We start from the raw sequence: 72,089 nt of genomic DNA on the forward strand, positions 1-72,089 counted from the left end.
AAAGCTTTAGCTGGTTCTGTAGAGTTCTGGATGGCACAATCGCAATGTTGGTCAAGCTGGGAGCGCCGGTGAGAAGGCGAAAGGCGACAGGCAAAAGGCAAAGTTTGTTAGGAACATTTTGATTTTAACCGGGCCGACGAAGTCCGTCCCATAAAGTTGTATTACAATCATTTGGGTTGCAAGGCGGGGCTCCACTCTATACGGTTGCCCATTTGTGCATACCTTAGCATAATGTCTTTCTGTCATGTGGAGGCAACTTTTCTGCAAGAGTTTGTTAATCTCTTCAATAAGTGTTATAGTGCAAGCTTCGTACATTATATCAACTTTTCATTCACATCAACATCTTGGAAATAAAATGAGCTCTCATTTAACACTAAACATTGGGTAGCTTTATACATATTAATAACTTTGTCTGCCTAACGGGATATACCCACATTGGTTAGCTTCGTAGGTCACAATAAACACACCAAGCATATAGGAAGTATAAAAACATACTACTAATGCATATTGTTGCTCTAACAGCAATACTCAAATAATTGTCCTTCCAAACTCGTAATGTAAATGTAATTTGTCAAGTGCATTTGTGTGCGTTTTTCAACGGGGCAGAGGGAGAATGTGCGTGAAGGAATGTGAGAGGAGGGGGACACTGGAGGTCCAGAGGGTCATAAGAGTCACGCTGGATGGATCCTGTGAGCCCTGCAGGCTGGATGTGTTGATGTAAATCTGTCTTTTCAAGTTTACTCGATTAACAATTTATGTATAGAACAGTTACACTGAACATCTGTTTGTGGCTAGTCTCAGAAAAGGAGGAGCATCTGTAAATTAGTCTTTTCTTGTATTTCTTACAAGGGTCTGACGTAGGCTAGTCAAGAAGGTAACGATAAAGCATGTTGTGGATTCACGTGGTCCCAGAAGAGAACAAGAGTCCTCTGTCCTCCTGATTTGATTAGTTTCTCGATGGTTCACCCCTGGGGTGAGACGTCAGCGTAGGGCAGGAACTGGTCAAGACGCACTGGCGTCATGTAAGCTCCCAATCTGTTTTATGGTCATCCCAAATGGCTCACAGAAGACTTTTTGAGTTGTTCTCTTCTCTGAGGCCCCACATCTGATATTTCTCTCTCGAATAACAGATGGCGTCTCTAATCAGCACTAAGCTGTCTGTTATCTTTCTTCCGGGCACAGCGCAAGCTTGATCCGGGTGGATCACGTCCCCTAAAACAGTCGACATGCGTGTTGCTAGAACTTTGCTAAAAAGCTTACAGTCAAAGTTTAAAGTGTTACAGGTCTTCAGTTTTTTAAGTCAGTCCGGTCACCTTTTTTGTGAAGTAAAGAAACTATCCCTATTCTAAAACTGTCTGGAAGTCTGTCGAGGGTCTCAAACTCTTTAAAAACTGTGAGTAAGTCGTGTGCTAAAATGTCCCAAAAAGTTAAATAAAACTCTAGGGGAAGTCCATCCACTCCTGGGCACTTCCCCCTCTTGAAACCTTTAAGAGCTTTTGAATTTCTAAAATGGTCAAATCCTGGGATAAAAGCACATTTTTTCTGTCAACCCTCTTGTCTATAAAATTTAAAACCTCCTTTACTGTATCATCGTGCACTTCTTTAAAACTATGTAATCCCTCATAAAAAATTTTGACACCCTCTAAAATTTATTTTGTTGTCTTTAACTCCCTCCCTTCTGTTTTTTTTTTTTTTTAACACTGGTTAACACCCCACCCCCTGTTATTATTTTTTTTAAGTATCTGGTGCACTTTTTCCCTTCTTCAGTTCTTCAGAATCCCTTTACTTTGTATATTAGCTAAAACTGACATTTCATTTTTGACCTCTTGCACTTCGTTTTTAAAATCAAAACCATTATTTAAAAGATTAAAATACCTTTGTAGTCTTTTTTGCAACCCCATCATGCATCTCTTTTCTCTATTCATTTTTTCTGAGCCTGCAATAAAACTTATGTTTTGTCTACTTTAAAATCTTCTCCTACACTCTTCCTGTCTTTTTTTTGATAAACACAGTTAAAATCCCCTGCCACTACTAGGGGGGTTCTCCCTAACATGTGGGGTTGCAAATCTTCTAAAAGTTCATATCTTTCTTTTTTTTCAGTAAAACCACATACATTAAGAACATTAAAATCCCTGTCTAAAAAAGGTCAGATTTACTAAAAGTGCCCGCCCTTCCCTCACCACGGTGCTGCCCTTTACCAAGATGTTAGGATTATTTATTAAAACCGCAACTCCGTCATTTTTATTAAAATTTGAGCCGCTCCATATGGAGGGTCCAGGGGACCATAGCTCCTCCAGCTTCTCGTACCTGGTCAAAAATGGCAGAGAACACTCTTGCAGTAAAAACAATCTCTACACAAAAACACAAAATAAAGTGTGTACTTTACAATGACCAAGAAGGAAATTCTGCAGGCTACTGTGAGAAACTGTAATCCCTGTCTTGCAAGCATTTTAAGAGGAACGGTAATTACCTTTGATGACCTAGTACGCACAGGAACTTTGGTGGAAAGAGACATTGCTGAGAAGAGGGCCTTCTGGAAGCAACAACAGGCAGAGAGAGCCTCTAGAAAAGGGGGCCCTGATAAGTCCAGTGGCAGTAAGCCCGGGAGCCACAGCATGGCATTGCTAACAAGAGGTAATGTCAAACTTCTTACCTTGACTGTAACTTTGTGTAGCCAGCCTTGTGAAGCCATTGTGGATACAGGCAGCTCATACTCATTAATCCAGGAGTCACTGTGGAGAAGATGGAAGGATGAGTCTGAGTCTTGGCAGTCCAGTCGGGGACAGACATTTGCCCTTGCCAACGGCCATGTCCACAGGGCATTAGGTGAAGTAACCTGGAAATGTACCCAGCAAGGATGCACAAACCCATTGCGCCTGTTCATCATGAAAGATGAAGACTTGGCTTTTCCACTCGTCTTAGGCCTTGAGTTCCTGCAGAATCAGTTTGGATTTTGACACCTCCACATATTCATTGCCTGGACAGAAGGAAATATTATACCCTTTCTCTTGCTATGATCAACCATCCTCAGTTAACATACACTGTGCACTGCCATTAGTACAAGTTTCCAGTGATACCATAAGTGCCATCAAGGATTTGGTGGATCTTGCTGATGCTTCCCAGGCAGAGAAAAGGCGTTTAGGGGGATTGCTGCTGAATTGGCCAACTGTCTGTACGGATGTGTTGGGCCAAGCATCTATTATTAAGCACCAGATCCTAACTAGCGATTCTATTCCAGTACGTAAAAGAGCCTATCCCGTTCCAGTCAATAAGCAAAACTTTACTGATGAGGAAGTCAAAACCATGTTAGATAAAGTAATAATACGACCTTCTACATCCCCATGGGCTGCTCCAGTAGTGCTAGTGCCCAAGAAGGATGGAGGTATGCGTTTCTGTGTGGATTATCGGGTCTGTTTTAGTCTGTTAGTCTGTCTTCGGAGCTACAGTATTCAGTACCCTAGACCTCAGGAGTGGATACTGGCAAGTGGGGATGGATGAAAGTAGTATCCAGAAGACGGCTTTTGTCACCAAGTACAACCAGTATGAGTTTGTTCATTTACCCTTTGTGTTAAACAATGCTGGAGCAACATTCCAAAGGCTGATGAATAAAGTTCTGCAAGATCTTATAGGCAAATGCTGTTTTGTGTACATAGACGACATTGTTGTATACTCTAGAGATGTCCAGATACACTTTCAAGATCTAAAGAAGGTATTTTCTGTGTCGGAATCAGCTGGCCTGACACTTAACCTTAAGAAATGCAAACTGGTAAGGAAATCACTGACTTTCCTAGGACACGTCATTTCAGAGGAAGGGATCAAGAGGGAGGATTCCAAAGTAGGTGCTGTTAGGAATTTTCCTACACCCAAAAATGTTAAAGAAGTTGAGCTATTTGTAGGTCTTGCTGGGTGGTACCATCGCTTTATCCCACATTTCTCAGAACGTGCTGCTCCACTTCATGCCCTCAAAAAGAAGGGTGTATCATGGAAGTGGTCTGAAGAGTGTCAGCATTCTCTGGAGGACTTAAATGATGCCCTGCAAAAAGCCCCAGTTCTCATGCCTCCAGATGCAAGTAAACCATTCAAAGTGCAAACTGATGCGAGTGACATCAGACTTGGGGCTGTACTGACTCAGGATTCAGAGAGGGGAGAACACGTCATTGTCTCTGCCTCCTGGCTGCTTCAAGAAGCAGAAAAATCATATGCAGTTTCAGAGAAAGAATGTCTTGCCGTAGTCTGGGCGGTAAAGAACTGGCGTCAATACCTAGAAGGGAGACCATTTGTAGTACTTACAGATCACGCAGCACTTACTTGGGTTTTCAACCATCCTTGCCCGACCTCAAGACTTACCAGGTGAGCTATTAGACTCTAAGAGTTTGACTTTACTGTGATGTATCAGAAAGGAAGATGTAATGTAGTGCCTGATTCACTGTCCCGTGCAATCCCTGAAGAAAAGCCACTCGGCTGTATTGCTGTATGCAAAGCGAAGGATGTGAATGGAGATTTACCGATTAACTGGCAAGAACTTGGTCAAAGCCAGAAAGGTGACCAATCATTGCAGACTCTGTGGGATGAAGCAAAGCTTCACCCTGTCGATCCTCAACATATTCACTATGTTGTACAAAATGACTTTCTGTTCAGATGTATCCCTGATGGTCAAAAGGGTCATGCCTTGCAAGTGATCATCCCAAAAGATCTACGGCAGCAATTTCTCCATTTTGCACATGATAATCCTTTGAGCGGGCACCTTGGGTGCATGAAAACGTTGCGTCGACTGCTCATTGTGGTGTATTGGCCAGAGATTCAACAGGATGTATGGGATTATTGCAAACGATGCCAATCTTGTCAGCAATACAAGCCCCGCATACCCAAACTTTCTGGAACTCTTAAATCTACTCCTGTGAAAGAACCTGGATATATGGTTGGTATCCATCTTATGGGTCCGTTTCCGAGGAGCACGAAGCTGAACGAGTATTTGCTGGTCACTGTGGATTATTGTAGCAAGTGGGTTGGGGTATTCCCTTTGCGATCAGCTAAAACACTTTTGATAACTAACATTCTCATCAAAGAAATTTTTACTCGATGGGGGGTACCTACTTACTTGGTGTCAGACCGAGGACCACAGTTTCCCAACTTCTGAACGCTACCTGTAGACAATGGGGTGCAATTCAAAAACTCACCACTACGTACTACCCACAGACTAACTTGACAGAAGGAGTGAATAGAGTATTTGTCAAGGATAATCATTGGAATTGGGACCAGTGGATCCGTGACTTCAGGTTTGCAATCAATTCATCTTGGCAGGAGAGTACAAACTATACTCCAACGGAGGTTGCTCTAGGACGCAAGTTGAAAGGACCCCTTGAACTACTCCAGTATCACTCTCCTGATCCTGACCAATCTGCATATGAAGTTATTGAGTGCCAGCAATCACTTCTGGAGAGAGTGAAAGGGAATGTTGCAAAAGCCCAGAGCAGACAACAGATATACTACAACTGGTTTGGGTTCATGCTCACCCGTTGTCTCGTGCAGGGGATCCCTTTACAGCCAAGCTAGCTCCTAAGTGGCAAGGGCCTGCCAAAATTTTAAAGCAGCTAAATAATGTAAATTACAAAGTTGAGATGTCCGCCGACACCAAGCAGGTCGAGACCTACCATGTAGAGAATTTGAAAAGGTTCTACGGCCAGGTCAGGCCTTCTTCTGAGAGGGGAGGTGTGTAACAGATCCAGTAAGCTGTTATCTGTTTTCTGTATTTTAAGTTGTAATTTCACTCCCAATCATGAGAGGGCGCAAGGGAGTCATTATCAAAGAAAGTTTCTCTAGATCAGAGAATAAGAGGAGTGGGTGAGGATACTTGTGAGCTGGGAGTGTTTGCTCTCTCCATGCTTTTTCAAACCCTTGTTGAGGAATTTTGGGTTCTACATCTCAACGTGAGTTGCTTTATTGCTTCTGTAGATTTATCAGAGGTTTCTAGTAGAAAATGTATTTTGTTTACTGAGCCTCATGTTGTATTGTTTGGTTTGTTTTGTCTAGAGGGTTTCTGTATCCACTTAATTTTAAACTAATTTAAAGCTGCAGATGATCTTGGACTGATTGCACTACTGCATATGGTCTAGACTTTTGTGATGTTCAATGTTGAAGTTGTATGCTCTTCATAAAAGGGAAATATAATATGTTGTTTGGTGATTGATGCCCCTTCTTTTTCTTATGTAAAGTTCAGTATTGGTAACTGTTACAAGGTTAAAAAAGAAAGATACAATCTTTGGTAAAAACAAACTTTTGTGACCATTGTGGTGTCTTGCTTTAAAAATCCGTGTTTGAATGCGTTTAAAAGGTGTGTGCATTACAAGTGTAAAAACAAATTTAAAAAAGCAAACAAGCATTGTCATTAAAACACAATAAAACCATGAGTTAAAAGTCTTAAAAATCATCTCTTGCGCAAGTGAGTCCTTAACAAGTCGATCTTCACCCCGCTCCCCAAAACAGTCATGTAAGATGTTATTTCATGGGCTCAGCGGAGATATATTTCTGTTTAATTCAACATTGCAATTATCACAGAAGTGCGATTACTCTGTCAGATGTACACTTAATGTATATTTACCCATGTTTACGTAAGTCTATTCAGTTTATTAAGCTCAGTCAAGTTTAATGAAGCACAGTATATATGTATATTGCATTACAATGTTATGTACAGATGTTTAAATTTGTCAAGGTCGTTTATTCTAAATTCACTTAATTTTTGTATATTTCTCATTTTGTTTGTTTAGACCACACACACACAAACTTGTATAATAAAGGCATTTAATTGGGGTTCCTGTCTCCGTGTCCTTACTGACACTCAATGGCCAAATTTACCTAGCAACCAGTCCACCTTTACTACAATGACGTTGAGGGTGAGCCAGGTAAATTCCTGTGCTGTCATATCCTTCAACCCCCGGCCCACCCCAAGGATGGCGAGCTGGTACCCTATCTGGGCCCCACCCGCTGGTAGGCATGGGAAATACAGGGGGCCGGTCTTGGCCCACAGGTCCCGTGCAGCCCTGCACTCCCAGAGCAGATGTCGGAAGTCTCTGGGAAGTTGCATCCGGGCCGTGGGCAGATCGGGTTTTTGGCCATGCCAGTGCATTACCGCCTTGACCAGAAGGATCTCATGAGCCACCATCCACGATAAATCCTTGTGTCTGTTTTGGAGAGTGGGGTGAGAGGTGTTTTTCCAAACTTGTTTGGCCTCACGTACTGTGAGGCCTGGGATTGGACTCAGCGATTCCCGGTCCTGCACAAGAGCAACAAGATGTTTGTGATTAGTTAAAATGGTGACATCTTGATTTTCAAGTCCACGGGTAAAATCTTTAATGTTCTTAAGTAAGACCCCATCCAAAATCGTGTCATTGCAGCCGTCTTGTTTTCTTTGGATGGGGTCGTGGCGTATCCAACGTGCAGGGCAGTGAAGCAGTTCCACCATTTTCTGGTCTTTTCTTGATGACTTCCCTCTTTAGGCGCTCCCACTTGGACCCCCACAAGAAATAAAACACCACCCTTTCCAGCTTCGTCAGGAATGTCTGGGGGGGACTAAAAACAGAACAGACAAGTAAAATCAGTGGTAAAATCACAGCTTTAAAAATTAAAACTTTACCTTCAAACGTCAGCTGTCGTAGTCCCCAAAAACCCAGTCTTTGCCTAACTTTCCCTAACAAGTCAGTCCAGTTCTCCCGTCCACCTCCCTCTTTATCAAATTTCACACTTAAATTTTAATATTTGTCTCTTTAAAATCCACGTCCAGTCTGCCTGTGTCTACTCCGTCCCACGACCCGAAGAGCTGGGCCTCGGACTTGCTTCGGTTGTGCTTAGCGCCCGAGGCCCGACCGTACCAGTCAGTCGAGTCCATTGCTCTCCGTATAGATAAAACGTCCGTAGCTAAAAGAGTCATATCGTCCATGTATAAAACACAGGTCGCCGTTAGTCCACCCATCCCAGGAATGTCTAGTCTTTTGATCCATTTATCCTTTCTCAAGATCTGTGCTAGTGGCTCAATACAGGCCACATACAAAAGAGGAGATAAAGGACATCCCTGACGGACGCCGCTGTAGATATTCACAGCTTTAGAGAGATGCCCATTTACTAAAATTTAGCTGACTAGGCCCTTGTACAGCAATCCCACCCAGGCTATAAACCTCTCTGGAAAGCCCATTTTTGCAGTACCTGGAAAAGGTACTGGTGTGAGACTCTGTCGAAAGCTTTTTCAATATCTAAATTTAGGACTACTAGCCGAATATTTCTGTCTCTGTATAAATCCTCATAAAAACTTTCTACCTGCTTTAAAATCTCATTTGTAGTGGTTATATCTCTCCCTCCTACCTTAACCCTAGTTATTGCCCCTCCCGTTATTATCTTTTTAAAAAAATATTGTGTACACTTTTCACCTTCCTCTATTTCTCTTTCTTTACTTCTTAAAATAACGCCTTTACTTTGGATACTGGATAGGACTGACAGTTCTTTCTTTATCTCAGTTATTTCTTTACTAAAATCAAAACCATTGTTTAAAAGATTAAAATATCTTTGAGGTCTTTTTTGCAACCCCATCATGCATCTCTTTTCCCTATTCTTTTTGTCTTTCCCTGCCTTGCTAAAAAAACTGTCTTGTCCTGTCTACCATTTCCCACCACTGTGCATGTGTATCATAAAAGTCTTGGAGGGTCTGCCATTGGCTGAACTGCTCCCTGTATTCACTAACTACCTCCTCATCCTTTAACAGGGAACAGTTCAGCTTCCACAGCCCTCCACCTACGGTCACACCAGTGGATAGTGAAAGGGTGCAAGATAGCATTAAGTGATCTGAATAGAAAAGGGGGGTCAATGTAGCATCGGTTGGCGGGCAGTCTCTTGTAAAAAGGTAGTCGATTCGAGAGGCTTTGCCGCAGTCACCACTGAACCAGGTGAAGCCCTCCTCTCTTTGATGCATTTTTTAAAACAGTCAACTAACCTAAAATCTCTGACTAAACTTTGTAATAAAACCGATGTCTTATCAACCTTAAAATCCTCCCCTGCCCTCTTCCTGTCTGTTTTAGATAAAACACAGTTAAAATCCCCTGCTACCACTAGGGGAGCCCTACCTAGCATGTGGGGTTGCAGGTCTTCTAAAAGTTCATACCTATCATTCTTTTCCGTAAAACCATACACATTTAAAACATTAAAACCCTTGCCTAACAAAGTCTGATTAGCTAAAATTGCCCGCCCGTCCCTCACCATAGTGCTGCCCTTCACCAAGATATTGGGATTATTTATTAAAATAGCAACACCGTCATTTTTGTTAAAATTGGATGTATATATGTATGTGGGGGGGCTTTCAGGGGGCTTTCTCCAGAAGTCCACTGTCATCTCCACAGTTTTGAGTGTGTTGAGCTCCAGGTTGTTGTGACTGCACCAGAGAGACAGCTGCTCAACCTCCTGTCTGTCAGCAGATTTGTCACCATCCTGGGTGAGACCAATGACTGTAGTGTCATCTGCAAACTTCAGAAGTTTGACAGAGGGGTCTTTAGAGGTGCAGTCATTTGTGTAGAGGGAGAAGAGCCATGGGGATAAAACACAGCCCTGGGGAGCTCCAGTGCTGATGGTGCGGGTGCCGGATGTGAGTTTTCCCAGCCTCACTAGCTGCTGCCTGTCTGTCAGGAAGCTGGTGATCCACTGACAGATGGAGGTGGGTACAGAGAGCTGTGACAGTTTATTCTGAAGGAGATCTGGAATGATGGTGTTGAAATCAGAGCTGAAGTCCACAAACAAGATCCTTGCATAGGTCCCCTGGTTTGTCCAGATGTTGAAGGATGTAGTGCAATCCCATATTGACTGCATCATCCACAGACCTGTTTGTTCGGAAAAGCAAACTGCAGGGGGTCCAGCAAGGGTCCAGTAATGTCCTTCAAGTGGGCCAACACCAGTCTCTCGAATGACTTCATGACCACAGATTTTAAAGCAACAGGTCTGTAGTCATTAAGTGCTGTGATTTTTGGTTTCTTGGGTACAGGGATAATGGTGGAACATTTGAAGCAGGATGGGACTATACACAGCTCCAGGGATCTGTTGAAGATCAGTGTGAAGATGGATGATAGGTGGACAGCACAGGCTTTAAGGCAGGCTGGAGAGACACCGTCTGGGCCTTTGGCTTTCCTTATCTTCTGCTTCCTGAAGACTTTGCAAACATCACCTTCACAGATCTTAAGGGCAGGTTGAGAAACAGTAGGGGAAAGGGAGGAGGAGGGTGTTGATGGCTGTGTTGTGGGACAGTCGGGGCAGGTGTAGGGTGTCAGACCAATCTTTTGTTTTTCAAACCTGCAGTAAAACTCATTCAGGTCATCAGCCAGTTGTTGATTGGCCTCAGTGCTGGGGGATGGGCTCTTGTAGCTGGTGATGGCTTTCAGGCCTTTCCACACTGATTTTGAGTCATTTCTTGAAAGCTGTTTTTTTTTTTTTTTTTTTAGCTTTCCCGAGTAGTTTAACTTTGCCACTCTTATCTCCCTATTCAGTGTGTATTTGGCCTGTTTGTACAAGGCTTTGTCCCCACTCCTGTAAGTGTCCTCTTTGGCCTGGCAAAGCTGTTTGAGTTTTGCACTGAACCAAGGTTTGTCATTGTTAAATATTAAATAAGTCCTGGTGGGTACACACGTCCTCACAGAAGCTGATGTAGGATGTCACAGTGTCAGTGAGCTCATCCAGATCAGTACCTGCAGCCTCAGAAACACTCCAATCAGTAAGTTCGAAGCAGGCTTGTAAATCCTGCTCTGCTTCAACAGTCCATCTCTTTACAGTTCTTACTACAGGCTTAGCAGATTTAAGTTTCTGCCTGTAGGCTGGTAGAAGATGAACTAAACAGTGATCAGAGAGTCCCAGCGCTGCACGGGGGACAGTGATATGCATCATTTAAAACCGTGTAGCAATGTGTAGGATTACAAATTTAAGAATCTGTTTAAAATATGCTGATCTTATGTTCTGACATAGCATCACATAATAAACTAAGGTGAAATATATTGTATTTAGCATTTAAGGTAAATATGATGTTATCAAACAAATGATTCTCTCAAGCAAAGTTTGTAGCAAGAGGTTCCTGCCAGTTCCTGTTCTCTTATTGTAAGTCAAATGAGCCAGAATACTGAGATGTTCACCTTTTGTTTGTAATGGCTCTTGGTACCTCTGCCCAGTCTTTGAGTAGTTATGATGATTTGATTAGGACTGGTGTAAATGGTGCAGGCTGCTATACCTGAATACTTCATTTGCATACTTTGTTTAGGGTTGTCACCCAGGTGCTTTGTCTCCAGATCTAAGCACTGCCCCCTAAATGTATATAAACTACAATGTATCACTGCCTTAGATGATGTTTGATGACTGCAGTTCCACACAGCACGTTCTCAATAAAGAACTCTGCTGAAGATACCCAAAAGGCTCCTGGTCTTCGCTTCTGAGTTTCCAACAAATGGTCCAGTATATTACTGTCCCCGGTTAGGGCATGTGATGTGCTGTCTATATTTAGGTAGTTCGCGGGTGAGATGAACTTTATTAAAATCACAGAGGGCAATAATAAAAGAGTCCAGGTAACGCTGCTCTGTGTGTGTGATTTGATCGTCCAACAGTTCTAACGCCGCGCTTACACGCGCTTTAGGAGGAATGTACACACTCACCAGAATAAACAAGGAAAACTCCCACGGCGAATAAAAAGACTTACAGTTAATAAAGACAGCTTCCAAGTTTGGGCAGCACATCTTCTTTAAAACGGTAACGTCTGTACACCAGCCTTCATTGATATAAAAACATAATCCACCGCCTCTCGTTTTCCCCGACAACTTGGTGACATGGTCCGCTCTGACCAGCTGGAAGCCCGTTAGATGAAGTGTGCTGTCCAGAATGGTTCCGTTTAGCCAGGTTTCCACGAAGCAAAGTGCAGCAGAATTTAAAAAGTCCTTGTTTGTGCGGGTGAGGAGTTGTAGTTCGTCTGATTTATTTGAAAGGGAGCAGAGATTCACCAAATGAATACTCGGCAACGGAGTCCTGAAACCGCGCTGCTGGAATTTCATGAGTGCGCCGACGCATTTCCCTCGCTGGCGTCATTTGGAGCGCTTGTATAGGAACGCAGCCCCTCCGACTAAAATGGAATGATGGTGTTGAAAGCAGAGCTGAAGTCCACAAACAAGATCCTTGCATAGGTCCCTGGTTTGTCCAGATGTTGAAGGATGTAGTGCAATCCCATACTGACTGCATCATCCACAGACCTGTTTGCTCGATAAGCAAACTGCAGGGGGTCCAGCAAGGGTCCAGTAATGTCCTTCAAGTAGGCCAACACCAGTCTCTCGAATGATTTCATGACCACAGATGTTAAAGCAACAGGTCTGTAGTCATGTCCTGTGATTTTTGGTTTCTTGGGTACAGGGATGATGGTGGAACATTTGAAGCAGAATGGGACTATACACAGCTCCGGTATATAGCTTCAGAGAGGCTGATTGGAAAAACGTTGCTTAAGACAGGACAAACAAACAAAAACAGTAAAAGTACAAAGGAACAACAAACCAAGGCAGCCATGCACAGCGTCATCTTGATCTTGATGGTGAGATGGTGGGAGCCATGAGCAGTATGGTTAAAAGGTATGAACCATTTTTAAAACAGAAAAGGAAAAAAGACTACAAAAATATTAGAATCATGTTACATCTTGTTTCACTTCCCCTTCCTTCTTCCAAGAGAGACTGGGGTCAGATGAGCAAGTTCTCGATGCCTCAGGTGCAGAGAAACCCTCTTGCAGCTCCTTTGGTAACAATGTTCTTAGCTTAATGTGCAAAAAGGAAACCTCATTGGGGGACTCTAGGGGCCACATGCCCTCCAGATCTTCCGAATCTGAGCTATTGGGCTGATGTGCTGCCCTAACTTTTTTCTCCTCTGCTTGAAGCAGAGGAGATCCCGCAGGTCTTTTTTGCACCTGAGCATTAGGGAGTTCACACTCTGTGTCGCTCCCACTGGATTCTTGAGCGCCTTCCGAAAACGTTTCCAGGGAGGGATTTGTTTCTTCTTCACTTTCCTCTCCTTCCATGACATTTTCTTGTTCGATTAAAACATTTGACTTCACCCCTGTGGCCTCCCCACTTCCACCTTCCTGTCCAATCCCTGAGGCTGTCTGGGAATTTGAAATTCCCACCAAAACCTCAGGGACCACCTCCTCCTTCCTTTGTGCTATTGTTTGGTGAACTTGTGGAACAGCCATTTTGAGATTGTTGGCAAAACTTCATGGGCACTCTCTGTAGATGTGGTTGGAATCTCCACAAAGATTGCACCGCCTGCCATTGGTAGATTCTACAAAACTGTGTCCAATTTCTTTGCACTTCCCACATACTAATTCTTGGCATGCTTCGGCTAAATGCCCCATTCTACCGCATTTCCTGCATAGTTTGGGCATACCCTGGTAATGAATGTAGCCTCTGTTCTCTCCAAGCACGATCATAGAGGGCAGATGTTTCAGGCCCTGGTAGCCCCCAGCATCTTCCCATTGTTTGATAGGAATTCACCAGGAGCATGTCCAAATGCCATCCTCATCTACCACTTTAACCGGCTGGCCTCGAACAGTGCAAAATCTACCCAAGCACACACATATATCCTTGCCAGTCACTGTTTCATTGAACATCCTGATAATCACAGTTTTTAATGTGTTGTCAACGTTTTTCCACAGGAAACATGGAGAACTGGGCCTTAACAGAATCAACCCTTTGCCAAAAGTCATTTAAAAGCTTTTCTTAAAGCTCACATCAAAACCTTTGTTCAGGGGCAGAGTCAATAAACAATTAAATTCATCAGGCTTAAAATGTAAGGTGTGTTGGATTAGCTTCCAGGAAAAGTCCATTCTGGACATACCCAGCAGCTTTCCCTCAACCTCCTTGAATAAAAAAACGCACACTGCAGTGCCTCCGCACACCGGCACGAGCAGCCGACATGGTGGAGGCACCACCAGCAAGCTGCGGCTAAAAAACAAACAATAAATAATACAATAAATAAGTTAAAATCTTACCTTAAAAACAATTAAATTCAATTCAATTGCGGGTAACAAGCAATTGAAACAAGTAGATTACCCGCAAATGACGAGTCGTTTACTGAAGGATAAAGGCTCTGTGTGACAAGCAACACACGGACTCAGCAGGTCCTACAAAAGGTGATCGCTGTCCTTACCGTCTGACCAGATCACTTGATCTTAGCCAAAAGGCCAAAAAGCGATGACGCTAAGAGGCAGCGGGGAGGAAGCTGGAAACAGCGATGCCAGTGTCTGCCACAGGCGGTCGCAGAGACCCCAAAGTACCCACCCCGGCCTGCAACGTGACCGAGCCTCACCACGATCGGCCTGGCGGCGGCTCTGCAGCGATGGAAAGTACGGCGTGGTGGCATCGGAATCCTTGGCTTGAGACGAATTAGAGGTCTCAGACGGGCTGCTCGGGCGGGAAATTTTCGGCTATTTTGTTGAAAACCTACTTTTCCAAGCTAGCGCTAGGCATTGGGCCTGGTCCGGCCCAGAGCGCTGCGGAAAGATTCTCTGGAGTCTGACTGTCAAAGATGATCCAAGAAAAGTGGAACTTTCCATTTACCTTGGCGAGGGGACCCCAAAACGTTTGCAGGTTGTGTGGCCGAGTTTGCGAAAATGGCTATAATTCAAACAGCTACAGCTACGCAACACTCAGTCCGTGAGAAATTTGGACTGAACCGGCTACCAGGGGGCAACTTTTCAAAAGCATTAGCGAATTCGTTTTCACGCACACACAGCACGTGCACACTGTGTGACAGAAGCCCTCGTTCTGAACAACTCTTTGAACCACAAATTACCTGAAAAGGAAACAACAACAACAACCAACACCAAAAAAAAACCTCAGACAAAATCCACCTGCCTTTTTCAACCAAAGACATGCAGGGGAGAGCACAAATGTAGCACAGGTCAGCACGGCCGGAGTGCAATGGACGAGCCTCGCCCTGGGTGAACCACCTTCTTAATTATGGTGTCTCCCCTGCCAGGTAAGTATGAAGGCCCAGGCCGCCTGTCAGAGGGACCACTTCCCTCTCTACCCTCCTTATTAATGGTGACCACCCCACCCCACCCCACCCCAAGCAAAGGGAGGATGGGTACCTTGCGTCGCTGGCCTGCGCTGTGCGTGACCCAGCCTGCAAACCGCCAAGCTATTATACAGATATTAAACTGATAAGAACAGATTTTTTTTTTTCTTTTGAGCAGTTTTATTGTCACCATTTTTGTTTATACACACACATTCTCCATTTTAGTACACTTTTTTTTAAAACAAGCAAAATAAATAATACACAAGGTTAAAAAAGAAAAATACAGTCTTTGATAAAAAAACAAACTTTTAAAACCATTGTGTGTCTTGCTTTAAAAGTCCATGTTTGGGATGTGTTTAAAAGGTGTGTGCATTACAAAAAATAAAATACAAATTTAAAAACCAAACAAGCATCATATTCACAATAAAACCATCAGTTAAAAGTCTTAAAAGTCATCTGTTATGCAAGACCGGGGCTGAGCTCTTAACAAGTCGGTCTTCACCCCACTCTCCAGAACGGGGACGTGAGATGGTACTTTATGGGCTCAGCAGAGATCCCCTTTCATTCGGCCCGCTGGTCCACTGTAACGTGCTTCCCAACCAGCAGGTTCCTGGTGGCCCAGATGGCCTCCTTGATGATGTTGAGGGTGAGCCAGAGCGAGGTAAATTCCTGTGCTGTCAAGTCCTTCAAGCCCCGGCCCACCCCAAGGATGTCGAGCTGGTACCCTATCTGGGGCCAACCCGCTGGTAGGCACGGGAAATATAGGGGGCCGGTCTTGGCCCACGGGTTCCGCGCAGCACCGCAGTCCATGGACAGACAGGGTTTTTGGCCATGCCTCTGGAGTGCATAACCGCCCTGACCAGGAGGAACTCATGAGCCACCATCCACGATAGGTCCTTGTGCCTATTCTGGAGAGCGGGGTGAGCAGCGTTCTTCCTCACGTAATGTGAGGCCTGGAACTGGACTCACCGGTTCCCGGTCCTGCACAAGAGAGATAAGATGTTTATGGTTAATTAAAATGGTGACATCCTGCTGCTCTAAAAGATATTTCTTTAAGAATTTTTTGATAAAACTATACTCTTTAGGTAAGTTAAAAGACACTGGGCTTTTCAGGTCAGTGGGTAAAATCTTCAGAGTCCTTAAGTAAGATCCCATTCAAAATTGCATCATGGCCGCTGTCTTGTTGTCTTTGGATGGGGTTACAGCATACTTTATGTGCAGGGCGGTGAAGCGGCTGCCTAAAAACAGGTGGGCATCTGGCCAGTCCTTTTCCCCCATTCTCTGGTTTCTTCTTCACTACGTCTCTCTTTAGGCGCTCCCACTTGGACCCCCACAGGAAGTAAAACACTGCCCTCTCTAGGTTCAATAAGAATTTTCTCAGGGGACTAAAAACAGAAGAGACAAGTAAAATCAGAGGTAAAATCACAGACTTAAAAATTAAAACCTTGCCTTCAAACGTCATCTCTCTTAGTCCCCAAAAGCCCAGTCTTTGCCTAACTTTCCCTAAAATGTCCGTCCAGTTTCCCCGTCCTCTACCCTCTTTGTCAAATTTCACTCCTAAAATTCATAAAAATAAAAACCATTGTTTAAAAGATTAAAATACCTCTGTAGTGGTTTTTGCAGCCCCATCATACGTCTAGTTAACCTATTCTTTTTATCCCTACCTATCTTCCTAAAATACTGTCTCTTCCGTTCCTTCACCATCTCCCACCACTGTGCATGTGAATCATAAAAGTCTTGGAGGGTCTGTCATCGGCTGAACTGCTCCCTATACTCTCTGATTACCTCTTCATCTTCTAAAAGAGAGCAGTTCAGCTTCTACAGCCTTCCACCTACAGTCACACCAATGGGGAGTGAAAGGGTGCACGACAGCATTATGTGGTCAGAAAAAAAGACGGGGGTCAATGTTGGCGGGCAGTCTCGTGTAAAAAACATAGTCAATGCGAAAGGCTCTGGTGTCGTCACCACTAAACCAGGTGAAGCCCTCCTCTCTCTGATGCGTTGCTTTAAAACAGTCAACTAATTTAAAATCTCTGACTTAACGCTGCAATAAAACCGATGTCTTTAAAATCCTTTAAAAGTCAACTTTAAAATCCTCCCCTACCCTCTTCCTGTCCTTTTTGGATAAAACACAATTAAAATCCCCTGCCACCACTAGGGAATCCTACCTAGCATGTGGGGCTGCAGGTTTTCTAAAGTTCATACCTCTCATTTTTCCCAGTATGCTCATACACATTAAGAATTTTAAAATCTTTGTCTAAAACAGTCAGATTGACTAAAATTGCCCATCCGTCCTTTACCACCGTGCTTCCCTTCACCAAGATATGTGAGTTACCTATTAGAATGGCAACTCCATCATTTTTATTGCCATTGTAGCCACTCCAAAAGGACGGCCCCAGAGTCCACATGTCTTCCCGCTTCCTATAATTTGTTAAAAAAGGCAGAGAACACTCTTGCAATAAAAACACATCTTATTTAACAGTTTTTAGAAAAGATAAAATGCTCTGTGCTCGCAGGTGGGATCTCACACTTCTCACATTAATGGTAGAGACAGTGAGAGCCATGAGCAGTAGGGTAATTAAAAAGGTATAAACCATAAAAGAAGACCTATTTAAGAAAAGAAACTACAGAGATATCATTAAAATCAGGTTATATCTTGTGGCACTTGTACCTCCTCTCCCCCAAATAAACTGGGATCTAGAGAGGAAGTGCTTGACCCCTCTGGAACCGCAGAAAGAACCTCTTGCAGCTCCTTTGGTGACAATGTTCTTAATTTATATGCAGAAAGGAAACTTAATTGGGAGATTCAGCCAGCCACATACAGTCTAGATCTCCCAGTGAGGAACTATCTAGTCGATGCGATGTCTTCAGCCTTTTCTACTCTGTTTCAAACAGAGGAGATCTTGCAGTTTGTTTTTTTTCTGCACTTGAACATTTGCATTTGGAAATGAACAATCAGTTTCACTCCCACTAGTTGGTACACTCACCTCAGAAATGGATTTGAAGGAGAAAGCCGTTTCCTCCTCTCCATTTTAAATTTGTTAATTTCACTCTCTTGTTGTTTTGGAGTGGCTTCCTCCCTCTCTGTTGGTAACGCCGCCTCTTTGGCTGCCCCACTTCCTTTTTCTTGGCCAATCCCTGAGGCTGGCTGGAAATTTGAATTTCCCACCAAAACCTCAGGGCATGCCTCCTCTCTTTGTTTGATTGTTTGCTCCTCTGGTGGGGTGGCCATTTTGTTACCTTTCAGTTTCTTGGCAAAACTCCTGGAGCAATCTCTGTAGAGATGATTTGTGTCTCCACAAAGATTACACCATTTGCCAATGGTACATTCGTCAAAGACGTGCCCAATTTCTCTGCACTTCCCACATATTAGCTCTTGGCATGCATCGGCTAAATGTCCCATTTTCCCATATTTCCTACATAATTTAGACATCCCTTGGTAGTGAATTTAGTCTCTGTTTTCACCCAACACAATCATTGATGGCAGATGCTTCAGGCCCTGGTAGCTCCTAGCGTTTTCCCATTGTTTGATGGGAATTCGCCAGGAGCAATTCCAGATGCCATCTTCATCCATCACCTTGACCAGTTGACCCCGAAGAGTGCAATATCTGCCCAACCAGACACAAATGTCGTCCCCACTCACTGTTTCATGAAACATTCTGACAATCACAGTTTTCAGTGAATTGTCTGAAAGTTTCTCCACAGTGAACATAGAGAACTGAGCCTTGCATGCATCAAACCTTTGCCAGAAATCATTTAACATGGAAGTGGTCTTAAAACTTACGTCAGATCCTTTGTTCTGAGGTAGCGTCACAATACAATTCAACTCTTCTGGTCTAAAATTGAGGGTTTTCTGGATCAGCTTCCTGGAGAAGTTAAGACGTGACATCCCCAGGAGCTTACCATCCACCTCTTTTAAAAGAAAGCAAATGCTGTGGTGTCTCTGCACGTCGGCACGAGCAGCCGACATGGTGGAGGCATTAACGGCACTTAAAATCAAGAATAAAACTTAACAGTAAATTAATGAATAACTTACCTTAAAACCAGTGGAATCCTTGAAAACCAAATCATCTAGATAAAAGGCGCAGCCAATGTACCTCCTGAAAGTTGGGGACTAAAGTCAAAAAAACCTCCAAGAGGCAATTGCAACTCAACCGCATGACCAGACACATGATCTTAGCCAAAAGGCCGAGAAGCGATGACGCTAAGAGGCAGTGGGGAGGAAGCCAGAAAGGGCGACGCCGGTCTCGGCGGCGGGCGGTCGCAGAGACCCCAAATGCGGGGGGACGGTAGTACCCACCCCCGCCTGGCTTGGCTCAAGACAAACGAGAGGCAGGTCTCGGATGGGCAATTTTGGGGAAATTTTCGGGAAGTTTCTCTGGAGTCCGACTATCAAAGATGATCCAAGAAAAGCGGAAATTTCCATTCACCTTGGCGAGGGGACCCCAAAACGTTTGCAGGTCACGTGGCCGAGTTTGCGAAAATGGCTCTCCAGAGGAATGAGATCATTTCAGCCAAATTGCTACACCTATGTACGGGCTCAGTCTGTGGTCAGGTGAAAAGGGGCGCTGCGGCTGGCCACTTGGTGGCACTGTAAGATGAAAAGAAAATGGGGAAAAGGGTACAAAAAGGAAAGCCAAACAAAAGTGCAAACAGCTATAGCTACGCAACACTCAGTTCGTGAGAAATTTGAACTGAACCGGCCACCATTTTTCAAGAGCGTAAGCGAATTCGTTTTCATGCGCACACAGTACGTGCACACCGTGTGACGGAAGCCCTTGTTCGGAACAACTCTTTGAACCGCAGATTACCCGAAAAGGAAACAACAACAACCACCAAAACAAAACTCAGACAAAACCCACCTGCCTTTTTCAACCAAAGACATGCAAGGGAGAGCGCGAACGCAGTCCCCCACTACCATAAATTATGCAGTCGAGATTCCCACATTTGGGGAATTCGCAGGGGTCAGCACGGCCGGAGTGCAATGGACGAGCCTCGCCCTAGGTGAACCACCTTCTTGATCATGGTGTCTCCCCTGCCAGGTAAGTATGAAGGCCCAGGCCGCCTGTCAGAGGGACCACTCTGGCAAAGACACTGCTCCTGGACATGACCACAGGGCGTGCTCAATGGTCTCTTCCCCTCCGCAACCCACTGGGCACAAAGGGGATCTGCCCTGACCATATCTATATAAACGCTCCCGTACTGGGAACCTCCCTAATGCTGCCAACCAGTTGACGTCTTTACACCTGCCTACCAAATAGTCTGGTTGCAATTACAGCAAATTCACTTCAGTTGGAGGCCCTGCCCTTCTAACCTCCCTAACCAAACTCTCCCTCAACCCTACATACAACTTTCTATGATTTAGCAACAATGACTGCTCCAAACACCAAGGATTCCCTTGGATGATGTCTGCCGCTACCTTATAGTGTTCAGACCTATCCAGCGACCAGGGCACTCTGTTACTCCACACTATTAAATGCCTCAAAGGCCAGCCCAACCAAAACTGAGCTAAAACATACGCTTTATGCTCTAGAGCCTGTACAACTAGGCGAGCTACAAAAGATGTAAATAGAGCTGCCACCTTCCAAGGGAGGCACGGCACCCCCCTGCCTCCCTCCCTCAGATGATGAAACATCTGTGACCTTGATACTAACTCTGTCCTCCCTTTCCAAATAAAGGAAAAAACTAACTTCTCCATTCTCCTCCCCTGCCAAAAAGGTAGGGGAAAAATGTAGGCCAGATGATTAATGCTAGGCAACACATCTGCCTTCACTACCTGTACTCTATCCCACAGTGACAAATCCCTTACACTCCACCGGCTAACCTTAGATTGCAAGGATTTCAGCAACCCCTCCCAATTTTGTTGTGCACTATTCTCTTTGAAAAAATTAACACCCAAAATTTTGATACCATCTTGACACAAGGTATACCTTCCTGAAACCACAGTTCTCTCATTCCACCATCCTACAAACATCACTGAAGACTTACCTACATTTACTTTGGCACCTGTAGAAAAACTATGCAAAATCTCTCCTATCACTACAAAATCTTTTTCCGTAGTCAAAAAAACAGTCATATCATCTGCATATGCAGACACTTTTGTCCTCCTCCACCTGGCAACAATACGCCAGTCAATGCTGTTGTTAAATGTACCCGATTAATCAGAGGCTCCAAAGACAATATATAACACATGGGTGACAGGGGACACCCTTGCCTCACGCCACCCAACTGCTCCACTAGTTCAGAATAAAACCCATTTACCCTAATCTGACTGAAAACCTTGCTATACAAAAGCCGAATCCAAGCTTTGAACCCTGGGCCAAAACCAAGCTTCTCCAACACTGACCACAAAAAAAGAATGGCCTCCTCTCTTTGATGCACGTTTTTAAAACAGTCGACTAAATTAAAATCTCTAACTAAAGCCTGCAATAAAACTGATGTTTTGTCTACTTTAAAATCTTCTCCTACCCTCTTCCTGTCATTTTTGCTAAAACACAGTTAAAATTCCCTGCCACTACTAGGGGGGTTCTCCCTAACATGTGGGGCTGCAAATCTTCTAAAAGCTCATATCTTTCATTTTTTTTCCGTAAAACCATATACATTAAGAACATTAAAATCCCTGTCTAAAAAGGTCAGATTTACTAAAAGTGCCCGCCCTTCACCAAGATGTTAGGATTATGTATTAAAACCGCAACTCCATCATTTTTATTAAAATTTGAGCTGCTCCATATGGAGAGTCCAGAGGACCATAGCTTCTCCAGCTTCTCGTACCTGATTAAAAAGGGCAGAGAACACTCTTGCAGTAAAAACAAATCTGACTTAAAACTTTTTAAAAAAGACAAAATGCTCTGTGCTCTAATGGTGGCCCTCACACTTCTTACATTTATGGTAGAGATGGTGAGGGCCATGAGCAGTGTGGTTAAAAACACATGAGACATTTAAAAGAAACAAACATTAAAAGACTACAAAGATACAATTAAAATCATGTTATTTCTTGTTGCACTTGCTTTCCCTTACCCTCAGTAAAACTGAGGTCAGGGGGACAAATGCTCAACACCTCTGGAGCCGCAGAGTGAACCTCTCGCAGTTCTTTTGTTGATGTTCTTAGCTTTATATGCAGAAAAGAGACCTCATTTGGGGATTCTAGGGGCCACATACGGTCCAGATCTTCTGAGCTAGAACTATCTGGCCGATATATTACCCTAACCTTCTTCTCACCTGTTTCAGGTAAGGGAGATCCCACAGCTCTTTTCTGCACCTGAGCGTTTGGGAGGGAGCAGTCCATTTCGCTCCCACTGCATGACATACTCACCTCGGTGAGTTGAGGGAGGAACACGTTTCATCTTCATTTCCTTTTTCTTGCAGTGGTGGGTTCCTCCCCTTGTTCTGTTTCAAAATGTGACTCTGCCCCTGTAGCCACCACACTTCCTGCCTCCTGCCCAATCCTTGAGGTTGGCTGGGATTTTGAATTTCCTACCAAAACCTCAAGGACCGCCGCCTCCTCCCTTTGTTCTACTGTTTGCTGTGGTTGTGGGGCGGCCATTTTGTTGCCTTTAAGCTTGTTGGCAAAGCTTTTTGGGCAATCTCTGTAGAGATGGTTAAATTCTCCACAAAGATTACACCTCCTGCCATTGGTACACTCTTCAAAACTGTGACCAGTTTCTTTACATTTCCCACATACAATTTCCTGGCAAGCTTCGGCTAGATGTCCAAACATGCCACACTTCCTACAAAGTTTGGGCATTCCTTGGTAGTGAATGTAGCCTCGGGTTTCTCCCAATCATTGAAGGCAGATGTCTCAGGCCCTGGTAGCCCCCGGCGTCTTCCCGTTGTTTGATGGGAATTCGCCAGGAGCATGTTCAAATGCCATCCTCATCTAGCATTTTGACTGGCTGGTCTTGAACAGTGCAAAATCTCCCCAGCCATACACAAATATCTTCCCCAGTTACTGTTTTATTGAACATCCTGACAATCACAGTTTTAAATGTGTTATCAGTCAGTTTTTCCACAGTAAACATAGAGAACTGGGCTTTGAACATCTCAAACCTTTGCCAAAAATCATTCAAGTGGGAAGCAGCTCTAAAGCTAACATCAAAACCTTTATTCAGGGGCAGAGTCACAATACAATTCAGTTCTGTAGGTTTAAAATTTAAAGTTTTTTGGATCAGCTTCCTTGGGCAAGTTAAAAGACACTGGGCTTCTTAAATCTACAGGTAAAATCTTTAGACTCCTTAGGTAAGACCCCATCCAAAATCGTGTCATTGCAGCTGTTTTGTTTTCTTTGGATGGGGTCATGGCATATCTAGAATGCAGGGCGGTGAAATAACTGCCTAAAAACAGGTGAGGGTCTGGGAGGCCTTTTCTGCCATTTTCCGGTCTTTTCTTCACAATTTTTCTCTTCAAGCGCTCCCACTTGGACCCCACAGAAAGTAAAACACCGCCCTCTCCAGCTGTGTCAGGAACCTTCGGGGTGGACTAAAAACAGAACAGACAAGTAAAATCAGGGGTAAAATCACAGATTTGAAAATTAAAACCTTGCCTTCAAAAATCATCTGTCTTAGTCCCCAAAAACCCAGTTTTTTGTCTAACTTTCCCTAACATGTCAGTCCAATTATCCCGTCCACCTCCCTCTTTATCAAATTTTACACCTAAAATCTTAAAATTTGTCTCTTTAAAATCCACGTCCAGTCTCCCTGTGTCAACTCCGTCCTACAGCCCGAAGAGCTGGGCCTCGGACTTGTTTCTGTTAAGCTTAGCGCCCGAGGCCTGACCGTACCAGTCAGTCAAGTCCATTGCTCTTCGTATGGATAAAACGTCCGTAGCTAAAAGAGTTACGTTGTCCATGTATATAAAACAGGTCGCCGTCAGTCCACCTGTCCCAGGAACGTCTAATCCTCTGATCCATTTATCCCTTCTCAAGATCTGTGCCAGTGGTTCGATGCAAGCCAGATACAGAAGAGGAGATAAAGGACATCCCTGACAGACACCGCTGTGGATGTTTACAGCTTTGGAAAGATGCCCATTTACAAGGATTTTGCTGACTAGGCCTTTGTACAGCAGTCCCACCCAGGCTATAAACCTCTCTGGAAAGCCCATTTTTTTGCAGTACCTGAAGCAGGTACTGGTGCGAGACTCGATCAAATGCTTTTTTTAAAATCTAGATTAGGACTACTAGTCGAATATTTCTGTCTCTCGCGTAACAGATGGCGTCTCTAATCAGCACTAGGCTGTCTGTTATCTTTCTCCCGGGCACAGCACAAGCTTGATCCGGGTGGATCACGTCCTCTAGAACAGTCGACATGCGTGTCGCTAAAACTTTACTAAAAAGCTTACAGTCAAAAATTTAAAATTTCTTTAAGTCAGTCCGGTCACCTTTTTTGTGAAGTAAAGAAACTATCCCTATTCTGAAACTGTCTGGAAGTCTGTCGAGGGTCTCAAACTCTTTCAAAAATTGTCAGTAAGTCGTGTGCTAAAATGTCCCAAAAAGTTAGATAAAACTCTAGGGGAAGTCCATCCGCTCCCGGGGACTTCCCCCTCTTAAAACTTTTAAGAGCTTTTTGGATTTCTAAAACTGTCCAATCTTGGGATAAAAGCACATTTTTACTGTCAACCCTCTTGTCTATAAATTTTAAAACTTCCCTTACGGTGTCATTGTGCACTTCTTTAAAACTATACAACCCCTCATAAAAATTTTCCACACCCTCTAAAATTTCTTTTGTTGTCTTTAACTCCCTCCCTCCTGTTTTTACACTGGTGAACTTCCCACCCCTACTTAAAATCTTTTTAAAAAAGTATCTAGTGCACTTTTTACCTTCTTCTATTTCTCTTTCTTTAATTCTTAAAATAACCCCTTTACTTTGTATATTAGCTAAAACTGACATTTCATTTTTGACCTCTTTCACTTCATTTTTAAAATCAAAACCATTATTTAAAAAATTAAAATACCTTTGTAGTCTTTTTTGCAACCCCATCATGCGTCTCTTTTCTTTATGTTTCTTTTGTTTACCTAACTTCTTAAAAGACTGTCTTGTCCGGTCTTTAACCATCTCCCACCACTGTGCACGTGTATCATACAAGTCTTGGAGGGTCCGCCATTGGCTGAACTGTTCCCTATATTCCTTAACTACATCCTCTTCTTCCAATAGGGAACAGTTCAGCTTCCACAGCCCTCCCCCTACCGTCACACCAGTGGGCAGTGAAAGGGTGCAGGACAGCATCATGTGATCAGAAAAAAAGAGGGGGGTTAATGTAGCATCAGTCGGCAGGCAGTCCCTTGTAAACACATAGTCAATTCAAGAGGCTCTGGTGCAGTCACCACTGAACCAGGTGAAGCCCTCCTCTCTTTGATGCAGATTTTTAAAACAGTTGACTAGGTTAAAATCTCTAACTAGAGCCTGCAATAAAACCGACGTTTTGTCCACTTTAAAATCTTCCCCTACTCTCTTCCTATCTTTTTTTGGTTAAAACACAGTTAAAATCCCCTGCCACTATTAGGGGAGTTCTACCTAACATGTGGGGTTGCAAATCTTCTAAAAGCTCATATCTTTCATTTCTTTCTGTAAAACCATATACATTAAGAACATTAAAATCCCTGTCTAAAAAGTGCCCGCCCTTCTCTCACCACTGTGCTGCCCTTCACCAAGATGTTAGGATTATTGATTAAAACCGCAACTCCGTCGTTTTTATTAAAATTTGAACCGCTCCATATGGAGGGTCCAGATGACCAGAGCTCTTCCAACTTCTTGTACCTGGTTAAAAAGGGCAGAGAACACTCTTGCAATAAAAACAAATCTGACTTAAAAGTTTTTAAAAAGGACAAAATGCTCTGTGCTCTAAAGGTGGACCTCACACTTCTTACATTGATGGTAGAGATGGTGAGGGCCATGAGCAGCGTGGTTAAAAAGATATGAGATAAAAGGAAACAAACATTAAAAGACTAGAAAGGCACAATTAAAATCACATTATTTCTTGTTGCACTTGCCTTACCTTTTCCTCAGTAAAACTGAGATCGGTGGGGCAAGTGCTTGACGCCTCTGGAGCCACAGAGGAAACCTCTTGCAGCTCCTTTGGTTGGCGATGATGTTCTTAGCTTAAAATGCAGAAAGGAGACCTCATTTGGGGATTCTAGGGGCCACATACAGTCCAGATCTTCTGAGCTAGAACTATCTGGCCGATGTGCTACCCTAATCTTTTTCTCCCCTGTTTCCAGTAAGGGAGATCGCGAAGGTCTTTTCTGCACTTGAGCATTTGGAAGTGAGCAGTCCGTTTCACTCCCACTAGATGGCATGCTCACCTCCAAAACGGTATTGAGGGAGGAACACGTTTCCTCTTTTGCATTTTCATTGTCTTGCAGTGGGGTGGGTTCCTCCCCCTGTTCCGTTTCAAAATGTGACTCCGCCCCTGTAGCCGCCCCACTTCCTGCCTCCAGCCCAATCCTTGAGCTGGGATTTGGAATTTCCCGCCGAAACCTCAAGGACCACCTCCTCCTCCCTTTGTTCCTTTGTTTGCTGTGGTTGTGGGGCGGCCATTTTTTTAGCTTTGAGCTTGTTGGCAAAGCTTTTTGGGCAGTCTCTGTAGAGATGGTTTGAATCTCCACAAAGATTACACCGCCTGCCATTGGTGCACTCTTCAAAACTGTGACCAATTTCTTTACATTTCCCACATACAGTTTCCTGGCATGCTTCGGCTAGATGTCCAAACATGCCACACTTCCTACAGAGTTTGGGCATTCCCTGGTAGTGAATGTAGCCTCTGTTTTCTCCCAACACAATCATTGAAGGCAGATGTCTCAGGCCTTGGTAGCCCCTGGCGTCTTCCCATTGTTTGATGGGAATTCGCCAGGAGCATGTCCAAATGCCATCCTCATCTAGCACTTTGACTGGCTGGCCTCGAACAGTGCAAAATCTCTCCAACCATACACAAATATCTTCTCCAGTCACTGTTTCATTAAACATCCTGACAATCACAGTTTTAAATGTGTTGTCAGTCAGTTTTTCCACAGTAAACATGGAGAACTGGGCTTTGAACATCTTAAACCTTTCCAAAAATCCAAAAGATTGGAAGCAGCTCTAAAGCTCACATCAAACCCTTTGTTAAGGGGCAGAGTCACAATGCAATTCAATTCAGTAGGTTTAAAATTTAAAGTTTTTTGGATCAGCTTCCTGGAGAAGTCTAGTCATGACATCCCCAGGAGCTTCCCCTCAACTTCACGGAATAAAAAACGCACGCCGTGGTGCCTCCGCACGCTGGCACCAGCAGCCGACATGTTGGAGGCACCCACAGCTCTAAATACACAATAAATACAACAATAAATAAGTAAAAACACCTTAACATAAAAAAAAGAAGATTCCCCGAAAGAACGGGTCGTCGCCAAGTAAAAGCCGCTTGTTCTTTACCTCCTGAAAGATGGGGGCACTGTGTGACAAGCCACACACAGGCCCAAAGGTCCCGCAAGAGGCGATCGCTGTCACTGCCATTCGACCAGATCACTTGATCTTAGCCAAAAGGCCGAGAAGCGATGGCGCCAAGAGGCAGCGGGGAGGAAGCCGGAAACAGCGACGCCGGTCTCGGCTGCGGGCGGCTGCAGAGACCCCAAACACCGGGGGACGGTAGCACCCACCCCCGCCTGCAACGTGACCGAGCCCCGCCCCGATCGGCCTGGCAGCGGCTCTGCAGCGACGGAACGTACGGCGTCGCTCGTAACTCCCGAACGGTTTGTCGCAGAGCCAAGTGCCTCGTGTCATCGGAATGCTCGGCTCGAGACAAACGAGAGGCAGGTCTCGGACGGGACGGTCGTTTTGGCGAAATTTTCGGCTATTTTGGATTTTGTTAAAAACCTACTTTTGCAAGCTAGCGCTAGGCATTGGGCCCGGTCCGGCCCAGAGCGGTGCGGAAAGGTTCTCTGGAGTCCGACTGTCCAAGACGATCCAAGAAAAGCGGAAATTTCCATTCACCTTGGCGAGGGGACCCCAAAACGTTCGCAGGTCGCGTGGCCAAGTTTGCGAAAATGGCTCTAACTCTCCGGAGGAATGAGATCATTTCAGCCAAATCGCTACACCTACGTACGGGCCCGGTCTGTGGTCAGGTGAAAAGGGGCGCTGTAAGATGAAAAGAAAATGGGGGGGGGGGAGGGTACAAAAAGGACAGCCAAACAAACATGCAAACAGCTATGCAACACTCAGCCCGTGAGAGATTTGAACTGAACCGGCCAGCAGGGGGCAACTTTTCAAGAGACAGAAGCTCTCGCTCTGAGCAACTCTTTGACCCACAGGTTACCCAAAAAGGAAACAATAACGACGGCCACCGAAACAAAACCCATCTGTTTTCTTTCAACCAAAGAGACGCAGGAGAGAGCGCGAACGCAGTCCCCCCACTACCCTAAATTATGCAGTCGAGATTCCCACATTTGGGGAACTCGCAGGGGTCAGCACGGCCGGAGTGCAATGGACGAACCTCGCCCTGGGTGAACCACCTTCTTGATCATGGTGTCTCCCCTGCCAGGTAAGTATGAAGGCACAGGCCGCCTGTCAGAGGGACCACTTCCCTCTCTACCCTCCTGATCAACGGTGACCCACCCCAAGCAAAGGGATGATGGGTACCTCGCATCGCTGGCCTGCGCTGTGCGTGACCAAGCCTGCCAGCCGCCAAGCATCGGCACGAGCTGCAGCCTTCTTAGACCGGCGCTTCCCAGCCCTGGACAATTAAGGCGACTCCCTGTAATCAAACACACCTGATTGGAAGCGTCAGCTCGTTAGCGGAGGGCTCCGAGGCCTCAGATGGGCGTGTCAGAGGAGAGGTCTCGAGAGGCGGGAACTGACCACAGCAGCACCCCCATCATGTTGCTCGGCTGTTAGCCACAAGCGCACCGTTCCTGGAGACACTGCAGCACCAGCTTTTGGACCGACGCTGCCCGGCCCTGGACACGTAAGGTGACTCCCTCCCTGTTACAGACAACTCCCCGCAATCGAACACACCCGGTCGGAAGCGCCAGCTCGTCGAGAAGCCCTTGCTCTGCTATTAGTCACGACAAAAAAGGAGGAAGCGCACCGTTCCTGGAGACACTGCAATACCAGGCCGATGCGTGGAGTGGACGGAGCAAGCCCCGGCTCCAGCTCCGTGATCCAAAAATCAATTTAATATGTAGTCCCCGGGTAGGGGACGTATCAGATATTAAACTGATAAGAACAGATTTTTTTTTTTTTTTTGTAGCAGTATATTGTCACCATTTTTTCATTTATACACACACATTTTTCATTTTCCATTTTAGTACACTTTTAAAACAAGCAAAAGGTCATGATACACAAAGTTAAAAAGGAAAAATACAATCTTTGATAAAACAGACTTTTAAAACCATTGTGTTGTCTTGCTTTAAAAGTCCATGTTTAAATGTGTTTAAAGGGTGTGTGCGTTACAAGGGTAAAATACAAATTTAAAATAGTCAACAAACATTGTCATTAAAACACAATAAAACCATCAGTTAAATGTCTTAAAAGTCATCTGTTGTACAAGACCGGGGGGTGAGTCCTTAACAAGTGAGTCTTCACCCCGCTCCCCAAAACCGACGTGTAAGATATTATTTCATGGGCTCAGCGGAGATCCCCTCTCCTCCGGCCCGCTGTTCCCGTAGCCAGAGTGGTGAGGGTGCATCTACGGGCGGCCAGGACCCTTCCTGTGCGACCTCAGCCCCCCCGTCCGAATATCGTCGCCCGGTACCCCTGCAGCATTGATGTTAACTTTAGCTCGCATGCATGGAGGGGTACCGTAAAGCGCTTCCCCACCAGCAGGTTTCTGGTGGCCCAGATGGCATCCTTGATGACGTTGAGGGTGAGCCAGAGCGAGGTGAATTCCTGTACTGTCAAGTCCTTCAAGCTACGGCCCACTCCAAGGATGGTGAGCTGGTACTCTATCTAAAACCATCCACGTTTAAAATGTTAAAATCTCTACCTAAAACAGTCAGATTAACTAAAATTGCCCGCCCATCCCTCACCACTGTGCTACCCTTCACCAAGATGTTGGGACTGTTAATTAAAATGGTAACACCATCATTCTTGTTAAAATTGGAGCCGCTCCATATAGACGGCCCCGTGGTCCACATCTCCTCCCACTTCCTGTAATTTCTTAAAAAGGGCAGAGAACACTCTTGCAATAAGAAAACATCTGACTTAAAATGCTTTAAAAAGGATAAAACACTCTGTGCTCTCAGGTTTGACCTCACACTTCTCACATTAATGGTAGAGATAGTGATGGCCATGAGCAGTATGGTTAAAATACAAGCAAAGACTGCAGAGAGTTATATTAAAATCACGTTAACTCATGTTGCATTTGCCTTTCCCTTTCCCTAGAAAAACTAGGATCAGGAAGGCAAGTGCTTGTCGTCTCAGGTTCCACAGAGAGAGACTCTTGTGGTTCCTTCAGCGACGATGATCTCAGCTTAATGTGCAGAAAAGAGACTTCATTTGGAGATTCTGTGGGCCACATGCGGTCTAGATCTTCCGACGAGGAACTATCTAGCCGATGCGATACCCTCAGCCTTTTCTCCTCTAAAGGAATTAGAGGAGATCTTGCAGACCTTTTCTGCACCTGAGCATTGGGGAGTGAGCAGTCAGTTTCACTCCCACTAGCCTCTGAAACAGTTTTTAGGGTGGAAGCCGTTTCCTCCTCTTCGCCCTCCATTTTGTCCTCGCTCTTTTCCCGGGGAAAGGCTTCCTCCCCTTGCCAAACTCCACTGCTTGACTCCACCCCTGTGACCGCCCCACCTCCTCCTTCCTCTCCAATCCTTGAGGATTGGAGCCTTAGGGCCCGCCTCGTCATGTGTTTGCTCTTTTGGTGGGGCGGCCATTTTGTTGCTTTTCAGTTTGTTGGCAAAACTTTTAGGACAATCTCTGTAGAAATGGGTTAATTCCCCACAGAGGTTGCACTTTCTGCCATTCTGACACTCCTCAAAAGTATGCCCAATTTCTCTACACTTCCTGCACACAACTTCCTGACATGCCTCGGCAAGGTGTCCAAGTTTCCTACACTTGCGGCAAAGCTTGGGCATCCCTTGATAGTGCATGTAGCCTCTGTTCTCTCCCAACACAATTATAGAAGGAATTTGACTCAGGCCATGGTAGCTGTTGGGATCTGCCCATTGTTTGATGGGCACTCTCCACGCACAGCTCCAGATGCCGTCCTCATCTAAAACCTTGACTGGCTGTCCCCGAACAGAGCAATATCTTGCCAACCATACTGCGATATCCTCTCCACTCACAGTTTCATTAAACATTCTGACAATCACCACTTTCAGTGAATTGTCAGTTAGTTTTTCAAGTTTTCAAACCGAGACCAGAAAGTATTTAGCAGTGAAGAAGATGCAAAACTTACATCAAATCCACGATTTTGGGGCAGAGTCAACAGGCAGTTAATTTCCATAGCCTTAAAACCAATCTGGACATAAACCAGAGGGCTCCATCCCCTTTTGTGTTAAAGTTAAAACGCACGCTGTGGTGCCTCCTCATGCCGGCACGGGCAGCCGACATGGTGGAGGCACCACTAGCACGCTGCGGCTAAAAGCAAACAATAAATTAGCACAATAAATAAGCTAAAAGCCTTACCTTAAAACAATGATTCCCCGAATGAACGAGTCATCTCCAATTAAAAGCCGCTTGTCATGTACCTCCTGGAGGATGAGGGCTCCGTGTGACAAGCAACGCATGGACCCAAAAGGTCCTACAAGAGGCGATCGCTGTCTCTACCGTCCGACCAGACCACTTGATCTTAGCCAAAAGGCCGAGAAGCGATGGCGCCAAGAGGCAGCGGGGAGGAAGCCGGAAACAGTGACGCTGGTCTCAGCCAGCGGGCGGCCGCAGAGACCCCAAACGCCGGGGGACGGTAGCCCCCACCCCCGCCTGCAACGTGACCGAGCCCCGCCCCGATCGGCCTGGCGGCGGCTCTGCAGCGATGGAACGTACGGCGCCGCTCATAACTCCCGAATAGAGCCGAGTGCCTCGTGTCATCGGAATGCTTGGCTCGAGACGAACGAGAGGCAGGTCTCGGACGGGCCGGTCGTTCTGGCGAAATTTTCGGCTATTTTGGATTTTGTCGAAAACCTACTTTTGCAAGCTGGCGCTAGGCATTGGGCCCAGTCCGGCCCAGATCGGTGCGGAAAGGTTCTCTGGAGTCCGACTGTCCAAGACGATCCAAGAAAAGCGGAAATTTCCATTCACCTTGGCGAGGGGACCCCAAAACGTTCGCAGGTCGCATGGCCGAGTTTGCGAAAATGGCTCTAACTCTCCGGAGGAATGAGATCATTTCAGCCAAATCGCTACACCTACGTACAGGCCCGGTCTGTGGTCAGGTGCAAAGGGGCGCCGTAAGATGAAAAGAAAATGGGGGGGAAAGGGTACAAAAAGTACAGCCAAACAAACATGCAAACAGCTATGCAACACTCAGCCCGTGAGAAATTTGAACTGAACCGGTGTAGCGTCTGCTTAGGATCAATGATGATCGTTTAGGATTTACATTGTAGAGAACCTTTTAGCCTTTTGACATTTGCATATAAATTACAAACCTGGCCTCACGTTCTACATTTATATGGGTGTTTAATGGTCTATGGTTCCCTCCCCACTCTCACGAAGATGCTAAGCAGATCAACTCTTGTCTCCCCATTGGACTTCAAAGGCATTCCATGAGGGAGGCAATCACCAGCACCAAGCACCTCAGATCCTTGGTGGCTGGCAGACTGTTCCCAATACACATAACGCACACACATAGAAACCTTTTTCTTTATTTAGACTATATTTAACCAGTTATAAACGTACTTGGTATATGCATGTGTTGCTTGTATGTTTCTATGTTATATTAGCCCAGTCAGCCCTCGTTATTGGTACTAGTTAATCTCTAAATGCGTATTTTCAATGTATGAATGTATCTCTGGTTTAATACCTTCTAGATGTTTCATTCTTGGTATCAAAATGATCTGCACTTTATTTTCTGAACAATGGTGTACACCATGTGATTAGAAAATGCATCATACTGTTTGTACTATATTGTGGGTAAAACTGCATCAATTCCCCAGGCCAGCAATAAACATGCAAATGAGCCATAAATGGAGACAAAGGAAAGTTCTCCCGCTCAGCAATCCAAACTTTGTATTGGCCAATTCACCCAAAGGTGGGTGTGGTAGGGAAACTATCAAAAGACCCTAACACCAACCCATCCATGCTCAAACCCTTCGAGACACTCTCCAAGACTCATCCCTTGAGTCAATCTTCTGGTAGTTTATCTTCAAGTAACTTTGTCGACTCGCTGTGGATTTTCCTATCTTCGAACGAACTAGAGAAAACCTCCAGAACACCTAAAGGAATTCATCGAGAACTTCCATTGTCTACCGCATCAGGACTCTTGTTCAGCAACAAAGCCAATGCAAGTAACCTTTACAACTATTTAGATGCGCGTTTTAAGTTGAGCCCCTGTTTAAGGTGATTTTGCTTCTCTGATGATTCTCATGTGGTCGCTGGTTAACTGATGCTAAATACTGCCATTCTTGCCTTCTCTCTCTCTCTCTCTCTCTCTCTCTCTTTTCTCACTGTCTTTCTCTATGTATATGTACATGTGTTTTGCTTAGTTAGTTGTATGTTACCTGCAGTTCCATTTATTAAATTGCATATATTCACAATTGATGGTCTCCGTGTGCTGCTCACAATTTGAAGTCACTGAATATTTGATCTTGCTATATGCTACATTTTGAGTTTACTACAAGTTAAGTTACTGCTAGTACTAACTGAAGTAGGAAATTTATTCTTTCTTGGCCAGAAAGTAACCTTTCCTAGAATTAATGAATGATTATACTGTCTATTCGGTGGACAAACAGATCAAATAATTGTAACGTTAATTCTGCTACAGTTAATTCCAAGATCTGATTAAATATTCATAATTAATTATAACCAGTTATAATTAATCATAAATATTTCCCTTTTGAGCTAATTTGTTACACCGGCCACCAGGGGGCAACTTTTCAAGAGACAGAAGCTCTCGCTCTGAGCAACTCTTCGGCCCACAGGTTACCCAAAAAGGAAACAACAACGACGACCGCCACCGAAACAAAACCCATCTGCTTTTTTTCAACCAAAGAGACGCAGGGGAGAGCGCGAACGCAGTCCCCCACTACCATACATTATGCAGTCGAGATTCCCACATTTGGGGAATTCGCAGGGGTCAGCACAGCCGGAGTGCAATGGACGAGCCTCGTGCCACTTTCCCTTCCCCCTTCTTACATCTAATGCCCCCAATTACATTCCCACCTGAGACTCTAAAATGATCTGAAACCACCCTTAGTACCCTCCTCGCCCCTCCCCACACTCTATGTGCAAAATCACATTCCCAAAAGGTGTGTCTTATAGTCTCTTCTTGTAAACACCCCTCCCTCGGGCACCTATCATCTCTTGATAGCCCATGTCTATACATAACTTCCTTCACTGGCAATCGCCCCAAAAAACATAACCAATTGAGATCTTTTAGACCATTGTCCAGTCTCTTTGGCTGAATGTTCAACCACACCCTCTCCTGGACACCTACTCCCACTTTACTAGACACCCTCTCCCTGACCTTCCCATACAGCTTCCTCTGCACCAAACATACCGCCCTATCCTTACCCTCAGGGTATTTCTCCAACCACCTAGCTGCATGCCTGTAATGCCAAGGCTGCACCTCCGCCTTAGGACCATCGTTGGTCCACTTCATTACATGCCGTGCCTGATACGAGAAAAACAACCTTAGAAAATACCCCGATGGATGCTCGACTGGCTTGGCTAACTGCGCCAAAGTAGAAGACACAAACAAACAATCAAGTTTTAGAGGAATATGAGGCACATCCCGCCCCCCTTTACTAACATGATTAAACATTTCAGACCTCTTAACATATTCATACCTACCCCCCCATACAAAGTTAAAAAGTAACCGTATTACTGCCCTTCTCATACTTGCTGGTAGAGGGTAAATGTAAGCCAAATACTGAAGCACTGGCAACACGTCCATCTTCACTACCAGGACTTTCCCCATCAGCGACAACCTACGCCCTTTCCACCTTGCTAACCTCTTCTGCACTGACGAAATACGCCCGACCCAATTCACAGTTGCTGAACCTTCGTTTTGAAAATGTATGCCCAATATCTTCAAAGGACCCTCACACACCTGCAAACCACCAAGGCTTTCACGCCTCATCCTAAACTTCCCAAAGAACTTAATGGCTGACTTTGCAACATTTAGACTAGCCCCTGATGCTAGTGAAAACTCTTCAAAAACTGACAAAGCTTTCTCAAGACACCTATCTGACATCAACAACAGTGAAGTGTCATCAGCATACTGTGATAACTTTACTTCAGCTCCCTTCGCTCCTGGTACCACAAACCCTTTGACTTTATTATCTAGTCTGATTGCCTCAGCCACAGGCTCCATATACAAAATAAAAAGCAATGGGGAGAGAGGGCATCCTTGCCTCACCCCTCCCTTTGCCTCAAACCCCAACCCTACATTGCCATTAACCTTGACCAGACAATTAGAACCTGTATACAGTGCTCTAATCCATCCTGTAAAGTTTTCCCCGAAACCCATTCTCTCCATAACTTTAAACATAAACCCCCTATTGACCCGATCAAAGGCCTTAGCCTGATCTAAGCTAACCACCATTAGAGGTAGTTCCCTATCTTCCGCCCATGCAATAACATCCCTAATGAGTTGCAGGTTCCATTTAATGCTACGGCCCTCTACCCCACATGTTTGATCTACGTGCACAACATGAGGTAGGGCTTTCCTCAACCTGTCCGCCAGAAGCTTCGCTATAATTTTGTAATCCACCGAAAGCATTGTGAGGGGCCTGTAATTGGCAATGTCTGACCTTTCCCCTTTTTTATAGAGAAGTGTTATTACTCCTGTTGCCATTGAACCTCGTATATTTCTTTCCTCCAGCACCTTTCTAATCACCTCCACCAAATGAATACCTAAAATACTAAAAAACCTCACATAAAATTTGACAGGCAAGCCATCTATCCCTGGCACTTTGCCTTTACTCATCCTCTTCACAACACCCTCAACCTCACCTATTGTAATAGGGGAATCTAAACCAACCCTTACTTCCTCCGGGACAACTTTAGACAAAAAATTAACAAACATCTCACTTTTCTCCACTACTACCTCCCTCTCACTAAAAAATTTTTTGAAGTGGTCTCTTACATAACCATTTATCTCTTCAACTTTGATCAAACTCCCCCCTTTCTTATCCTCTAATTCAACTATCACTTGCTTCTCTTTACGATCCCTGACCGATCTGAAAAGAGCAGCCGTACAGCCCTCCCCCTTTTCCCGTGTTTCCTGTCTTATTTTAAACAGAAAATTTTTGGCTTGATCTTCATAGATCCCCCTTAACTGTCTCTTAAGCATGTTAATTGTCACCCAATCAAATGCACCCCCTACATTGTACTCTTCAAATTTCAGCTCTAACTCTCTCTGTAAATCTCTTGCTTGTCTCCAAACCTTCCCAGTTCTTCTTTTACAGTATCTAATTATTCACGCCTTTGAACGTTCCTTAACCATTTCCCACCAGCCCAACACATCACTATACATACACTTTAACTCCTCCAACCCCCCCAAAAAAACCAGCATACTCTTCGCAAAATTCTTTTTCCTTCAATACCTCAACATTCATCCTCCAATACCCCTTACCGAATTTGACAGTATTCCCCTTAATCACAAACCAGACCATTTCATGATCAGAAAAGAAAACCGGCCTTACACCCCCCTTGTCCAAAACAATATTCCTTGAGAAAAATACATAATCTAACCTTTTCTCCACCCCTCTAGAATTCCTCTATGCACTCCTCCCCCCTTCAAACCTATATACTCTGCTGTGCTGAGATTTTGTCAGACGACTTTTTGATGACTGCAGCGCCACGCAGCGAGTATCTGAATAAAGAGAAACTTCTGCTTCAAGATATCCAAAACGTCTCCTGGTCTCTAAGGAAAAAATGTACAACACAACAATCACATGTGTTTGGAGCAGGGGCAGACAGTGAGACCGTGGAGCATAAGTACATCAGGTCAGATCCAGAGGAGCATGGAGCCAGGGCGGAGACGGCAGAGCAGCAAGGCAGGGCGGTTTTTGGTAGAGTTGGGGTACTCAGACTTGGACTTGTCATGGACTCGGAAGCATTTTTACACGGATCTGACTTGACTCTAGGCTTTTAGACTCAGAAAATATGCAGAGTCCAGAGACAGTTGATGGAAATGTCACTGACTCGATGTATTATCACAAAAGGGATATTCAGTATTTGCAAGTGTCCAGTAGGCTACTTGAAAGCCGACGGGTTTATGTGCACACACACTCAAAGCGCCCTCAGAATGCACCTCTTAGTCAGTGTGTGAATGCCAAGCTCTCCTTCGCTTCTAATATTTAGGGCCTGAGCACCGGTGGTGCGAGGACCCTCTTGGAATTGCTCCGTTTATTATTATTATTAGGGCCCAAGCCCTGAAAGGGCAAGAGCCCTATTGTTTTTCTAAGGATTATTATTAGGGGCCCGAGCCCTAAAAGGGCGAAGGCCCTATTGTTTTTCGAAGGATTATTAGGGGCCAAGCACAGAAGGTGCGAAGGCACCTATTGTATCCGTTGGCGTTCTTATTAGGGGCCAAGCACCGAAGGTGCGAAGGCACATATTGTATCCGTTGGCGTTCTTCTTATTATTATTAGGGGCCAAGCACCGAAGGTGCGATGGCACCTATTGTATCCGTTAGGATTCTTATTAGGGGCAAAGCACCGAAGGTGCGATGGCACCTATTGTATCTGTTAAAATTCGTATTATTATTCCGCTTCTTCTTCTTCCGCTCTGGAAGTCTATGGCAGCCCATAGAACCGATTGCAGGAAAGTTGTGAAATTTGGCACACTGATAGAGGACTGTCCCACTATTGACCATAGCAAGTTTCAAGTCTCTAACTCAAACTCTCTAGCACCACCACCTGTCCAAATTTTCAATAATTTTATGCTAATAACTTCTGAAAATTAAAAAATCGTAAGGTTTAGTTTTTTTCTATAAATTTTTGTTTGTAAAACCTACTTTTTCGAACTCATCCTAGATGGTTTGTCTGATTTTCACCAAAATTGGCTCAGATCATCTTCAGACCATGCTGGCAAAAAGTTATGGAATTCAAGTTGATTAGTCAAACCGTTTTCGAATAACGCGCAAATGAATTCTACGAAAAGCACACAAAAATGAATGTGAGGTTATATCTCTGCAACGGTTTGGCGTATTGAGACCAAACTTCGTGTATGCTAATAACTTTAGTTTACATTGGCCTACTCTAATAAAACTGGTCTTGTTATATTCCTTGGATCATGCCGAGAACACTGATACCAATTATACCATAATTGGATGAACTTCCTGTCCACCATTTTGATTAATATTGAAAAACTACTTTTTCAAACTCCACCTAGACTGTTGGTCCAATTTTCACCAAATTTGACTCGGATCATCTTCCGACCATGCTGTCAAAAAGTTATGGTTTTCCTGTCAATAGACGAAATGGTTTTCGTTTAGCACCTCAACGAATTTGTTGGAAAGATGCCAAACTGCATCTGAGGCTGTATCTTCACAAAGCTTTGACATATTGACACCAAACTTTGTATGTGCAATTGTCACCTCACACTGACCACGCCACTTCAGTTTGGTAACATTGCCACCTATTGGTCAGAAGTAATACACCATTCATTAAACATTAATAATGAAATTTCCAAAAATGTTAATAACTTCTGATTGCATTAGCCTATTGTAATGAAACTGGTCCCAAAACATCCCTTGGGTCATGCCAACAACATACATACCAATTATATAATATATAATTGTTGGTTGAAAAGTTGGTTGAACTTCATTTCCACCATTTTGATTAATGTACTAAACTTACTTGTTCGAACTTCTAGACCGTTGGTCTAGTTTTCACCAAATTTGACTCAAATCATCTTCAGACTGTCCTGACACAAAGTTATGGATTTCGTGTCGATAGACAAAACTGTTTTCGTACAGCGCCACCACAAATTTTAGTCTCTGAGTCTGACTCTGAGGCTGTATCTCTGTGAAGCTTTGACATAATGACACCAAACTTTGTGTGTGTCATTGTAACCTCACACTGAACACACCACACTGATTTGATAACCTACTGGCCACCTGTTGGTCAAAAGTGATAAGCCATTAAATTGTATTACCACTGGTTGTATTTATGATTTTTCAGCCATTTCAACTGATATCATTTTAAAAAATGACTTTAATTACTCATTGTTGAGGTCGGTCTGTTGCTCCTTGATGTGCTTAGCTCCTCATTCTGCCTCTTTTGTGCTTGGCCCCGCAATTGCTGCTTGCAGCTATATTTAGGGGCCAAGCACCGAAGGTGCGGTGGCACCTATTGTATCCGTTGCCGTTATTAGGGGTCAAGCACCGAAGGTGCGGTGGCACCTATTGTATCCGTTGGCGTTATTATTCTTCCTCTTCTGACGCAAGTCTATGGTAGCCCATAGAACCGCTTGCGGGAAAGTTGTATAATTTTGCACACTGATAGAGGACAGTCTTAACATTAACCATAGCAAGTTTGGAGTCTCTAACTCAAACTCTAATAACGTTTGAACCGTAAGCCACACAACAAAAATTATTTTTTCCTCTGATTCCTTGGCTTATGCCGAGTCGAATGGACAGCAAAATTCAAAAATCGTAAGGTTTATTTTTTTCGCTATTTTCAATTGTTCGTAAAACCTACTTTTTCGAACTCGTCCTAGGCCGTTGCACCGATTGTCACAAAAATTGATCCAGATCATCTTCAGACCACGCTGGCAAAAAGTTTTGGAATTAAAGTCGATTCGTCCAGCCGTTCACGAATAAAACGCGAAAGAATTCTACGAAAAGCTAGCAAAAATCAATGTGAGGCTATATCTCCGTAACGGTTTGGCATATTGACACCAAACTCGGTGTGTGTTATAACAAGCATGACCTGAGGCTAACTGCAGTGTTTCGGTGCAGTGCCCCCTAGTGGTCAGGAGATACGAAAAATGGCTATTTTTCTTTATAACGTCTGAATGATTTGTCCAAAAATCACAAAACTGGTCTCTTTAGATTCGGTGTGTCATACCGAGTCGAACCATATCCAATTTTCCCATGTCAGCCATTTTGGGTGTCGGCCATTTTGAATTTAGCTTTAAAATGCTGTATCTTGAGAACAGATTAGCGTATCGTTTCGACATTAATTACAAAAATGTTCGGCACCATGCCCTGAATGTACATACATTTTTTTGGGCCAGCGCCACCTTGTGGTCAAAAGTTATAACGAAATTTCGAAAAATGCTAATAACTTTTGCGTACATTAGCCTATTGAAATAAAACTGATTTTCATAGATTCCTTGGGTCAAGCCGAGAACATTGATATCCATTATGCTGAAATTGGCCAAACTTCCTGTCTGCCATTTTGATTAATGTACAAAACCTACTTTTTCGAACTCCTCCTAGACCGTTAGTGTCACGAATCTGGTCGGTGCCCTGCAGACTGCTCACCACCAGATGTCACTCTCACCTTTCCATTTCACTCTGACTGTTATGTTGCACTTCGGACTGCATCTCCCATCCTCCACCGCACTGATTGCGTCAGCCCCCGTGACCAATCAGGCGTTCTATAAAAACCCCGGTCCTCCCCAGTTGCACTTCATGGGTTGTATTGTGATTGTTTTGTGGTTATTCCTAGCTCCTGTTCCAAGTTCCTAGTTCCTGTTTTTTTGATCTCCCGCCTGGTTTACGTCTGTCTAGCCGCCTGCCTTGTGATTTATCGCTCTTGTTTATCGGATCATTCTCTTCGATTGCCTGTTACATTCCTGTCTGCTCCTGTCTCGACCCTGCCTGTATGACCATGTCTTTGTCACGTCCCATAAATAAAAGCTCGCGCATGGATCCGCTCGCCTCTCGCCTCTCACTTAATGTTACAGAACAACCCATCACAACAGGATCCAGCAGCTTTCTACCCGGACATTCACATGATATGGACACAGACAGGATTCTTTGCCGCATCAAACAAGGACCGAAAACACTGGATCAATACATCCGTGAGTTTCTCTCCATTTCAAACTACTCCACCCTACTGGACTGTTTAAAAATTGAACTTTTCTGTGATGGCGTAAATCAGCCTTTAAGGGCGAGGCTGAGACGCGAGGGTCCGCGTTCAGCTCTCGCGGGATTTATGAACTTTGCTTTATTGTGTGTGGGCTCGCCGTGTACTGTGGAGGTCGCGAAGGAGGAACGCGACAACGCGGACATGGCAGCCGCGCATCCCGCGCGCAGATTGGTGGTAACGCCGGATCACGACGCCGCAAACAAGTTTTCCGCCTGGATCGCTCGTGAAATGGCGGCCGTGGCGGAGCGCGCTCGAGCTATGGCGACGACAGCGGTGCCCGTTCACAAAATGGCAGCCGCACCGGAGCGCGATCATACTCGGGCGGCAACAACACAGCCCGTGCACAGAATGGCGCCGACTGCGGTGCGCGCTCACAAGATGGCGGCGACGGCGGAGCCCGTTCACAAAATGGCGGCGATCACAGAGCTCCATCAAGTCACAGCTGCCATACAAGAGCCATTAAAAGGTACAGTGACATTTCCTGAGTCAAGTAAAGTTCCCAAGTCAAGTCAAGTTGCAGCTGTGTTTCCTGAGTCAGCTCAAGTTTCCAAGTCAAGTCAAGGTACAGCTGCATTTCCTGAGTCAAGTCAAGTTTCCAAGTCAAGTCAAATTGCAGCTGTGCTTCCTGTGTCAAGTCAAGTCAGAGCTATTGCCCCTGTCTCAAGTCAGATTACAGCCATCTTTCCTGAGCCTCTGCCCAAGCTGGCTGGCACGCCAGAGCCTCTGCCCAAGATGGCTGCCACGCCAGAGCCACTGCCCAAGATGGCTGCCACGCCAGAGCCACTGCCCAAGATGGCTGCCACGCCAGAGCCACTGCCCAAGATGGCTGCCACGCCAGAGCCACTGCACAAGATGGCCGCCACGCCAGAGCCACTGCACAAGATGGCCGCCGTCTCCAATCAACCACACAAGATGGCCGCCGTCTCCAGGCCACTCCACAATATGGCCGCCATCCGGACGCCACCTGTGGTCATGATGGCCCACGTGCTGGACACTCCTCTAGTGACGGTATGGGCAGCTAAAATGGCGCTCCTTCATGCCGCGGCGGCTACCCCAGAGTCAAGTCAAGACACCGAGTCAGGCCAAGTCACAGCTGTTCCCCACGAGTCAAGCCAAGTCACACCTGTTCTTCACGAGTCAAGTCATGTTACAGCTGTTGTTCCTGAGTCAAGCCATGTTGTTCCTGAGCCAAGCCATGTTGTTCAGGAGTCAAGCCCCGTTACAGCGGATCTCCATGAGCCAAGCCAGGTTACAGCAGATCCTCATGAGCCAAGCCAAGCTGCTGCTGTTTTTCCAGAGCCAAGTCGAGCTTCAACCGCTGCTCCAGAGTCAAGTCAGGCTACGGCTGTAGCTTCCAGGTCCAGTCAGGCTTCCAAGTCCAGTCAGGCTTCCAAGTCCAGTCAGGCTTCCAGGTCCAGTCAAGCTTCCAGGTCCAGTCAAGCTGCCAAGTCCAGTCAAGCTGCCAAGTCCAGTCAAGCTTCCAAGTCCAGTGATGCCAAGGCTGTTGTCCCTGAGTCAAGTCATGTTGTTCCTGAGTCAAGTCATGTTACTGCGGATTTCCATGAACCAAGCCCTGTTACAGCTGGTCGTCACAAACCGAGTCAAGTTACGGCTGATCTTCATGAGCCAGGTCAATTCACTACTGATCTTCCCGAAGCAGGTCAAGTCACAGTTGGTCACCACGAACCAAGTCACATCCTGCCCGACGGCTCAGAGCCCCATCACGCCTCGTCTGACCGCTCAGAGTCAAGCCACACCTCGTCTGACCGCCCAGAGTCAAGTCACGCCTCGTCAGACCCTCCAGAGCCCCGTCACATCTCGTCTATCTGTCTAGAGCCTCACCATGTCTCGTCTAACCGCCCAGAGTCAAGTCACGTCCCGCCTGACGGCCCAGAGCCTCTCCATGTTTCATCAGACCTCCCAGTGCCTCGTCATGTCTCGTCTATTCGTCCAGAGCCAAGTCACGTCTCGTCTGACCTTCCAGAGCCGTGCCATGCCTCGTCTGATATCCCACGATCACGGCCTATCATGATAGCCAGTATACTGGACTCTAGTCTGGTCTCCAGCCTGCTCCAGAGCTCCCCTCTGATCTCAAGCCTGCTGCAGAGCTTTCGTCTGGTCTCCAGCCTGCTCCAGAGCTCCCCTCTGATCTCAAGCCTGCTGCAGAGCTCTCGTCTGGTCTCCAGCCTGCTCCAGAGCTCCCCTCTGATCACAAGCCTGCTTCAGAGGTCCCGTATGGTCTCAAGTCTGCTCCAGAGGCCTTCCCCATCAGAGAAGCTGCGCCAATGCCTCCAGAGGTGTCGGCGCCTGCCGTAGAACCTCTTATGGAGGGGGCGTTAACCGCTAAACTCTCTGCTTCTCCCTTTTTTCTGTCTGCATCCTCTGTCACTGTTCTCCCCAGGTCCCAGTCTATGATGCAGCCTCCTGTTCCGCCCCGGAGGGCTGCGGCGCCTCCTGTTCCGCCCCGGAGGAACTCCAGCCCTCGCCCTGTCTCGCTCCCACCCCACCGCTCCCCTGGACTGTTGTTTCCTTCGAGCGTCTGGAAGCCGCTCCTTGGGGGGGGTCTATGTCACGAATCTGGTCGGTGCCGACAAAATGCTGACAAAAAGTTATGGATTTCGTGTCAATATATGAAACAGTTTCCATTCAGCGCATCAACAAATTTGCTGGAAAGATGCCAAACTACATCTGAGGCTGTATCTCTGGAAAAATTTGACATATTGACACCAAATTTTGTATGTGCCATTGTCACCTCACACTAACCACGCCACATCAATTTGGTAACAGCGCCACCTATTGGTCAGAAGTAATACACCATTTATTAAACATTAATAAAGAGATTTCCAAAAATGCTAATAACTTCGAATTGCATTAGCCTATTGTAACAAAACTGGTCTCAAAATATTTCTTGTGTCATACTGACAACATACATACCAATTATACCCCAGTTGGCCAAACTTCCTTTCCGTTATTTTGATTAATGTACAAAACCTACTTTTTCAAACTCCTCTTAGACCGTTGGTCCGATTTACACCACATTTGACTCAAATTATCTTCAGACTGTGCTTACACAAAGTTATGGATTTCGTGTTGATAGACAAAACCGTTTTTGTACAGCACCACTACACATTTGTGGCATGATGCAAAAATAATTCTGAGGCTGTATCTCTGTAAAGTTTTGACATCATAACACCAAACTTTGTGTGTGTCATTGTCACCTCACACAGAACACGTCACATCAATTTGAAAACAGCACCACTTGTTAAATTGTATTACTATTGGTTGTATTTATGATTTTTCAGCCATTTCAACTGATATTATCCTAAAATGGCTTTAATTACTCATTGTTGCAGTCGGTCTGTTGCTCCTTGCTGTGCTTAGCTCCTCATTCTGCCTCTTTAGTGCTTGGCCCCGCAATTGCTGCTTGCAGCTATATTTAGGGGCCAAGCACCGAAGGTGCGATGGCACCTATTGTATCCATTAGCATACTTTTTCTTCCGCTCTGGAAGTCTATGACAGCTCATAGAACCACTTGTGGGAAAGTTGTGAAATTTGGCACACTGATAGAGGATAGTCTCATCATTAGCCACAGCAAATTTGGAGTCTCTAACTCAAAATCTCTAGCGCCACCACTTCTCCAAATTTTCAATCATTTTATGCTAATAACTTTTGAACCGTAAGGCACAGAATCAAAATTCTTTTTTTTCTCTGAATCCTTGGCTCATGCCGAGTCAAATTAAGTCCAAAATTCAAAAATCATAAGGTTTAGTTTTTTTTCTATAAATTTTTATTCGTAAAACCTATTTTTTCGAACTCGTCCTAGACGGTTTATCTGATTTTCACCAAAATTGGCTCAGATCATCTTCAGACCATGCTGGCAAAAAGTTATGGAATTCAAGTTGATTAGTCGAACCGTTCTCGATTAACGTGCAAATGAATTCTATGAAACACACGCAAAAATGTATGTGAGGCTATATCTCCGCAACGGTCTGGCGTATTGAGAGCAAACTTGGTGTGTGTGCTTTTTTTGCTTATAACTTCTGAATGGTTTGGCCAAAAATCACAAAACTGGTCTCTTCAGATTCGGTGCATCATGCGAAGTCCAACCATATCCAATTTTCCATGTCAGCCATTTTGAGTGTCGACCATATTGAATTTTGTCCAAAAATGCTATATTTTATGAACACATTGACATATTGTTATGAAACTTGGTATGTGTCTTCGGCACCATGCCCTGACAGTACTCAAAAGGTTTGGATGTAGCGCCATCTTGTGGTCAAAAGTTATAACGAAATTTAGAAATCTGCTTATAACTTTTGTTTTAATTGGCCTACTCTAATGAAACTAGTCTTGATATATTGCTTGGATCATGCCGAGATCATTGATACCAATTATGCCATAATTGGATGAATTTCCTGTCCACCATTTTGATTTATATTGAAAACCTATTTTTGCGAACTCTTCCTAAACTGTTCATCCGACCAACAGCGCCACCTGTTGGTCAATAGCGATAACCCATTAAATCATATTATTAATAGTTGTATTTATGATTTTTCAGCCATTTCAACTGATATTACCCTAAAATGACTTTAATTACTTATTGTTGAGGTCGGTCTGTTGCTCCTTGTCATGCTTAGCTCCTCATTCTGCCGCTTTTGTGCTTGGCCCCACAATTGCTGCTTGCAGCTATATTTAATTTCTGTGTTTGTTCTGCATTGTATCAAAACATACACAGACCTTGTAGTCTCACCCATTCATTCCTAAAAATTATTTTATATAAATAATTTTACAATTTGTAATGTTCTCTTTTGTTTGTTTCAGGCTGAAGATCAAAAGACCTGAGTAGAGCCATGGTATGGAAAAGACTGTGATGTACAATGATAGCGGCAATTCACGAAGAAGGGTGTTAAGGCTAGTCTGTAAACTGATGGAAAATGAGCACCTTAGAGAAGAAAACATGAATGATGAGTCAAGTGTTGATGTTGATGATTCAGAAGAATCTAATATGCAAATCTGATATGATGAAAGTGATGAGCATTGAGGATAAGCAAGTACATGAAAAGACTGCAGCTTCTGCTGAAGATCTGCTTGATCTTAAAGAAACAGTGTAGTGAGATTGATGGTGATTTGCAGAGTTCTCTGGCAGACTGGGCAATTGAATTTGGAATATCTCTACAGGTGCATCTCAATAAATTAGAATGTCATGGAAAAGTTCATTTATTTCAGTAATTCAACTCAAATTGTGAAACTTGTGTATTAAATAAATTCAACGCACACAGACTGAAGTAGTTTAAGTCTTTGGTTCTTTTAATTGTGATGGTTTTGGCTCACATTTAACAAAACCCCACCAATTCACTATCTCAACAAATTAGAATACTTCATAAGACCAATAAAAAAAAAAATAATAATAAAAACATTTTTAGAGAATTGTTGGCCTTCTGGAAAGTCTGTTCATTTACTGTATATGTACTCAGTACTTGGTAAGGGCTCCTTTTGCTTTAATTACTGCCTCAAATCAGTGTGGCATGGAGATGATCAGTCTGTGGCACTGCTGAGGTGCTATGGAAGCCCAGGTTTCTTTGACAGTGGCCTTCAGCTCATCTGCAGATTCTCTATGGGGTTCAGGTCTGGTGAGTTTGCTGGCCAGTCAAGCACACCAACACCATCGTCGTTTAACCAACTTTTGGTGCTTTTGGCAGTGTGGGCAAGTGCCAAATTCTGCTGGAAGATGAAAACAGCATCTTTAAAGAGCTGGTCAGCAGATGGAAGCATGAAGTGCTCTAACATTTCTTGGTAAAAAAGGTGCAGTGACTCTCCACACTTTCTCCAGACTCTAGGACCTTGGTTTCCAAAAGAAATACAAAACTTGCTCTCATCTGAAAAGAGAACTTTTGACCCCTCGGAGCAACATTCATTTATTCTTCTCCTTAGCACAGGTAAGACGCCTCTGATGGTTGTCTGTGGTTCAGAAGTGGCTTAACAAGAGGAATTGACAACTGTACCCAAATTCCTTGACACGTCCATTTTGAAGGCTCAGGAAACCTTTGCAGGTGTTTTGAGTTGATTAGCTAATTGGCATGTCACCATATTCTAATTTGTTGAGAAAATTAGAATAATCACAATTAAAAGAAATCATCACACTTAAAAGAACCAAAGACTTAAACTACTTCATTCTGTGTGCATTGAATTTATTTAATACTCAAGTTTCACAATTTGAGTTGAATTACTAAAATAAATAAAAATAAATAAATAAAAAAACTTTTCCATGACATTCTAATTTACTGAGATGCACCTGTATATCATGATCAAGATGTCATCTATTATATGAAATGATGGCTGCATTCGAAACCGCATACTTCCATACTATATAGTAGGCAAAAAGCAGTAGGCGAGCAAAAAAGTATGTTTAAATCTTTAGTATTCATAAAAGAGTAGGCGAAAATTGGTAGGCGAGTGCACTAATTCTCGTGAGATTCGGACGAACGTATACTTAATTTGCGTTCAAATATGCGTACTTACCTACTATATAGTAGGAAAAAAGAGTACGTGAAGAAAGAAGTACGTTCGAAACCTCAGTATTCATAAAAGAGTAGGCGAGAAATCCCCGGATGTCCTACTGCTTCAGACCAGATTCTGGAGTGTGCATCCAATGGACACTTTTCTATCCCAGAAGCCCACGGGAGATCAATACGTCATAAAGAAGAAGAGGAAGAGGATTCGTCATAATCAAACGTTTCAAATTAAAAAATGGACGCGGGTGTTTTCAAATGTGAGTATTAGAAACCAATAACACCGTTCCTTCTGTTTGTTGAGATTCTGTAAACTTCAATTGTTGCAGGTGTAAAGACGCTACATAGCGTAGTAACGTTATATTTCTGATTTGTTTTATGTATAGTTAACAGGGAAGCTCTAGTAAGCACACGTACGTCTCTAAAGTGAATATACATGTATGATACACCATATATATCTTAAAGACGATTACCAAATGTATACTTAACATCTGACAGTAAAATCTTAGATAAGTTTTGCAGATGAGCACATGTGAGTGATGTATGTGTGCTATTATGCAGTTAGCATCACTGCTTACATTAGATGTTACTGTAAGTCATGTAAGTACATTTACATAAAGAAATTAGATAACAAATTAGATTACATAAAGAATGTTTTATTTGTCCATTAGTACTGTTGATAAATTGAGGAACATTTGTGTTGGATAAAAAGCAACTTACCACATCAGTAACTAACTCAACATGTGAATGTAGTATTGAGAACATACATCACTAAGGGAATATTATTGAATGTTACAGGGACAGATGAGCAGACGCATGTGCTTATCCGGTGGAGAGCAGCGAATGAAGCCCTCTTCACCGGAAAGCGAAATGCTGCCATCAAAGGCTTTGAGTAAGTATACAACAGAAATGAATAAAACATCTTTTTAAAATTGAAGCTGTAGTTTATTTTAATTATTGTAATTTCAAATAGTTATTACAGCACTTTTCTGATTCTTGATTTTGTGCCTTTGCTGCAGAGCTTTTGTGGTGGAGCAGGGCCTGCAAGGCAAGGTCACGGCTTCATTCATTAAAAAAAAATGGGAAAACTAAAAACAAAAATATAAAGTAAGATCATATTGGTACCTCTAACACAGAAATCAAATTGCACTGTGCAGTTAAACTGACTGTTTTTGTATTATGTTTGTGCAATTTTGTAGGAACTGAAATGTCCAGCAACCGGCGTGAGCACTGAGGATGGAGAGCCCACAGCAGCATCATGGAAGTGGTATAGTGCCATGGATGAGGCAATTGGGGGCAGACCCTCCATCACACCACCTGCTCTCGTTGCCTCATCTGGGCCAGATGTTGCTGTGGCCTCTTCATCCTCAGTGATGGCAGCACCTGTGAGCAAAAAAAGAAAAGGGGATCTCACCAATCTGATAAGGAGGAACGGGAAGCGGAGAGAGAGCGGGAAGCATCGGAGAGGGAGGAAAGAAGATGGCGAGAAATGGAGGAGAAGGAAGACCGGAGGGAATGAGAGAGACAGGAAAAAGGAGGAGAGACGAGAAAGAGAAGCAAGAGAAAGAGAAGAGCGATGGCGGCAGGAAACAAGTGAGATAGAGGAAAGGAGAGACAGGGAGGCAAAGGAAAGGGAGGAAAGATTCCTTCGCCTCCTTGAGGCTCTCACAAAAAAATGAATTAAATAAATTGTAAAATAAAAGCATGTTCTGATCATTTACACATTTGGTTTACATAAAGAACAAACATTTTAAAATAGATTTTATCTATCTATCTATCGATATGCATACAGTACTGTGCAAAAATCATTTGCCACAACTTGCTTTGTTGTTTTAACAATGCTTTAATGACCATCCATATTTATTTTCTAGTCTCTTTTATTAAGATAAAAAGATTCAGATTTTTAAAAATGGTTTTATGTATCTCCTTTATTTTCTATAAAGGAGATACATAAAACCATTTTTAAAAATATGATCAAAATGGCTTCTATAGGCAAAAAAAAAAATATATATATATATATATATATATTTTGTGTAATCATCTGGACGCCTTGCAGTTTTTCAAATAAACTCTCAAGAAGTTCCGTCTGTTGCTCAAAATAAAGGAGGTCACACGAAATACATGCTACTTTAGCCTATAGAATATGTTTTTTATTTATTTATTTTTTGCAGATTTTCAACATGGCATACAAATTTCATGTATATATATATATATATATATATATAAAATGGCATTGCTAAAACAACATCAAATGGTGGCCTAAGACTTTTGCCTGATATGATGCATATAAAACAATTTCTAGACATTCACAGTACATTGTGGACTTATAGACATTTGGTGATGCATTCAGAAGATAACATTCGTAAATTATTAAAATATAAAGTGATGAATATTTTGTGCATATGTGTGGTGTAATGTACCACACACACACTTTAAAAGGATAGTTTTATTATTGTGTATCTGACTTCTAAATGCATATAGAGAACATAAAGGGATATCATGGTGGCCACTGCTCTGTTGGGTTTAGTTCCAACACACCTGTTTGTAATTTTCAAAGCAGCTGTTATTAATTGATTTGATTAGATCGTTCAGGTGTGTTTAATTAGGATAGGAAAAACTGTGCAGAACAATGAACTTGAGACAGCTTGCACAAACTGCCTTAAGTTTTGCATTAACTACACAATAGTAACAAAGTGATTAAAGTTTAACAAACTATATAAATTCAATCAGTATTTACTTCATGTTGTTTAATCCCTGTGTTTTTTCCCCTTTACACAAGAGCTGAGTATCAGTCAGTGGACTTTCAGAAGCTTCAAAAGCATCATCAAATAATGTCATGAAGCTCCTGAAAATCAGGCTACATTGACTGATATTGTATTAACAGAATAATAAAAAAGAGGGATTGAACAACATGAAGGCAGGTAAATAATGACAGAATTTATGTTTAGGTGAACTAACCTTTTAAGCCCCCAAATAAAAACTGTATGACATGCATGTATGCATTTATATTATAGTAACAGCTTTAGAAAACAGTAAGAAAACAAGCTTTATAGAGAGTGTCCGAGACGCTTTCAAAAAAAGGTTTTACTAAAATCATTTTGATTTCTGTATTTGACAGATGCTTTTATCCGAACTGACTTACAGTGTTCTTATTACAGGGACCCCAGTGCTTCTGGAGCAAGGACACACTGGTGGTGGTGGCGGCTGCAGAGATGGAACAAGCAACCTTCTGCTTACCAGTTCAGCAGTTTAGCTAACTACACTACAAAAGTAATAAGGCCACACCAGAAAGGAGCATATCATTGTAAACATTTGAAATTAAATTAGGCAAGACCTGAAATGCTGACAATACTCATTTTAAATGTTTTAATTGGTTTAAATGTTTTATAGGTAGTCATGCTCATGGAGAGCAGCCACACAAATGTTTGGGGCAGACACAGCTGCAGCCAGGTTGTCCCGCACGTGATCTCCCACTCTTGCCTGAGGGTTGTGGGGTTCAGGGGGGTCGTCATCATGGTCTTCCTCATCCTCTGCCTCAACGATGTCCCCATTGAGAAGAGCCAGATTATGAAGCACAGCGCAGCACGCAACAACCTCAGGCACAAAGGCAGGGCTGATCTCTAAGGCCTTGAAGAAGATAGAGCGCCAGCGCGTCTTCATCATCCCGAAAGCTCTCTCAATGATGTTACGGGCACGGGAGTGTTTGCTGTTGAAATGAGCCTGCACAGGGTTCTGTACAGGCTCTCTGTATGGGGTGATGAGGCAGATGGGTGCACTCAGACAAGGATAACCACCATCCCCAAGGATGCACTTTCCTGGTGGTGGGTACAGGCTGCCCAAGTACACGGGGCTGTTCCTCAGCACCCTGGCATCATGCACAGACCCAGGATATCCCACAAAGATGTCAAGGAATTTCCCCCGGTGATCAGTGATGGCCTGGAGTTGGATGGAGTGAAACAACTTCCTGTTGTAGTAACAGTGGGAGTTATTTGCTGGAGGTTTCATGCGGATATGACAGCCGTCAATTGCACCAACTGCCCTGCTGAAAGCTGGTGAACCAGACAGCTGTGCAAATCCTGCTCCCACTGCCTCCAGGTTATCACCGGTTGGAAAGCAAATCACCTTCCTTAAAATTCCTAGGACTGCTTTGCTCACTCTGTGCACAATGTCATGCACAGAGGTCTTGGGGATATCGAAGGTCTGTGACACTACCCTGTAGGATGATGCATGGGCAAGCCAGTAAAGGAACACCAGCACCTCGAGGTCCCTTTCCCACCCATGGTCAGATTCCAGTCTGAGTGCACCAATGAGGGACCTGATAGACGGCAAAGACAGGCGAAGGTGGGCACGGTGGTCAGCTGCTTCATCCAAATAAAGCCGCAGAATCGGCACAGCTGCATTAAGATGGCAGTAGGATGTGGGGTTCACCGCCTGTAAATATGTGATAGATAGCACAATACATTTAAATAAAGCATTGTTTTATATGTTGTGGACTTGTATTAATTTATTGTGATGGTTATTTTTATTTTGTCATTGTGGTCTAGTTCATGCATAGTTAGGTCATATAACAATACAATTAAGTTACTTTTTTCTTAGTTTTACTAAAATATATAATTTTCAGTGACAAATTATGCAATATAATTTACTATTGGTCAGCATTTATCAACATTATTACATAATTGTAGGAGTGAGCTAGCAATGCAATTAATTTAATCTGAATTTTTAAGTTGTGATACATTTTTCGATTGTAGAATTAACTTCTCTAAAGGTGAGATCTTCGAGCAGCTGCCCGACGTCTCCTTTTGGATAACATTGCACAGATTTTTCTTGCAAACATTCTTGTATACAAAGTGGTATGTTCCACTGATGAAATCAGGTGTTAGCGCACCTGTCAGTCATACCTTTTAAGTTGTTGTGCTTGGTATAACGTCATAGGTCATATGGTAACGCCAACGCAGATTCATCAACTTTAGATTCATTCATGTAAGTGAGTAAACTGTACAGTAGGTGGCGGTAATACTCCGTAGGAGTGAAAGGCAATTGAAGAAGAAGAAGGTAACGTCAACATGGCAGCTGGAGTTCGGATCGCATTCATACTCAACGAGATTTGGCTGTAGAGTACATACTCTTTTAGCGCTCGTTAAGTAAGTACTTATTGAAATTAAGTACCTACTTATTGAGTATGCGGTAAGCTTTATTTTAGAGCTTTCAGATGGAGACAAAATCTATCATCCCTCTCTGCCAAAGAATGGACGAGTGTTGCTGAAAACTAAAAAAGCTACAAAATTAGCAGTGTAGCTGGTGGCATGTTCCATTATTGTGGGATTCTGAATTCTATTCAGACAATTCTAGATGTAATTTGGTCTGCTGTGCCAGACAGACATGTTTCTAAACTGCAATTGAATTTTGATGGACTACCCATCTTCAAGCATACTAGTACACAGTTTTGGCCAATTCTTGGTTTGTTGCAACGATACACCAAAAAAACAATGTTGATAGGACTGTTTTGTGGCACTTCTAAGCCAAATTCATTGACTGAATACCTTCATGATCTGGTTCAATCTGAAAGTGTTGAAAGAGGGGTTTCTGTTCAAGCAGAAAACCTTCTTTTTGAATGTTGTTTCTATTGTGTGTGACACCCCAGCCCGAGCCTTCATCAGAGGTGTAAAGTCACACACTGCATATTATGGATGTGACAAGTGTCACCAAACAGGTATCTGCAAATTGAATAGAATGTTTCCTGAGGTCAATGCAAAACGCAGAACTGATGACAGTTTTAGGCAAGCAGCAGATGAAGAACACCACGTCTAACACTCACCTCTTACAAGCATTGACATGGTCACTTGTTTTCCATACAGTTATATGCACCTGATTTGTCTTGGTGTAATGAGGCGTCTCTTAGACTTCTGAATCAGAACCACTACATTTTGGCAAAATATTGTTATGGAGTTGAATGACTTTGCCAAAACTCTCTTGGTGTAATTCATTGAACACTTTGGCCAGCTTTATGGTGAAGAGTTTTTGGTCTACAATATTCATGGTCTGGTGCATCTCAGTGAAGATGTCAAACCCCATGGTAATTTAGACCTTATATCAGGATGGGATATGCATATGGATGAGTGAAAATGAGCATATGGATGGGCCAGAATGTTTCTCATGACAAGTTTGTCAATATAAAGTGCTTGCTACAGATGAAGGTCAAAGAGAGAGATTGTTGTATCAGAGTTGATAAAAAGTTGGTGTTAGTCCAGAACATTGCTGAGGATAAAGGAGTAGTGTACATTGTGGCCAACAAATATAAACAGGTGGAACACTTCTTTACATATCCTATTGACTCAAGAGAGCTGGGATTTGATGTTGTTTCCAACCTCTCTACTAACATCAAATATTTCATGATTCATTAGAAAGAAACCCCAGAAGTATGCGAGATTACCATTTCAAAACCAATTTGTTGTTGTTCCACTATTGCATTGAGACAAACAGGCCTTTTAGTATTTGTTGGCTAAAGAGTATGTTTCTTTGGTTTTGATTGTTTCCCTTTAGATGTTTCACATTGTTGTTTTTGACAACACTAATGAGGCAGAAGTTGTGCCTTCTACCTGGATTAAAAAAAATGGAGAGTGTATGTGGCCTCCAAATAAAACTGACATAGCAAAAGCTGTAAAATTGCAAGAATGTTGCATGATGAATGGAAGCCCCATAAGGCCAGAATTATTTTCACATTGTAACGTGGACGCTGAGGCAGTAGTAGAATCCATTCGCGGTAGTTTATTTAAAGTAGACAGAGTACAGAGAACAGGCAGGGGGTCAATACCGGAAGGCAGTCCAATATCACACACAACATGAAACGTAATCCAAGCAGCAGAAAGTATAAACAGGCAGTGGGTCAAATACCGAGCAGACAGTCCAATATAGCAAACAATCCGACAGGGGCGATCCAGAGAGCGATAGTCAAAAGACAGATAATGGTCACACCTTGAAATCAGTCCAAACAGGCAAATAAATCCAAACAGGGGTAATCCAAAAAATTGTCAATAATATCCAATATCCAAGAACAGAGCAATACGGCAACAGGTAATCCAACAGAGTATATAAACGCTCGGTAAGGCAGGTGAAACTGGCAATACTTCGCAAAGTATAGAGCACATGGTCAGTCTTTAAATAGTGTCAAACAGGAAGTAACAGTAGAAGCAGCAGAGGGAGCATGCAGGCAGTCCTAGGGTGAGAGCTCCCTCTGCTGGCTTGGCGTTACACACATCATGTAAGCTGTATTCTTTCACCTCTTTCTTCAAACTAAACTAATGTTATGCATTATGGCCTTTCTTACTTTCCCAGATGACTACAATGAAGCTAGATGAAAACTCCCTCAAGGTGTTGATCACACTGACCGTGGAAGTGAAGGAGGGAATTCATCAAGTAAATTTAAAAGAAGAAGAATATAGGGGGACGAATGTGCTTTATTTTTATTTTCTTTTTTTTAATTCATTGGTAATGCACAACATTTACTGATAATGGCATATCTTAAAATGATTTAATATGTTCTTAGACCTAAAACAATGTTTCCCTGGGGAAGATGATGATGAGAAAAAAGTAAAAATAATAATAATAATAATAATAATAATAAATAAATAAATAAATAAAAAGGGTAAGAAGCTTCTGCCATTTTAAATTATATTGTATGTTATCATACCAGATTAAGTGCTAAAACCTTTTGTACTTCTGAGCAGAAAGTATTCATTGCCCAATGCTCCAAAGATCGTCAGGCAGCACAAAACTCCTGCATTAAACCCAGTAGAGCAAAACAGACCCAAGCTCCACCCAAGAAGCCACAGCACTCCTGACTGTCACTATGATGACATGGAAGGCACCCTGGAGGGAACACTGTCCAAAAAAAAAGAAAAAAAAAAAAAAGATAAAAACATACAACATATTTTGTATATTTGTGCAGAAAGTATTCATTGCCCAATTCTCCAAAGATCTCTAAGCAGCACAATACTCCTGCATTAGACCCAGGAAAGCAAAACAGCCCCAAGCTCCACCCAAAATGTCACAGCACACCTCAACTCCACCCAAGAGACCACAGCACTGCTCACTTTCACCGAAAAGACCACAACGCTGCTGACCTCCACCCAAAAGACCACAACAGTCAAAAGCTCCACCCAAGTCAGCACTATAGCACTAATAAGTTAACTTCAAGCAGGCACATCATCACTAAGAGCTGTACATCGAGGCATGTCAGCCCTGAGATACGTCCATTAAGTCATGCCAGCAGTGAGATCCACACATCAAGCAACAGCAGCACTGAGGTAGGTAGACCACGTCATACCAGCAGTGAAATTCTTAGATTAAGCCATGCCAGCACTGAGATCTGTAGACCAAGCCACGCTGCACCTTCTGTAGTTCCATCGAAGCATACTGAGCCGCACCAGAACAGGGAGCAAACATGTGAGTATATTAATGTCTATTGTAGTTATGTTTGTTTTTAGTACTTTTTTCTCTGGCAAATTACTTCATATATTTAGACTTCATATTGTTTTTACACTCTTTCCTATACAAAAATGACTAAAAGTTAAAACCTTGATGTACGTATGTTTGTGCTTCCAAAAACTCATATCTCAAGAATGTTTTGCTCAGATGTTGTAATTTGTGATGACCCTCCAGAACCTCCTGATGGTGGTTAATCCACAATTTTAGTTGTTTGGCATGTTAACTTGCAAATTTGTCTTGCATTGGAATACAGTTTTAGCAGGAAATCATACTAATAGCAACATCTAATTAAAGTGACTGAAAACTAATATTTGTCTTTCTTGTTTTCTTCTTTTCTTCCTAATATATTAACAAAACGGGCAATGATGATGGACCAACTGTTATAACCACAGATTATGAATTAAACCAATGAAAGTTATGATAACACTTTATAATAACCTTCAGTTGTAAGTAATTTAGAAGCAATTAGTTAATGATGAAATAATCATTTACAAAATGATATGCTAACATTTTGTGTATGTTTTGTTAATTCATTTACAAGTAATTTACAAGTAATTAGTTAATAATTAACTAATAATTTACAAAACATCACTAAACATTCACAAATGATTAAGTAATATGCTAACAATTTACAAATCTGTCATAGGTTATCTTTAAAAAAATAGAATATCATGAAATAATCAAACAGATCCTTAGTCAGTGGTTAATAAATTACTAGTTAATATATTATTAATTAAGTAATTGACTTGTAAATGAATTAACAAAACATACATACAAATTGTTAGCATATCAATTATTAATCATTTGTCAATGTTTTGTTAACTAATCACTTATAAATGACTTACAACTGAACGCAATTATAAAGTGTTACCAAACTTATATATCTGTTTTTGGGTGGGTTTCCAACATCAATGATGATCTTTTCTACTTAATAAAACACAGCAGTCACAAAACTCTTCTTGAGAACTTGTAATCTTTTCACTTGTTTTAATAGTAGAGAGGATGTACACATTTTGCATCAAACATAACAGTGATAACATCAACAAAACACCATTTGTTTATCTAAGATCCAAGTTTATCTCAACTCAATCAAACTATGAATCAATTCCTTGTGTGTGAAAGCAATTATGTGCAGTGCATAAGTCAAAGAAAACAGTCTTATCTGCAATTATGTTAGTCACTGAAGAAATCCAAAAGCAGCAATGACTGATGTAAGCGCAGCCTTTGATTACAAATGATGATCCGTATTGAGGAACGTCAAAAGCAGTCCTTAAAGCATTTCCATGGTAAAGAGCTACACAGGTCGACTTTAATCCTTTCCCCCATCAGCAATGAAGATTCAAATTTAATCCACCACGCAGACATATGCATTAAGCATGACCAAAAAAAAAACTCTTAGTTGAGAATGAAACAAAAATGTTTCTCAACCAGGGCCTTCCTTCAAATGTCATTAATCAGGTCAAATGCTGTTACAAGAGTTTGGCATACTAACCTATGGTAGCCATACTTCTCTTCAGCTACCACATTTATCTGTGCTCAAATGCTATATAGGTTGCCCCCTATCAGTCTGGAATGAAACTGCCGCTGCACTCCATTAGAAACAGGCTAAAGACTGTTACATACCCCCTCCATCAGAAGAAGTTTCAAAATACCCATGACAGATTTTTTAAATTCTGAACATGATAGGTATCAACACTTTCAGGATCACCAAGATATGAAACAGCATAATTTACAGGACCCAAATATTTTTCCACTCTAGCTGGACCCTTCCACTTTGCAGATAGTTTAGACATAAACCCCTTTGTCCGCTTTGGATAGAGGATGAGCTCGAACCCAAACTATGTCTCCAACTTGAAACTGTGTGTTTTCTTTTTTTTAACCCTCTGGGGTCAGAAAATGCACGGTTTGTGGCAGTTATTCTGATAAAGCCAAAAAGAACTTCAATTACTCCGTCATTTTTGATCGTACAGATAAGAGCAATACATCAATCGAATCTGTAAGGAATCTACTTTTATTTGTTTTTTACACTCATAATAACAACAACACTCTGTGGTTTTGTGAAATAAAGCAAACAGGGTATGCAGTCTGCTGCGTTGTTCTCTGTGATCGTCATTAAGAAATGCGTCACTAAAATGAACTAAAACTCAGCGAATACTCGATACAGAGACATGAGAAATATATCTATAGAAAGCCAGACATGTCTACTTTTAAATGAAGTAAGTCTTATTGAAAACAAGTATCATGTGTTAAAGTAATCTGTATGAATCCAACGCCATGTCCAGTCTTTCTCGTCAGACCTAATTATTTTTAATTTGATCACGCCCACAAGCTACTTTCGCTTTGATATTATAATCATCCACATGGAGGCGCACAAGGCGTACAGCCCACATCAACATAAACAAAGCAGCGAGACTGTCTTCATTGTTCATCTCAGCTATTTGCACCTTGTTACTGGACGAAGACGCGCTGTGAGGAGTAAGATTTATATTTCCCTCAGAGGAAGAATGTGACGCACAGCGAGATCCACCGAAGGAGTAAGTCTTTCTTTTATTAGCCTACTTACGTTAGTTGTTATGTTACTGTGACATAACTTGTAGACATTATAGTAGTTAGATTTTTTTCAAACTATAATTCCTGACTACATGTGCAATCAAGTGAAACATTATGAAGTATGTTTCATTTCATTGCATCGAAATGTTTAACCAGGATGCCAGGATGTTTTTAATGTTCTATAAAATAAAAATGACGCAATATAAAAGTAATAGTGAAAACACTGTAACACTGAATGATAGAGTCTAAGATTGTTTAGACAAAACTACTGTCATAGACTCTGTTTACGAATAGATGTTTATGACATGCTTAACAATAATAAATTAGTTTCCCAGACATAAAATGGTTTTGTATTGTATAATACTGTAGTGGACAGCACATTCCAGGGTCCCTCCCTGACCACCATAATGGACAGAGGTTTGCTACATTTTGATTGGATCTTGGTGAACTAACATAAGCAAACTGTCCAATGCCATCAGATAAAGATGCCAGGACAACAGCCAGACATCTCTTAGAGGGCAAGGAGAAGACCTTTGGTACAAAGCCCGGGAAGGACAGAACTTCCTATTGGTCAAAATGCAGTTTGTGCCCTTCACCCACTTTGAGACTGGCCTGTGACCAAACATAAAAATTCCTTAGGACCTCCAGATGCAGCAGCAGTGGGTGACACAAAGAGAGATCATGGAGATCCATCCAAATCCATTCATAACTGTTTTCAAACCTTAAAACTGATGCACACTACAACGCACACATTTTATACTTATTCAGAGAATAAGTATTCCTTATGACAGCTATGTGTAGTGCAACATCTTACACAAACCCAGCTGTTAATGGACAAATGAATGCATGCATGACAGTTCAATCTTTTTCCATCATGTTTGGACTTAATGTGTTCATAACATTGCCAAATGCATTCTGGTTATGGTTTGAGAAGTGAGAAATGCACCGGTAAAACTTTAGTGACAATTTTCTAGATTTGTGTTTGGACTATGCAAATAAATTCCACAGGAGGAAAGAAGGGTGGGCCACCACGTGTCCCCCGACTCTGATGGAACCAGCCAATCACAGCATGGAAATGGAGAAGCGCCAAATTGCAATCCCCTCCTCATTGGAAAGGGATAAAGGTACCCTTCCAAAATACACTCCTTGTTCTGAGTCTCCGGCATGTCTAAGAGACACAAACAGAGCAACAAAGTTCTGAGTCTGCTACCTGTGAAGGAAAAGACACAAACAGAACAAATCTTCGTTCTGAGTCTCCGGCACGTCAAGGAGACGTTAACAGATTTACCAAGTTCTGAGTCTGCTACCTCCGAGGGAAGGGACTATAGCAGGATACACAGTTCTGAGTCTGAGTCTTGTAAAAGAAAAGGACACTTACAGAACAACCTTTGTTCTGAGTCTCCGGCACGTCCAGGGGACGTGAACAGATACACAACGTTCTGAGTCTCCCGCCCGTCAGGGTGAGACAATAGCAGAAACACCTCCGTTCTGAGTCTCCGGCCTGCAAAGGTGAGACAATAACAGATACCAAGTCCAAGTCCCCAGCTTTTGAGGCAGCAACAGATACGACCACGTTCTGAGCCTCCAGCCTGTGAGGAAAGAGATAATCTACGTTCAGAGTCTTCGTCCAGTGAGACAACAACTGATGCAGCGTCCTGCGTCTCCATCCTTGGGAGACACTGCGAATTGACTAAGTTCTGAGTCTCTAGCCCAGAGAGGCAGAAGACACACAGACATTACAACAAGGTTAAGCTCCGGCGAGAAAACCTTCACTTCAGGTACGCGTGCTTGCGTGTTCCAAGCTAAGGACCTTCAGCCCCTACTCCAGGGCCACATCTGCGTGTTCCAGATCTTAGGACCCTTGGTGCTCCAGGAGATCAGCATCCTACAGCTCTTCATCTTCAAGGCTGTCGAAATGGATTCCTGCTCCTTTCCCCACTGTACTGCCACTAGCGCAACCAGTGGAAGAAGTCGCTGCCACCGGACTGCTCACTCAACCACAGTGAACGTAAATATCACTTCCAAACCTCTTCCAGAGACCTTGGTATTGTTGTATATTATATGTATATTATATTGTATAGAATATGATTTTCTAAGTTACATTAGGTATTATATAGCTGATTGCAGTTGATAACAAATCTTACACGTATTTGTTGATGCATAATAAGGTATTTGACCTTATTTGTTTCAGAGTAGCAACAGTTTATCTGTCCAGATAACGTAGCTCTGACATAGCAACTCTCAACATAATTACTTGCTTTTTATACATCTTATGCATTTTATTCCTTTGTCATTCATGGTATTCATTTAGTAGTTGTTGATTACTCTTGTCTATCTTTTGTTAATAAAATTTATTTTATTACAACTTGTGCCTTCCTTGTGTTGATAATACAGAAGAGGTTCTACAAGTTAGAGATCCCACCAATCTTTCTTATGTGATGTACTCATAACCACACATTAATTGACGCGATCCAAGAATCATAACGTCAGCTGTACCCATCACTACCGTATTTCACCTCCCTAGGTTGGCGAAAGTTAAATTCACTACATTAATTGGTGTCCCTAGGTTGGTGAAAGCGAAATTTATTACAATACATACAAAGCATGCTTGTGTTTATGACTATAAAATGATATTTATTTATTGTATAACAATAGGATATAAAAGTAATATTAGTGTATTATTAACACTCCATTTGTGAATAGATTTTTAACGTGCTAAACAATAATAAGTAGTTTCTCACATATACAGTACTGTGCAAAAGTCTTAGGCCACTAGTATTTTCATCAGCTAAAAAAATGGTTTAAAGTCAGTTAAAGTCAGTCTTTTGCTGTAGTGTGTCAGTAGGAAATATCAGATTACATTTCCAAACATTCATTTTGCCATTAATCGTAATAATCCAGTGAGATTTTTGTTTGCACAAGGAGTCTGACAACAGCGAGTGCTCTGCACAGAGATCTGATCTCATCATCATCCAGTCTGTCTGGAATGACATGAAGAAACAGAACAAACTCAGACAGACTAAATCCAGAAGAACTGTGACAAAGTCTCCAGGATGCTTCAGAAACCTACCTGCAAAGCTGCAGCACCGTTAAAAGTTTTAGCCACTTGTGTAAAAATGCTGTAAAATGAGGATGCTGTCATAAATAGATTTTCTTTATCAATTACCTTCTACTAAATAAATGAAATCAACATTTGGTGCGACCATTCTTTGCGTTTACAGCAGCTTTTGCCCTAGGTGCACTTGCGCAAAATTTTTCAGGTAGCTTTGAGAATTATAGACTTGAGAATTATGTTGGCATTAGTGGTAGTGCATTGGCATGGTTCAAATCGTATCTATCTGACCGCCATCAATTCGTGGCAGTAAATGATGAGGTATCATATCGATCTCAAGTGCAGTATGGAGTACCACAAGGCTCAGTACTAGGGCCGTTACTCTTTACGCTTTACATGTTACCCTTGGGTGATATCATCAGGAAATATGGTGTTAGCTTTCACTGCTATGCTGATGATACCCAGCTCTATATTTCTTCGCGGCCTGGCGAAACGTACCAATTTGAAAAACTAATGGATTGTGTAGTTGAGTTAAAAAATTGGATGACAAGTAATTTCTTACTGCTAAATTCTGAAAAAACAGAGGTGTTAGTTATTGGGCCTAAAACCTCAGCGTGTAATAACCTAAAACACTGTCTAATACTTGATGGCTGTTCTGTCAATTCTTCGTCATCAGTTAGGAACCTAGGTGTGCTATTTGATGGTAATCTTTCCTTTGAAAACCACATCTCTAGTGTTTGCAAAACTGCATTTTTCCATCTCAAAAATATATCTAAACTACGACCTATGCTATCAATGTCAAATGCTGAAACATTAATTCATGCGTTTATGACCTCACGGTTAGATTATTGTAATGCTTTATTGGGTGGTTGTTCTGCTCGCTTAATAAACAAACTCCAGCTGGTCCAAAATGCAGCAGCTAGAGTTCTTACTAGAACCAAAAGTATGATCATATTAGCCCGGTTCTGTCTACACTGCACTGGCTCCCTATTAAACATCGTATAGATTTTAAAATCTTGCTAATTACTTATAAAGCCCTGAATGGTTTAGCTCCCCAGTACCTGAGTGAGCTCTTATCGCATTATAGTCCCTCACGTCCGCTGCGTTCTCAAAACTCTGGCAATTTGATAATACCGAGAATATCAAAATCAACCGCGGGCGGCAGATCTTTTTCTTATTTAGCGCCCAAACTCTGGAACAATCTACCCTACAATGTTCGGGACGCAGACACACTCTGTCAGTTTAAATCTAGATTAAAGACCCATCTCTTTAACCTTGCTTACACATAACAAATCCACATTCTTGTAATTCAAATCCGTTAAAGGATTGTTAGGCTGCACTAATTAGGTCAACCGGAACCGGGAACACTTCCCATAACACCCGATGTACTCGGTGCATCGTCAGAAGAATGGCATCTACGCTAATATTAGTCTGTTTCTCTCTTATTCCGAGGTCACATTAACCACCAGATCCAGTCCGTATCCAGATCATATGGTCACTGCAGTCCCCCGGATCCAGTCCGAACCCAGCCCAGACGGTGGATCAGCACCTAGAGACGACCTCTACAGCCCTGAATGTCAGCGGAGTCCACATCAACTAGATGAGCCCCAGAGACGGATCCACATTAAAGACCACATCACCTAGATGGCTGTCGGCACAAGACCACGGGAACTTTGGCCAGAGGAGAACTGGCCCCCCGACTGAGCCTGGTTTCTCCCAAGGTTTTTTTCTCCATTTGTCACCGATGGAGTTTTGGTTCCTTGCCGCTGTCGCCTCTGGCTTGCTTAGTTGGGGACACTTTCTCTTAACACAATATTGCATTTTACTTTATTGTTTTTGATTAACTACCTTTACCTATAATGTGAGTGTTTAATGTTGCCTTTGGCATTGTTGATGTACTGTTTCCTATTTAATACTGTACAGCCGCCTTGTCACAATTCTGTATTGTTAAAGGCGGTATATAAATAAAGGTGACTTGACTTGACTTGACTTTGCAGGTAGGTCTCTTGAAGCATCTTGGAGACATTGCCACAGTTCTTCTGGATTTAGTCTGTTTCAGTTTGTTCTGTGTCTTCATGTCATTCCAGGAAGACTGGATGATGATGAGATTAGATCAGTGTGGAGCACTGGCTGTTGTCAGACTCCTTGTGCAAACAAAAATGTCACTAGATTATTACAATTAATAGCAAACAGGCTTATATAGGGCTTATATAGAGCGCCTGATTGGCCACAGGTGTTGGCGCAATCAGCGCGATGGGTGATGGGAGAAGTAGTCCGGGGTGCAGTGCAATAGTTTGTATGATGTGAAAGAGCGAGATTGACATCTGGTGGTGATCGGACTGAAGGTCACCGACCAGATTCATGACATAGCACCCCCCCCAGTCCCAGTCCAAGGGAGCGGTGGGGCGAGGGCAAGACAGGGAGAGGGTTGGAGGGCCAAGGGACTGAGAGAGAACCAGCATAGCTGGAGCCCACCAGGGCAGAGCAGGAGGTGCTGGAGCCCTCCAAGGCGGAGCAGGAGGTGCTGGAGCCCTCTGGGGCAGAGCAGAAGGCGCAGGAGCCCTCCGGGGTGGAGCAGGAGGCGCAGGAGCCCTCCGGGGCAGAGCAGGAAGTGCTGGAGCCCTCTGGTGCAGAGCAAGAAGCGCAGTTCGCAGAGAGTTCGTAGGTGGCCCTCATGGCCGTGACAGGGGGAGCAGAGAGTCCAGACTTGGCTGGGACAGGACAGGGTGAGAGTTCATAAGCGGCCTCCGTGGCCGGTTCAGGACCAGGCATGGGTACTCTGGCTAGGAGAGGATGATTGGGCGCTACCACCATGGAGGGAGCTAGGACAGACGACCCCGTTTCATGAGGTTCCGCAGCCTCCGCCGCCACCTCCGAGGAAAATACGGTGGGCATCTCAGCCACTGGGGAAGCCGCAGTTGATGCTGCCACCTCTGGAGACTCGATGGTGGTGTCCGCTATCCCTTTAGGAGGATCTGAAGCCAGCAACATCACCTCAGGGGGCACTGGTGCAGACTCACGGTCAGACGAGACCTCTGGAGCAGACTTGTGATCAGACGAGACCTCTGGAGCAGACCTGTGATCAGACGAGACCTCTAGAGCAGATTCGTAAACAGACGAGACCACCGGAGCACAGTGTGCAGCCCACACACAACAAATGGCAACCGCCATTAAGGGAAGAGCAGCAGCGGGTGGCAGGACCTCTCTGAGATGTTTGCAGCCCGCACTGACACTAGTGGTGGGTCCAGCACGCTGGCCATCATGATAGGCCGTGACCTTGGGGTGTCAGACGAGACATTCAATTCAAATTCAATTCAAATTTATTTGTATAGCGCTTTTCACGATACATATCGTTGCAAAGCAACTTTACACCAAATTGACATTTTTACAATATATGTAGTAGTAGCTTGATGTACATATGGGAGAGATGTGTGGTAAAGATCAATTAATGACGTAATCAAACAGACAAAGAACACTATAAATTAGTAGCAGAATTCGGTAGTGCTGTATGTTGTTTCAGGGCTGGCATCATCTGAAGTCCTCTGTGGGGTTGGCATCATCTCTTCTTAAGTGTTCTGGATCCTCACTGGAGCTTGTGAATTCCTAGTTACCACAGGATGTCAATCCCATGGCAAAAACAGAGAACAAATAGGAACATAATTAGCATAGCTGCTGTTCAAACTAAGCAAAGAAAGATTTGTTAAACCAGAGCTAAAAGATTAATAATGAACATTTGATCAGATATGACTGCAGGAAAAGTTTATGAGATGCATTATTTGAATGGTTGGCTAAAAAGATGTGTCTTTAATCTAGATTTAAACAGAGAGAGTGTGTCTGAACCCCGAATGTTATCAGGAAGGCTGTTCCAGAGTTTGGGTGCCAAATGTGAAAAAGCTCTACCTCCTTTAGTGGACTTTGCTATCCTAGGTACTACCAACAGTCCAGAGTTTTGTGACCTTAGGGAGCATGATGGATTGTAGCGTGGTAGAAGACTAGTTAGGTACGCAGGAGCTAAACCGTTAAGTGCCTTATAGATAAGAAGTACTATTTTATAGCTGATGCGGAAACTAATAGGTAGCCAGTGCAGAGACTTTAAAATTGGGGTAATATGATCATATTTTCTTGACCTGGTAAGGACTCTAGCAGCTGCATTTTGGACTATCTGTAGCTTGTTTATTGAAGATGCAGGACAACCACCTAGTAGTGCATTACAATAATCCAGTCTAGAGGTCATGAATGCGTGAACTAGCTTTTCTGCATCAGAAACAGGTAACATGTTTCGCAGATTGGCAATGTTTCTAAGATGGAAGAATGCTGTTTTTGTAACACAAGAAATATGATTTTCAAAAGACAAGTTGCTGTCTAATATAACACCCAGGCTTTTGACTGTAGTGGAAGTAACAGTACATCCATCTATTTGTAAATTGTAAGTCAAAAGATTCTGTGTATTGTTTTTTGGTCCAATAAGTAATATCTCTGTCTTATCTGAATTTAATAGCAGAACATTATTGGTCATCCAGTCTTTTACATTTTTAACGCACTCTGTTAAACTTCGATAATTCAGAAGTTTCATCTGGTCTTGTTGAGATGTATAGTTGAGTATCATCAGCATAACAATGGAAACTAATCCTGTGTTTTCTAATAATATTACCAAGGGGCAGCATGTATATTGAAAATAGTAGAGGACCTAGAACAGATCCTTGTGGCACTCCATATTTTACTGGTGATAACTGAGATGACTCCCCATTTAAATAAACAAAGTGGTAGCGATCAGACAGGTAGGATCTAAACCATCTTAAAGCCTGCCCTTGGATACCTGCAGAATTTTGTAGTCGATCTATTAGTATGTCATGATCTATAGTGTCGAACGCAGCACTAAGATCAAGTAAAATTAGCAATGAGATGCAACCTTGGTCTGACGCAAGAAGCAAGTCATTATTGATTTTAACAAGTGCAGTTTCTGTGCTGTGATGGGGCCTGAAACCTGACTAAAATCTTCACAGATATCATTTTTGCAAGAATGAGCACAGTTGAGCAGATACAACTTTCTCTAAAATTTTAGACATAAATGGAAGATTAGAAATGGGTCTGTAATTTGCCACTTCACTAGGGTCTAGTTGTGGTTTCTTAATAGGAGGCTTAATAACCGCCAGCTTGAATGGTTTAGGGACGTGACCTAAAGATGACGATGAGTTGATAATATTGAGAAGCGGTTCTTCTGCCACAGGTAACAATTCTTTCAGTAATTTAGTAGGTACAGGATCTAATAGGCAACATGACATGACTTGACTCTGGGCAGTTAGACGAGACATGACTTGACTCTGGGTGGTCAGATGGGATGTGACTTGACTCTGGGCGGTCAGATGGGACGTGACTTGGTTCATGGAGACCAGCAGTGACTTGACTTGGCTCGTGAAGATCAACTGTGACTCAGGAATGACAGCTGTGACTTTGTTTGACTCAGGAACGACAGGTGTGACTTTGCTTGGCTCGGGAAACACAGCTGTAACTTGACTGGACTCGGAAACTTGACTGGACTTGGGAACAACAGCTGTACATCTCTTCTTAAGTGTTCTGGATCCAGACTGGAGCTTGTGAATACCTAGCTACCATGGGATATCAATCCCATGACAGAAACAGAGAACAAATAGGAACATAATTAGCGTAGCTGCTGTTCAAACTAAGAAAATAAATAAATAAATAAATAAATAAACATGGCAATGGGACAAGGCAAAACTATGGCAATGAAACAAGGTATAACTATGACCATGAAACAAAACAAAACCATGGAAATCACAAAACAAGGCAATGAAATAGGGAAAACGCTTGGTAGAGTCTGCACAGGCAAAACAATATGTAACCCAGATAGTTAATCTAATATTCTAATAAGTGTCTAATATTTATATAAAATAGTTAATTCATACTACTGAAAAACTAAAGGACTAAAAAAAGGAAAAAAAAAACTCATTAAGTGACATTTATTTACATTACTGATTGGTGAGGTGAAAGGTTAGCTCCGCCCTTGCTGGAAAAGTTCCAGAAGAGCGCATGCAGGAAGAGAATAGAAGAAATACGAAAAAGTTGTGAACGATGCGAGAGTGAGAGCAAACAGTTAAATGATTCAGCGATGGATTATTAACAGATTTAGAAATAACTTTGCAAGATATTGTTTCTTATAAATTCATGCTTTGAGAGAGACATGACTAGAAACATCACTGAAAGAAAGACGCCACGAGAAGCTGGTGAAATCGAGCCAGTGAAATCGAGCTTAATCTGTATTTCTTTGGAGGATTATTTTATTTACTTTTCCCTTTTTGATACATTTCTTCTTGGTGAGTACACATTTGGTTGCAAGGAGTGTATTCAACTAAATTGAATGTAAATACTACTATGGGAGGTTGTAAAGTTAACGAGGATTGTAAGAGAGTAATGTAAAAATGTCTGAAATGCTTTATTTGTACTTTAATATGCTCTGTGAGTGTATATATGTTTTAAGTTGTTGAAGAATGTTTTATTTGAGAAGATGTAATATTTATTTTTTTCGTGTAAAATGTGGACCATGTGTTGCTAGCTTCACTAACGATGCGTTTAGACTGCAGTGTGTTAATTAAGCACATGGCGACTAGCATGTATGTGTTGCATATATGCAAATAATTGAAACAGACATTTTAGTTATTTGAAATGGTTCATTTGAACAAGTCACTAATGATTGTTTTTGGCTTTGTTTTTGCAAGGCTGGGTTTTTTTTGTTCGTTTTGTTTTCCTCTCTCTTTGAATGTTTAAAGAACTGCTGCTGTGATTCTGAATCTTGTCTGGGCCGTGGATTCCTGTTCCTGGTTTGGACTGGCGAGCCATCTAAATATTTCGTACCTGGAAACAGAGTAAAAAGTCATTTTTTTTTCAATAGGGTAGGACAGAATTGCACACATTCACATTTTAAGTTCACCTGGACTTCCCTCGATACAAAAGTTTTTTTCCTCACGGACTGAACTGCTTTTCCCATTGATGAACATTACTGTTCATGAGCAATTGGAATTAAGACTCTGACTGTTTTTCTGAACTTGAAACTGAGAGAGAACTGAGAACTAAGGGTGAATTTCAGAGATTGATGTGAACTTTGGAAACTGATTTTGATACACTGAACTTTGTTTGAACTCTGATATCTTTTTTTGTTATTGTTTTTAACTATTGTTGGTTATTGTTACCTATTTGGGTTTTGTTTGTTTTCTACTATTTTAATCTCAAAAGATTACAATTCATTCAAAGACACAAAACAAACAGAACAATTCACTTACCTTTTCCTTGATCTCTGCATTTCAGTAGTTCTTGTAGTTATTATATTATGCTGTCTTTTGCTCTAGTGAGTCGACCCTTGTCTTCTGACTTCTGGTCCAGGTAATCCCACGTAGTTGCTGCTGTATCGCAGTTGTGGTCACACCATAATTTATAAATCGTGAACCAAACGCTTGCTAGTTCGCGCTACAAATACTTTGCAACCTCCTGTTTGGCCCTCCTTAAATGGCTGCCAAGCAGGAAGTTACCAAAGAAGCAGCAGAGGGAGCGGTAACAGACAGTCCATGAGCAAGGGCTCCCTCTGCTGGCGTGGCGTTACAGAATCCCCCCTCTAGGAGCGACTCCTGGCGCTCTAAACAACAACAGTCCAGGAGGCTGGGGAAACAGAGGCAAAACAGGGAGTGGGACGGAGGGCCAGGTCCGTGCAGAGGAGGTGGGCCTGGATCTTGGAGCAGTGACAGACAGTGAAGCACTGGATGACCTGGGCCATGGAACAGTAGCAGACAGTGAAACACTGGAGGGCTTGGGCCGTGGAACAGTGGCAGACAGTGGAACCCTGGAGGACCTGGGCCGTGGAGCTGTGGTAGACAGTGGAACCTTAGAGGACCTGGGCCGTGGAGCTGTGGCAGACAGTGGAACACTGGAGCAGAACTACCATGTTGGATTCTGAGGAGCCTGGAACCATGGCGGAGCAGGTAGAGCAGGAAGCCATGGCGGGGCAGGCAGAGCAGGCAGCCATGGCGGGGCAGGCAAAACAGGCAGAGCAGGGAGCCATGGCGAATTTCAAATTCCAGAATTTAAATGGCTACAGTTGTCTTGACAGAAAGAAATGAGATACATCTCTAGTTTTAACATTAATTGTTCTTCAGACATTCCTCTTTAAAAGAAATGAAATATTATATTTTTGCAAACTGACATTTGGTTTTTGACCACTGAAATGTGTAAATTTTAACGATTTACTCCTGGAGCCATATTTAAATTCCAATATCTCTGGAACCGAATCTCATAGGGCATTAAAAAGATGCCACAACGATAGTTTGTTAAGACCCAACATCTAAAAGGACATTAATATATCTTTAATACTTCTTGAGTTACAGGCATGCAAACTTTGGAGAAAAATCTGAAAAGTGCTGTTTCCCATTTTTGAATGGTTACCATTGGCACATAATGCAACAAAGATTGCTAAAGTCAACAGATTTTACTAATAGAACTACCAGTCTCTGTGTGTTCTGAAGTCATTTATACCCCCTGTAACTTGACTTTGAATCTAAAGATAAAATTGCCTCCCTCTACAAAATAGTGGATTACTCAGTAAATATTCATCAATGACATTTAATATTTTGGCTTTCAACATTATACATGTCCATCTTTTTAAGTAAAATCAAAAAATTTGAGCTGGGGAAGTTTTTGAAATTTGGTTGATTTGACAGACAATTACTTTTTAAATGAAAATGTGTGAATTATCAATATTACAATGTTACCCCTGCCTATGGATTTATCAAAATGCATTTTTCTTTTACTTACATATTTTAGCAGGGACAATCACAAACTCTAGACTTTTTTTTTTCCAAACTCTAGATTCGTTCTTACATGGGACCTAATGTTACAAATGATCTGACAATGCACCTTCCGCTTGACCAAGTGGTCCTGTTCCATTCGATTTTTAGTTTGTTTTTTTTTCACATAATATCATATCATATCATAATATCACATGTCATTGTTCTTGGCTGAAAACAAGCGTTTGTTTAAATGTATAACTAAAGATTTTATAAATTCGAACAAAAGGAATTCCGGCTCTGGCGCAAGGATACAGTCTCTTCTAAGCACGGCCGGTTACTACTTTTAACAGTTCACAAGGAACTGTCGGAGCGGAAACAAGCAGGTAAAATGCATGTTTTCTAGAAATTAGATATTATTATTCATGGTTTCAAGTATTGAGAACATGTTTGACTGTTTAAGTTGTTTTTAAAATAATATAGCCTTAAAAATAATGATGTTGTATTTTTTTTCTGGCCGCGTAATCGCTAAAAATGTCTGTAAAGCTTAAAGCATGTTATTTTTGTTGACGGTAAGGTGTAGTTTTGTTTTTTCCTGATATTAATGAAGTAGGATTCTCAGTTATTATTTATTTTATGCTTTACTGATGCGTTTTGTGACCGTCTAGCCGCCATTTTTTCACCTGAGGGAAAATTGAATTTCCACACAATTTATAATAATAACCGCGTTTGAATGGCAGAATACTGAGTTTTTAAATTATCTAACATAACTTGTTCTTAAAAGCGGACAAATGCTGCTTTCGAACGCCAGGTAGGGTGGATTTCAAACTGTTTTGAGACCACTATTCTCATTAGGTTTGTCTGTGCACACGCTTGAAGTATGCGTGATCACCTTTTTCACAGCAGTCTATGTGACACCAGTGGTTAAACTCTAATTTTACGAAGCTACGCCAATACTTTTTGTGGGCAAAGAAAACAAAAATAACGACTTTATTTCACATTTTCATCTCTACTGCGTCACTTGTGGATGCACACCAGACCCAGATCCGGCATTTTTGACGTTGAGCACTTGTGCCGTGCCTTGTTTACAAATGGAGAAAGACGCACGCTGTATGAAAGCTATTGAAATCTATTGATCTGGGCCAGCGCCACCACACGCATGCGTCGGGGTACCCTCGTGAATGTGCGTCCACAAGTGACGCAGTAGAGATGAAAATGTGGAATATTTTATTTGACTACCCTGTGGCTTCTTGAAGTTTGGGAATTACTGTTGTCTCTGCACTCACCGGCCAGCCTTTTGTTGTTCCAGTGGCACAACTTTAAAAAAAAAACAACTTCTCCCTATGACTGATGGGTATGTGGCTCCTGGAGCAGACTGGGCAAAGTACAGCATACGTGTCCTAGGAAATGCAGGTAATTTGAACCATCTGTTTTAAAAAATTTTAAACAATAGTCCTGTGTTCCGAAATGTATTTTTG

At 42.9% G+C, this 72,089-nt stretch overlaps 3 non-coding genes and 3 pseudogenes across 3 annotated transcripts; all 6 read right to left on the reverse strand.

The window, feature by feature from the left end:
• The window catches only part of LOC127162205 (uncharacterized), a 6,999-nt pseudogene extending 5,098 nt beyond the window's left edge, over window positions 1-1,901 (reverse strand).
• Window positions 1,902-15,618: 13,717 nt separating this feature from the next.
• On the reverse strand, window positions 15,619-17,621 carry LOC127162206 (uncharacterized; annotated as a pseudogene).
• Window positions 17,622-19,943: 2,322 nt separating this feature from the next.
• LOC127162222 (U1 spliceosomal RNA) lies at window positions 19,944-20,107 on the reverse strand. Its single transcript, XR_007827278.1, has one exon. It is a non-coding gene; the product is annotated as a U1 spliceosomal RNA (small nuclear RNA).
• An 8,293-nt stretch (window positions 20,108-28,400) lies between these two features.
• On the reverse strand, window positions 28,401-28,565 carry LOC127162223 (U1 spliceosomal RNA). Its single transcript, XR_007827279.1, has one exon. It is a non-coding gene; the product is annotated as a U1 spliceosomal RNA (small nuclear RNA).
• Window positions 28,566-29,092: 527 nt separating this feature from the next.
• On the reverse strand, window positions 29,093-29,273 carry LOC127162226 (uncharacterized; annotated as a pseudogene).
• A 4,899-nt stretch (window positions 29,274-34,172) lies between these two features.
• Window positions 34,173-34,333, reverse strand: LOC127162225 (U1 spliceosomal RNA). Its single transcript, XR_007827281.1, has one exon. It is a non-coding gene; the product is annotated as a U1 spliceosomal RNA (small nuclear RNA).
• Between the last annotated feature and the right edge of the window lie 37,756 nt (window positions 34,334-72,089).

Source organism: Labeo rohita, unplaced genomic scaffold (assembly GCF_022985175.1).
Source record: "Labeo rohita strain BAU-BD-2019 unplaced genomic scaffold, IGBB_LRoh.1.0 scaffold_86, whole genome shotgun sequence".
NCBI lineage: Eukaryota > Metazoa > Chordata > Actinopteri > Cypriniformes > Cyprinidae > Labeo > Labeo rohita.